Source organism: Schistocerca cancellata, chromosome 8 (genome assembly GCF_023864275.1).
Source record: "Schistocerca cancellata isolate TAMUIC-IGC-003103 chromosome 8, iqSchCanc2.1, whole genome shotgun sequence".
NCBI lineage: Eukaryota > Metazoa > Arthropoda > Insecta > Orthoptera > Acrididae > Schistocerca > Schistocerca cancellata.
In genome coordinates this window covers 508,197,054-508,269,142 of record NC_064633.1, presented here as the reverse complement: position 1 = coordinate 508,269,142, position 72,089 = coordinate 508,197,054, and the positions used below count along the sequence as shown (strand labels likewise).

General features: G+C 43.5%; 1 protein-coding gene across 1 annotated transcript; it reads right to left on the bottom strand.

The window, feature by feature from the left end:
• Nucleotides 1-29,268: 29,268 nt before the first annotated feature.
• LOC126094994 (uncharacterized) lies at nt 29,269-49,856 on the bottom strand. Its single transcript, XM_049909648.1, has 6 exons — nt 49,788-49,856; nt 45,654-45,764; nt 44,824-44,960; nt 37,598-37,662; nt 35,074-35,157; nt 29,269-29,454 (listed from the first exon to the last, which is right to left on the bottom strand). The coding sequence occupies exons 2-6, from the start codon at nt 45,762-45,764 to the stop codon at nt 29,333-29,335; spliced, it is 519 nt and encodes a 172-aa protein (XP_049765605.1). The 5' UTR covers nt 49,788-49,856; the 3' UTR covers nt 29,269-29,332.
• Between the last annotated feature and the right edge of the window lie 22,233 nt (nt 49,857-72,089).

The window sequence follows — 72,089 nt, the reverse complement described above, 5'->3', positions numbered from 1 at the left end:
TCTCTGATCACATGAACCGCTGGCTACGGAGACAACATTTCGACACAGACAACGACCAGTAGACGAGCCTACAGAATTGGCGGAAAGCACAGGCGGCTGCCTTCTATCTACATCTACATCTACATTTGTACTCCGCAAGCCACCCAACGGTGTGTGGCGGAGGGCACTTTATGTGCCTCTGTCATTACCTCCCTTTCCTGTTCCAGTCGCATATGGTTCGCGGGAAGAACAACTACCGGAAAGCCTCCGTGCGCGCTCGAATCTCTCTAATTTTACATTCGTGATCTCCTCGGGAGGTATACGTAGGGGAAGCAATATATTCGATGCCTCATCCAGAAACGCACCCTCTCGAAACTTGGCGAGCAAGCTACACCGCGATGCAGAGCGCCTCTCTTACAGAGTCTGCCACTTGAGTCTGCTAAACATCTCCGTAACGCTATCACGCTTACCAAATAACCCTGTGACGAAACGCGCCGCCCTTCTTTGGATCTTCTCTATCTCCTCTGTCAACCAGACCTGGTAAGGATCCCACACCGATGAGCAATACTCAAGTATAGGTCGAACGAGTGTTTTGTAAGCCATCTCATTTGTTGATGGACTACATTTTCTAAGGACTCTCCCAATGAATCTCAACCTGGCACCCGCCCTACCAACAATTAATTTTATATGATCATTCCACATCAAATCGTTCCGTATGCATACTACCAGATATTTTACAGAAGTAACTGCTACCGGTGTTTGTTCCGCTATCATATAATCATACAATAAAGGATCATTCTTTCTATGTATTCGCAATACATTACATTTGTCTATGTTAAGGGTCAGTTGCCACTCCCTGCACCAAGTGCCTATCCGCTACAGATCTTCCTGCATTTCGCTGCAATTTTCTAATGCTGCAACTTCTCTGTATACTACAGCATCATCCGCAAAAAGCCGCATGGAACTTCCGACACTATCTACTAGGTCATTTATATATATTGTGAAAAGCAATGGTCCCATAACACTCCCCTGTGGCACGCCAGAGGTTACTTTAACGTCTGTAGTCTGTCCATTGAGAACAACATGCTGTGTTCTGTTTGCTAAAAACTCTTCAATCCAGCCACACAGCTGGTCTGATATTCCCTAGGCTCTTACTTTGTTTATCAGGCGACAGTGCGGAACTATATCGAACGCCTTCCGGAAGTCAAGGAAAATAGCATCTACCTGGGAGCCTGTATCTAACATTTTCAGGGTCTCATGAACAAATAAAGCGAGTTGGGTCTCACACGATCGCTGTTTCCGGAATCCATGTTGATTCCTACAGAGTAGATTCTGGGTTTCCAGAAACGACATGATACGCGAGCAAAAAAGATGTTTTAAAATTCTACAACAGATCGATGTCAGTGATATAGACTTATAGTTTTGCGCATCTGCTCGACGACCCTTCTTGAAAACTGGGACCACCTGTGCTCTTATCCAATCATTTGGAACCTTCCGTTCCTCTAGAGACTTGCGGTACACGGCTGTTAGAAGGGGGCAAGTTCTTTCGTGTACTCTGTGTAGAATCGAATTGGTATCCCGCCAGGTCCAGTGGACTTTCCTCTGTTGAGTGATTTCAGTTGCTTTTCTATTCCTTGGACACTTATTTTGATGTCAGCCATTTTTTTTCGTTCGTGCGAGGATTTAGAGAAGGAACTGCAGTGCGGTCGTCCTCTGTGAATCAGCTTTGGAAAAAAGGTGTTTAGTATTTCAGCTTTACGCGTGTCATCCTCTGTTTCAATGCCATCATCATCCCAGAGTCTCTGGATATGCTGCTCGATCCACTTACTGATTTAACGTAAGACCAGAACTTCCTAGGATTTTCTGTCGAGTCGGTACATAGAATTTTACTATGTCGAGGGTATTGGAAAGTTGGTGCAACGCTATGACAGATGTCTACGTCGGAGCGGCGACTATGTAGAGAAGTAGCTATAAAGTGTAGCTAACTGTTGAATACAATTTTTTTAAAAATTGTCTCAGTGGTTAGAGAGAGAATAAGAGCAATCATATCATACTTCCCTGGGACATTACTGATTATACGCTTATGCTCTTGTATCTGGTGAATGCTCACCTACCAGGAAAACATACTGGGAATCAACTACTCGGCTAAGAACCCAAAAGTACACCATTAATCAGTCACACAGTAAAACTTAAGAGGGCACGTTAGTATTGTGTGTGTCTAGTTCAGATATATAAACTGGAAAAATCCTAGTGTCATCAGCTTAGTTGCTTTCGCAAGTTTATCACCACCGAAAATTCACCCAAAACTCATGAAGGTTTATCGAAATTGAGCTTCTACGTTTCCAGCAGTTAAGAAAATGGTGACTGCACCAGCCTTGAAATCGATCCACAATAATGACATCTCAAAATTGCAACTTTAAGTGAAAGAATCTAGAAAGAGCCCACTTTATAAATTCACTATCAGCTGTAATATGATAGTGTATTCTTATCAGAAGGAAGGGTGCGGTGAATTTCACGCTACGAATTAGGAATGAGGAAGCTTCATGCGGGGTCAGTGACGCGTTTGATGTAGGCCGAGAAAAGTAAATTCGACGTATGTTCCGCAGCAATGAATGGACCATGTTAAGAAAAAAATCAACTTATTCTGTTCGCAGTAGACCATGGACCTACAAAGTAGGTGGATGTGGGAAATCTTCCAAAAAAGAGAAGAACTTAATTTCGTATGAAAGTTAGTCAATGATCAGTTTTGCCTTGGTAACAAATATGATTATTTTATTGATAACAATGTGAAGGATAAGGGACCTCTACAGTAAGTTATCAGTGAGAGTTTCAGGTGAGATAACGATCTTATCTCAAGGTCAGAGATAAGGCTTCCGGTATCAGGTTACACACTTGGGTGACTTATACTCAAGGTCATCCTCTCCCCTCCCACTGTGGAATCACCTGCAACTGATAAAGATCAACCAGTGGAAATCCACCCCCGTCCTCTCCCCGCCCCTTTCCCACCCCCATGGACCACGAGGAAGGCTGCACCAATAGGTAACGACATCTCCCCAATCCTACCCCGTAATAAAGTCCGAGAAGTAAAATGTCCTCTGGATCTTAAGTGAACTGTATTGTTAATTTATAGCAACATGTGGTTTGGTATCTGGGTATTTTGCATCGACTGCTAATAATATTAAAAAGTTTTGGTGGAGAAGGGTTAGTGTGTCTTCCTTTGCTTTATATTGCGGGTATGGTTAAGTGGCATAAATATAAGGTCATGAAATTTAATACGTTGTGATTAACGTAATGAGATCTCTCAACTATGGAGCGAGGGGAATAACAGCTAACTCTATAAAGAAGCATGTTATGACAGTTGATCCAAAATAAGTTGAGACGAGGAGGAGGCTTTGTGAATTACACAGTGTTTGTGATACGTCACGGCATGTGAATCACTTAACACTAGAACGGCGGAGTTCCTGACATTCCCAAAACGGCGCGGAGGGGTCATTTTGACCCCACATAAAATATTTTCATATTTGACTTGAACAAGTACTTTTTTAGTGTTTGTTAATCCATACTTTATTTCTAGTAATCAGCACGATTATTTACAAGTATAAATAATAGTTACTAATATATCTGAACAACAATGTACTCGTATCATACAACTTTAATGTTGCTACTACTAACGAGTATCTTAACTATAGATTTTAATTTATTTAACTATTCATACAAACTTCTAGGCAAATTAGTATATTTGGTCCATTTGACTGTCACGTGTGTTTTACAAACAGCTCTTTATTACCTTTCACTCAAGTCATTTGAAGCTACTAGACGCACTTAGCACAGGTGATTTCTGTTTTACGCGCACATTTTTCGCACACAGCTTTATGGCACTTTACATAGTTTTCGCTGGTCTCGTTGCCTTTCCAGAGGCTGACTTGGCACTTCCTCCTCTTTCTGGGAGATTTCAGTCCCGTATTCTCTTGCTTTGCCTGATATTCGTGCTCTTTCGCTCCCTTGAGCTCGTTTGCCAGTTGAAGTATGAACTTCTTCCTTTTCATTCTCTTGTTCGTTACTGTGTTATAGATGAGCAACGCATTTAATGCCGCCAAGTCTAGTATATTGTAGAAGACATGCATTGGCAATCTCCTATATGCAACCTTCATAGTATATTTACGGTTTAATTGATCAACCACGTCCACCCCGTACTTCGTTGAAATGTAGAACGTTACGGTTTCAGGTTTTATCTTTCGTTCCTTGCTTATTGTTACTTCAGCAAGCAGCGTGCTCAGAAGAATGACATTTTTACTCTTCTTTCCTTGGTATACAGTCAAGGTGCAGTCTGTGTTGACACTACTGTGCGATATTGTGGTGGAGTGTATTTCAGCATACGGCTTCCTTACATCATCGGGGATTTCACGGTGGATCTTGCTCATTGTACCAACTAATGAAGTTTTCTTTTCTTTGAGTTTTTTAGCAAGTTGAAGAGACATAAAGAAGTTCTTCCTTGATTTGCAAATGGCTCCATGAGATGCAGAACGACGTACTCTCCAAGTGGTTGTTTCTCTCTACACGGGTCCTCTTTGCCGAGATATGGTAAAGCATTACATATGTACCTTGTCGTTACATCAACAGCCAACCAGAATTTGAGACCATATTTATCTGGTTTGTTGGACATGAACTGAGTAAACCAGAATCTTGCTTTGCTTGGTACCAATTGCTCATCAGTGGTTATATGTTCTCCAGGGCGGTAAGCGCGATTACGGTTTTCAATGAACTTTCCCAAAATTTCAGATACAAGAGCGAATTTGTTGGCTGCCAGGCGTTGAGTCCGAGCTAATTTTTCATCAAAACGGAGAAATATGAGAAGCTCCTCAAAGCTGTCCGTTGGCATAATGTCCTTAATAAAAGCAGGCCCACAAGAGTGGGATCAGAGATCAATCACACCTTTTGTGCACAATACACCTCAACATACCTGATGATTATCAGTTTCTCCAATTTCTAAAGTGACACAGTCCAGTCATTCAGAATGAGATTTTCACTCTGCAGCGGAGTGTGCGCTGATATGAAACTTCCTGGCAGATTAAAACTGTGTGCAGGACCGCGACTCGAAGTCGGGACCTAAGCCTTTCGCGGGCAAGTGCTCTACCATCTGAGCCACCGAAGCACGACTCACACCCCCTCTTCATAGCTTTACTTCTGCCAGTACCTCGTCTCTTACCTTCCAAACTTTACAGAAGCTCTACTGCGAACCTTGCAGAACTAGCACTCCTGAAAGAAAGGATATTGCGGAGACATAGCTTAGCCACAGCCTGGGGATGTTTCCAGAATGAGATTTTCACTCTGCAGCGTAGTGTGCGCTGATATGAAACTTCCTGGCAGATTAAAACTGTGTGCAGGACCGCGACTCGAAGTCGGGACCTAAGCCTTTCGCGGGCAAGTGCTCTACCATCTGAGCCACCGAAGCTCGACTCACGCCCCGTCCTCACAACTTTACTTCTGCTCTCCTGCGAACCTTGCAGAACTGGCACTCTGGAGAGCTTCTGTAAAGTTTGGAAGGTAGGAGACGAGGTACTGGCATAAGTAAAGCTGTGAAGACGGGGCGTGAGTCGTGCTTGGGTAGCTGAGATGGTAGAGCACTTGCCCGCGAAAGCAAAGGTCCCGAGTTCGAGCCTAGGTCCGGCACACAGTTTTAATCTGCCAGGAAGTTTCCGTGTTGTTTTTTAGTACTTTTCGAGCATTTGATTCTGTGTATTTCTTCATGAGACGTAGCATTGCTTCATCAAAAACAAGACGGAAGGCACTGATGACAGAGCTGTCTACTCGTTGGCAAGCATAGGCAGTGGGACCTCCCGTCTCCTTCACAATATTCTGTGGGCTTTCAAATAAAAAATGAGGTGTGTGGTGGCCCTCAACTACGTACCCTCAGAATGAGAGTTGAGATATTGAAAGTTTTGACTGGTTTCGTTGTCTAGGGGCTGTGATACGTAGTTGCCACATTACAAACCAAATACTGCTCAGTCTACAGTATACAATATGAATATACCGGTACACATGAATCGAATGGTCGAAGGTTCCTATCAATCGGCAGTTGCGAATTTTGAATGTGACATAGTAATTTATAAATGGAACGTTGAAATTAAATAAAACCTGCAGGTACTATTTTAACGACTTTAAATGACGAGTACGATAGCAGAAGTACCTTTAAAAATGCCGTTTACTACTGCAAAACACTTACTGGTGCCGATGGTCCAGCAGTTAAATAAAATATAAATTGAATTACAGGGAAATAGTAGATTCCTACTTTACATAATTAGTTATGAACAACAACATAGCTCGCGAGATATTCACTTCTAAATGCATACTACGTCTTCACTGCAGAAGCCACAGAAATCTCACAAGTGCACAAGTCGGTACTACGAAATGCTTGTATCTCCCGTGACCATGCACAAACTCCCCCACTCTCCAGCGTAGGTCCTGCGACCGAATGTCGCGCCTTCTCGTCCAGCACTCCCTGTCCTGTCCAGCACTCCTCTCCCACTTCCATCCAGTCTCCCCGTCAACCAGTGCTGTGACTGGCTAGAGTGCTCCCGCCGTTTCTCCAAGCCAACACACACCTGTAAACATGTTGAAACATTTTCGAAATACTAGATTTACATTTAAATAACTTGAAATTAAATAAATATTCCAATGGCTCTGACACATATTATTAAATACATTAAAAAAATCAAATAAACATACATCAAATGAACAGAAACAAAAGGTAGGCCAGTAGCCTGAGGCCTCTGTGCTTTCTCAGACACAGTAAATATTTAACAAATTCCTTCATGAATAGTATATATTGGATATAAACAAAGACATAGAAGAATAGATATATTTATAAGCATGCTGCTACCATTTTTTCATGTAACTGTGGAGTACTTATGTCCTGACGCGATCGATAGTAATTGGCCACTTTTACCTCCAATAACTCGTGTACTATTCAAATTCCATGCCTGTAATTCATACCAATTTAGGTTTACATTAATAGGCTTTCCATAGACACCTCAATCGACAAAATCGGATGAACCGTTTAGATTTTGGAAATTCGTTACTGGGTGTTACTTGTATAATTTACAGTCAGATACTAGACCTTAAACTAATAAAGATATTGAAAATCTGACTACACCATCAAAATCATCGTGCAAATAATGGTAATGTACGTGTTTCTTTTTAGGATATCATGATTCCTCTGGCTAATATTAATTTCTACATGAACTGTGAAACATCTGCCATCATGGTTTCACATAGTCTGCCATCTTTGGCACTCCCTGAATGTCTCCTTCATCGACACAGCGTCACCATGGAATTCCCAGCCAGGCGGTCGGCCTGGACCACATGGAGGCGCTACCCCTCCTGCACCGGCTAATGTTCGGCACGACGCGGCCACCGACGAGCCGCAGCCGCCGAGAGGCCCCTGTGTGGCCACGCCATCTCTGAACTCAAAATGTTTTCAGCGCCCCACAACTCGCCCGTTACCTCGCAATTCACAGCTGACCGCCTTCCAGAAGACAGATAATTTCCAATCTCCCACACAGTTCCATCCCTTGCAATCATCTTTGTAGACGCTTCCAACTGTATCTGCTGTGGTGAAAGAGGTGATGATTGACGTACATCACCATTTGAATCCCCTTCCACTAATCGCTCCTTGTTCACAATGTCTTCATCTTCACTTGTGTCAGGTACATAATCGTCATCTTCATCAGTGAAGTCAATTTTGGATTCGACTTCTGAACTCTCTAAGAGAGGGCTTCCCAACCTTTTCAGCTGGCTGACCCCTTCTTCAGTCGAAAATCCGTGGCGGACTCCTAGTCAGTCAAGAGCACAGTAACTTTAAATTTCAGATCGAAACGCATGGGAAATAAAAGCTTCTTAATGCAAGTGCCATGTTCCCAATGATAATAACAACACGGCTTGATGAGATTTTCTGCAATGGTATGAGCTTTGCCTGTTTTTGCCACTCGATAACTAACCAAGAAACAAGCTTTTAATCAATTTTCATTAATTGTTTTTGCATGAGTTTTCATGCAGTGCTGAGAAGCAGCTATTCAGCATTCTTCCTTTTGAAAAGAATCGTGTCTTTAGCCTGGAAATCCGGGGGAGTACCTTCAAAATGACGGTGCAGTTTAACTGGAACCATTGAACTGTTCGGAAGGACTCGCGCAGAAATTACACACTGAGCTTTACCCTCTTTTGTCTCCATAAAGCCCATTTCTATATAGCTTTCGTTATACTTCCTCCACTTTCACAGGATATTGCAACCAACGGAGTAGTTGCAGCGTTTTCACATAATAAATCCGGCTGTGGAGCTTCTTGTGATTCTTCTTCCTTTCGTCGTCCTCCCTCCTCATTCATTTCAACTGGAAACTTCCATTGTTGTGAAGGCGATGGAGAAACTGTACCCTTCTTCAATGATCCTGACTTCAGCCACCGATCCATGTTAGAAGTAATAAACTGGTCAAAAAACGACTTATGAAATTGGTAGTGCATTGACAAAGCAACTTTAACATTTAATGATGCCTGGGGCCGCATACGTGCAAGCGAGCGCGGTGATTGGTCGACGAAGCTCGCTCGGCGCATGCGTAAAAGGTTTCAGCGCATCTAGCGCCTTGAACCGGCGCACAAACGACCCCCGTATTGTTGCGAAACAGTCGATCAGAGAAGCCGCATTCTCCGGCACTAAACTGTGTTTGGGTTCTCACTTAGGAACCGCAAAGGCTGCTTGGGAGTACGACCCGAAGTAAAAGTACACATGTTTTTCACACGAAAAAAAAAAATAGTGATGAATTTGATTTTCACATTTTTATTCAATAATTTTACTCATTATTTTACACGATTTGGTGAAAGGTGGCCGCGGACCCCCTAGAAAGAGCCGGCGGACGCCTAAGGGGACCGCGGACCACACGTTGGGAAGCCCTGCTATAAGACATGTAACACTTCTTCATCAGAAAGTCGACGCCGATGATACATGTTCGGAAACGTGTTTCACGGCCAAAGACTGCCTGAGTGACACAACATAAGCTGTGTCAGACTGGAATGTACATGTGTCAAGTTGCAACAGTGACGAGCAATTGCTCTGCGTTACTGCTCATTGTTGCCACTGTATTGTTGGGTAATTTACTTATATTCAGAAGCGAAATTACGGTGGGGGCAAATTGACTCCTTCCGCCTTTCTAGATATACTGAATGAAATGGCAAAGAAAATTTAAATATTTTGTAAGTACTAAAACATCTTCTGAAAGAGGAGAAAAAGTTGGAAAAAGTCATATAACAAAGTAAATAAATTGGATATGACAACGAACGAAAAACGTACTACAGGAGTCATTTTGACCCCTTCCACCGTTTCGAGTGTTAAGTGATTACGTATTACCTGTTAGATAGATAATTGCGTGAATTTGTTATTATTAACGTTTTGTTGATTTTGCGTGTGAAAAATATTGATGTAGAAAGCTAATATACGAAGGGATCGCCGTTTGGTGTTGGATCCGTGTTTTCCAGCCAAGTAGAGAATAAAGAACCAGAGTGAGCTGGCCATGAGAAACATCAACTCCACCGCAGACAAATAATTAACGATGCATGTTCGAAAACTTGTTTCACGGACAAAGTAATGATGCTGTTCGGTTGTTCCTTTTAATGGTTCAGGATGTTATTACCATGGTCTTAATGGACAGTACCAGTCTGATTGAATAGTGGGCCAAATGTACAAGTCTGGATAACTGATGGAAGGAGCTGTTTGCTCCGTGGGTAGTAGGGTGTAAGATTACGACGTGGTACGTCAACCGTCAGGTTTGACTTTGCGATAATTTCGTGCTGAAGTACTAGTTGGGTCACGATTCTTTTTTGGAAAGAGTTAGCCGAGCCCATAACGAATTGTTTCACTATATCGGAATTCTGTGACGGATGGTGTATCGTGAAAGACATTCTGTGGTTTTGCTGAGAATTATGTGTTGAAGCATAAAAAGGTGGTTTGTGGACCGGTGGAATTCATCTATGGTTTCTGATGTCATCGTTTGATTGAAGTTCTGTTCAAAACATACCATGGTAGTTGAGTGGTTTTTGGTGGTTTTAAAGGAGGATAAAATGGGCCGTGAGTACGTTATGTCTACTAGGAAGCAAGCTTAATGATCCACAGTATCCATCCAGTTGCGGTTACAACATACAGTAATAGAAAGACAGTTGTCATTTGCTATAATAGAGAACGAGATGAAGACTGACTGACCTCAGACAACGCTAGGTGCTGCCCCAGAAAATTCCTCGCAGGGCGCTGAAGCATTACCTCTGCCCTGCACCTCCATGCAGTGAGGACTCAGCACGGCCGCTGTTGGCTGCACTGGGAAGTAGACAGTGTGGTTGTGAAGCTCGCGAAAATACTCATATGTGACAGTTAATCGAATGCTGTATTAGTAGCACCTTGGCGAACCACACAACCACACTTCCTCATGTCCTACTCTACTATTTTACGCCAACGTAAGAGGTCGCATCTGGCAGGGTCCTGCAGTAGAGCCGACGGTGTATGCAACTGATGACCTAAGATCATTTTGATTGAAATGTTAGTGTTTGAATGTGTTAGTTAGTTGATTTGGGGGAAGGGTCCAAACAGCGAGGTCATCGGTCCCATTGGAATAGGGAAGGATGGATAAGAAAGTCGCCCGCGTCCTGTCAAAGGAACCATCCCGGCATTTGTCTGAAGCGATTCAAGGAAATCATGGAGAACCTAAATCAGGATGGCTGGACTCGTATTTGAACCGTCGTCTTCCCAAATGCGAGTCCAAAGTGCAAACCACTGCGTCACGTCGGTCATTTTAAATGTGTTAGTGAAAACTTATGTAATCCCAAATGTAACGTAAGAAAAAAATTATAATTTATGTTCAGGTGATATACTTGTCCAATATTCTTGCTCATACAGACGAAACATTTAGTCACACACGAAAACGTAGAAGCAGAACACTGTGAAATTATTATTTAGTGGCGCTAAATTTAGTTGCCCACAGATGTTCAGTACAATTAATGATCTACAGTAAAATTTCGCTGAACACACAAGTGGATTAGTTTACGACAAATTAAAGAAAAGAAGACATAAATAACCGTTTAAAATGTAAACAAAAATAGAAGAACGCGTACACCAACTGTTAGGTTTGAGTACTGCAGTTGTAGCAACTCACAGCCACTGGTATCCAGAGACACACTGTTACAAGACCAGCACTCACTCCGTATAAGGGCGAGATAGGAAATTTACTAGTTCAAGAATTTTGAAATTAATTAAAAATATTAAATATTTAACGATTTGTTAAACACAATCGCTAGATGAACAATGATGAATTCCAAATTACGAAAAAAGAAAAAAAATGCAAATTTTAAGGACGAATGGTAAGATAAACTATGACCCTGTATGATTCAGTGCTGTTGGATCTATAACGACCATACCAGATGTGCTGTTCGTTTGAACACTTCGTCTGGAATTGAGAAGCGAAACGCCCAGAAAACATGGTGAGATGCCATTCTAACTTCGCACAGGTACGCAACTTTGGCAGGTAGATCAATGAGTCGAGCTGAAAGTCTCTGTGACAGGTACAACTGTAACCAGTGTGCTTTAGTGTTGTTCGAGTTTAGTATTGTCAACAGGACTGACAGGGAATATAAGGGGCATGAACAGTGTCAGATAATACTTGATCAGTATGAAGAACACAGAGATGTCACGTAGTCTTCGGAGACAGCGTCATCGCCACCTGCTAGAGTTTGAAAGGCGCAAATCGTGGTTCTCCATTTGGCCGGCTGGTCTAATCGTGGAATATCCGGATTTATGGGGCATTTGGATGCGACAGTGGCCCAGATGCTGGACTGCTTGGAAACGTGAGAGTAGGGTAGGGTATCCATTGTTCCACGTCTTACAACGATAAAGGAGGATCGCTTTATCGTGCACCAAGCACGTCCTAACGTCTTCACACGGGCACCGGCCATCCGAGAACACGTGACTGACTGCCTGCAACAGTCCGTGTCGTCCTGAGACCAGCAGCAGCCGGATGAGAGAATTACCGTCCCATGCAGCGAATGCCGTTAACACCACAGCGCAGGCGGTTGCCTTTAAAATGGTATCGTGAGCTGGGAGCTTGGAGTGTTGATGAAAGGCGTCGCGTTGTGTTCAGCGCTGAATCACCTTTCTGCACTACTTTGGTTGACCATCGTCAGCGAGTATGGCAGCAAACTGGCATGAAATCCCATTCTTACAGTGTTTTTATAATTTTACAACCTAATAACATTCTTGTTTGGTTTTGATTATCTTTGTTGTTATACTCAACCAGAGGTAATTTATTTCAGAATAGTCCACTAAAAGCAAAGTCGATGGCTGGTAAATGATTGTGGCATGTGCAACAAGCGCTAATTGGTCAGTTTATGATCGGCGTAGTTTGTCGAAACTAATAGCTAGTACTCGTCACCGAAGTCAGCTTGTGTGTCTTCACATAAACTACTGATAGGCCATAACAAGACTGGATAACAACAGTGGAAATCCAGGCTATTCTCAGCTGTTAACGAGAATACCTCAAGTCAGTTTTACACTTCACAGACTGTGTATAGCAGAAACCAGCAAACATTATATCTACATATTATTCATTTTGTAAAACAAAAGTAAGCAAGCCTAGTCTTCCTCTTCTGGTGTTCTCTGCTTCTTGTCCTTCCTCAGAGAGCAGAGGTATGTGTATTTGCTCCTTGTTATTTGTAATTATTGCTAAATAATAAGTGTATGAACATTTGTAGTGTGTCGGCTAGAGTGGCCGAGCGGTTCTAGGCGCTACAGTCTGGAACCGCGCGACCGCTACGGTCGCAGGTTCGAATCCTGCCTCGGGCATGGATGTGTGTGATGTCCTTAGGTTAGTTAGGTTTCAGTAGTTCTAAGTTCTAGGGAACTGATGACCTCAGAAATAGATAGTGCTCAGAGCCATTTGAACCATTTGTAGTGTCCTTTGGAAACATATATTATCTACATCTGCCTGTTTACTCTGCTATTCACAATAAAGTGTCTGACAGAGGGTTCAGTGAACCACATTCAAGCTGTCTCTCTACCGTTACACTCTCGAATGGCGCGCGGGAAAAACGAGCGCTTAAAATGTTCTGTGCGAACCTTGATTTCTCTTATTTTATCGTAATGATCATTTCTCCCTATGTAGGTGGGAGCCTACAGAATGTTTTCGCAATCGGAGGAGAAAACTGGTGGCTGAAATTTCATGAGAAGATCCCGTCGCAACGAGAAACGCCTTTGTTTTAATAATTTCCACTTCAATTCACGTATCATGTATGTGGCACTATCTCCCCTATTTCGCGATAATACAAAACAGGCTGCCCTTCTTTGAACTTTTTCGATGTCATCCGTTAGTCCCACCTGACGCGGATTCCACACCGCACAGCAATACTCCAGAATAGGGCGGACAAGCGTCGTGTAAGCAGTCTCTTTAGTAGACCTGTTGCACCTTCTAAGTGTTCTGCCAATGAATCGCAGTCTTTGGTTTGTCCTATCCATAACATTATCTATATGATCGTTTCAATTTAGGTTATTTGTAATTGTAATCTCTAACTATTTAGTCGAATTTAGAGCCTTCAGATTCTTGTGCCTTATCGCGTAATCGAAATTTAGCGGATTTCTTTCAGTACTCTTATCAATAACTTTAAATTTTCTTTACTTATGGTCGGTTGCCGCCTCTCGCACCATACAGATATCTTATCTAAATCATTTTCAATTCGTTTTAGTCAAATGATGGCTTTACAAGATGGTAAATCTACATCATCTACAAAAAATCTAAGAGGGCTACTCAGATTGCCTTTTATGTCGTTAATATAGATCAGTAACAATAGAGGGCCTGCAACACATCTTTGGGGAACGCCAGATATTACTTCTGTTTTACTCGATGACCTTCCGTCTATTACTACGAACTGTGACTTTTCTGACAAGAAATCACGAATCTAGTCGCACAACTGAGGCGATATTCCATAGGCACGCAGTTTGGTTAGAAGACGCTTGTGAGTAACGGTGCCGAAAGCCTTCTGGAAATCTAAAAATTCGGAATCAATTTGACATCCCCTGTCGATAGCACTCATTACTGCGTGAGTATAAAGAGCTAGTTGTGTCTCACAATAACGATATTTTTTGAATGCGTGCTGACTATGAGTCAATAAATCGTTTTCTTCGAGGTATTTCATAATGTTCGAAAACCCTACTGAAAATCGACGTTAGCGATATGGGCCTAGAATTCAGCGGTTTACTCCTATTTCCCTTTCTGGGTATTGGTGTGACATGAAAAATTTTCCAGTCTTTAGGTACGGATTCTTCTATGAGAGAGCGGTTGTATGTAATTGCTAAATATGGAGCTATTGTATCGACATACTCTGAAAGGAACCTAATTGGTATACAATCCCGACCGGAGGCCTTGCCTTTATTAAGTGATTTAATCTGCTTTGCTACACTGAGGATACCTACTTCTATGTGTCTCATCTTGGTAGCTGTTCTTGACTGGAATTCAGGAATATTTATTTCATCTTCTTTGGTGGCACTGTCATCAGTGACTTCACCGTTTTTATCGTGCAGTGAAGGTCTTGATTGCGTCTTGCCACTGGTGTGCTTTATGTATGACCTGAATCTCTTTGGGTTTTCTGCCAGATTCCGAGACATAGTTTCGTTATGGAAATTATTAAAAGCATCTCTCATGGAGGCACGCGCTGTATTTCGAACTTCTGCCAAACTTTGACAATCTTGGGGGTTTTGCGTTCTTTTAAATTTGGCGTGCTTTTCTTGTTTCTTCTTCAACAACGATCTGACACAGTTTTGTGTACCATGGGGGATCAGTACCATCACTTATTAACTTACGTGATATGTATCTCTCAATTTCTGTCTTTGAAATCGTTCCACATCTTTTCTACGCTTACATGATCAGATCCGAAGGAGTGTAGACTGTCTCTTAAAAAGGCGTTAAGAGCATTTTTATCAGCTTTTTTATATAGATGTGTTTTGCGTATCTTTTTGATGGTTGTGTGTGTTACAGTATTCATCTTAGTAGCAACTGCCTTGTGGTCGCTAATCCCTCTATCCGACATGATAGTCCCTATCTGTCCAGGATTATTTGTCGTAAGAGGTCAAGTATGCTTTCGCAACCATTTACGCTTCGAGTGGCTCATGAACTAATTGTTCAAAATAATTTTCTGAGAAAGCATTCAGTACAATTTTGGATGACGTTTTATGCCTGCTTCCGGATTTAAATATATAATTTTTCCAGCATATCGAGGGTAGATTAAAGTCATCAACGACTGTAATTGTATGAGTGGGGTACCTATTTGAAGTGAGACTCAAGTTGTCTTTGAACTGTTCAGCAACTATATCTTCTGAGTCGAGGGATCGGTAAAACGATCCAATTAATAGTTTAGTCAGATTGTCAAGTATAACCTCTACCTATACTATTTCGCAGAACCACATACTTCAGTTTCACTACAAGGTAACCTACTTCTGACAGCAATAAATACTCCACCACAACTGTATTTAATCTATCCTTTCTGAACACTGTTAGATCATTTGAAAAAATTTCGGCTGAACTTTATTTCCGGTTTTAGCCAGCTTTCCGTGCGTGTAACTATTTGAGCTTCAGTGCTTTCTATTTGGGCTTGGAGCTCTGGTTCTTTCCCAACACAGCTACAATTTACAACTACGATACTGATTGTTGCTACAACTACCCTAGTGTGTTTTACCTGCTCCCTTATAGACGGACGCCCTTTCTGTAGTTTCCTGAGACCCTTTAACCTAAAAAACCGCCCTGTACCTTCCACAAAGCCCCCGCTGTGCGTGTAGACGCTTCCTGTGTGTAGAAGACTCCTGTCCGTTTAAGCGGAACCTGGAAACCCACCATCCGATGGCGCAAGTCAAGAAATTGTTGTGACTTGGCAAGACAGCCAAGCCACTATGATTGGTAGCCGAAAGGCACGCGTCTAAGCTCACGCATGTTGGCGTGAGGTCTGGAACAGTTATAGGAGTTTATAGTAGGAAGAAAAGTACGTAGCTTCTGGAATACTTAACTTTAATCCATAATTGGTGAACATCGGTCTGACGTTACATACATCACAAGATAAATAGCAAATGATAATGGCGCCTTGCTAGGTCGTAGCAAATGACGTAGCTGAAGGCTATGCTAACTATCGCCTCGGCAAATGAGAGCGTAATTTGTCAGTGAACCATCTCTAGCAACGTCGGCTGTACAACTGGGACGAGTGCTAGAAAGTCTCTCTAGACCTGCCGTGTGGCGGCGCTCGGTCTGCAATCACTGATAGTGGCGACACGTGGGTCCGACGTATACTAACGGACCGCGGCCGATTTAAAGGCTACCATCTAGCAAGTGTGGTGTCTGGCGGTGACACCACAGAAATCTGCAGCCTACACGGTCACAGAATCGTCTGAGCCTCTGATTCAGACCCTCCACTCGGCTCTGCACCAAAGGACCACAGTCGGTTCTATCGAAGATGCTGCAGATGGTGAGCAAGCAAGACTGGCAGTCTTTACCATTGCCGCTAGCCGTCCGAAACCAGAGACAATCTCCTCCGACACAAAGCGACACACGTCGCTGGTACCCACACGAGTCACCACCTGTAGTTGGCTGCACCCTGTACTCTTCATGGCATCCGTAAACACCCTTTCCACATCAGGAATGACTCCTTCCGGTATACACACGGAGTGCAAACTGGCTTCCTTCCCCTCCTTGGCAGCCATGTTTCTAAGAGGCCTCATTACGCGCATAACATTGGAGCTGCCAAATACCAGCAAACCCACAGTCTGTGAATGCCTAGACCCTGCGCCCAGAGAAGCTTCCTCTGGAACAGGGTGGACGACTGCATCCGGCTTAGAGACTTCGTCAGCTACAGATAACGCCAGAAACCTCTTCATCAAACGAACCGGGGAGGCCCTATGATCGGCCCCTCGGAAAGTCTTTCACTGCCTGCCAGACTTTGGAATAATCTCCCACTCGACCACGGGTGAGGGGTCAATCTCAATGCAGGCAGTACCCGGGGCGGCCACAGATGCCGACCGATCGGGGGGGGGGGGGGGGGTTCAGTCTGGTTTATGGGTTTTAAAATTTCAGATCTTTGTATCAGGATTCTGCACACGTTGTTTGGAAGCAAAATGGTCGGTAACTTCGTTCTCGACTAATATACAAGCTCTCATGACAAATATTACCTACGAGTGCATCGAAAATTTGTGAACTACACATTTGTGATTGACAGGATCAATGATACTAACGATAAATCATTCTGAAACTAAAAACAAAAATATGATAAGGCGTGTACATAGGTTCTGCATAGCTGTATCGTTACGGTACATGGCTGGGAAATCTCTGTTTGGTCCAATCACTGAAGATGGCAGTGAGCGTAGATATTTTGAAATTAAGTGTAAAATTCTATTGTAATGTTAATTCGCCATGATATGAATGAGTGGAAATGTACAGTTGAAACTTTCTTTCTGATAGTTTCATCGTGGAAACCAGTAATGACACATAGAGGAAAAAATGTCATGTTTTATTGTTTAAGATGATGTATAATGCATCGTTGCCTGTTCCAGCTCTAATGGACAACCAAGCCCCAAAACTATTCAACGTTGAGGTCTACTGTTCACACAGTCCAAGCCGACATCGGCAGCGAGGCTAAATGGGTGCGACTGTAAAAGGGACTGCGTGAATAGTACTTGCTGTGTTTGTCTCAGCCTTCGGTCTTACTAACAAATTCAGACGATGGTTATGTGGATAGTTTTGTTTGGTATATTAATAGCGCGTGCTGAAAAGTAAAGACTTCAATAATTATATGTGAAAACTCTGAAAGGTTTTACATAAAACGAACGCTATTAACAGTCTACAGTTTTGTTCTTCACGTCCACATATTTATTTCTCAACGTAGTAACTGTGCCGACGAAGAATTTTTTTCAAACGAGAGATATGTTTGTTGATACCGTCACTGTAGAATGCTTCACTTCGTTGACGGAGCCAGAACCTCACCTCTGCAGGCACCTCTTCGTCACTATCAAAGTGAAGTCCTCGAAGGAGGGATGTAAATCAGATGGGGCCGAGTCTGGACTGCGTGGCAGGTGATCGATGACAGTGAACCGAAGGTGTTGGACAGAAGCAGAAGTCGCAGCGGTCATTTGTGGTGTGGCGTTCTGATGCTAAAGGAAGAAGTGCGCCGTGGGTGGACGAACTGTACAAATTCCAAACTCGATTACAGCACGCTGTTTCTCCTGCACAGACGTAGTTACGTTGCTCACCCCTATGTTACACCCTGCAATTCGGAGCCCTGTAGCGACAGAAGACTGCAGATATGTAGGCGTGAGGACTAAAGATGACAATTGTTAATAATCATTGAGTTTGGTAATCACAAATGTATACGTCACAAATTTTCTTGTAAAAATAGCTTTCGTCGCTTTAATATAAAAATGCGAAGGAATTACTTGTCAGCATGCCCTCGTATTTACTAAGTTACACTATAATCCAGCTGCAATTTACCAGTCAGTAATGCCGTTCAAAATTTCACTCATCATTTTGATATGTCTCTTACGGAATTTGCGTTGATGTTTCATAATTAGTAGACAGTACTACTCCTTCTTTTTCATTGTAAGGTAGGAGAGAACTGGAAAATGCTCAATAGCGCGCTGTGTGGTAAAATAATTGTACATCAATAAATACGTGAGTCTTTAAAGAGACTGACTCCCATGCATAAAACAACTTCAGAAGTCTGAATACTTTACAAAAGAGTATTCTTTACCAGACAAAGTTTAGAAAAGGTTTGAAATTATATTTAAACTTTGCTGGAAGTCAGTAAGTGCTCTCGTTATGAAACACTGGACGAAAGTAATTTGGTTAATTTGCACTCCATTTAAGCAAAAGCAAGTCTTTCACGCAACTAAATGTCTATGTCGTTACATCTCCTACACTATGTGTCGTAAAATGATATAATTTTATTGTTACATTCAATGGTATATGCGGATACTATCTGAAAAAACAATGTAGTAATTCTGAGGAAGTAATGAATTAAAACGCTATTTCTGATACTACAGTTTACTGCATGAACAGCGAAAATTTATTAAGAGATAAACGTTTTTCCTTTCATCATTTTGTGGGACATGTCAGGAAGAAAAATTTCGTAAAGGTTTGAAATTATGAGCGCAGTTCCTTGGAAGTCGCCAAGCGCTCTGGTTCCCAAATACTGGATGGGTACAGTCTGGAAATTTTGCGCGGCATCAGTTACTCTGCCACGAGACAAACACATAGTTTCTAACTGTAGCATTTGACTATCGTGTTAAACTTCTACCATAATATTAAACCTCTCAGTGAGCAGATGATGGCAGCATTTTCAATTTTTTAATTCAGTCGATTACTCTAAATACAGAAAATTAAATTTTTGTTGCTCCTGGAAGACGTCAAATAAGTAAACTGCAGTTGGTATCGGGTTCCGGATTCCGCTTCAGATTTAGTGGTAAGCTCGCCCCGTCTAAAACTGAACACAGATCAAGCATGAGGAAATTAGGGGTACTGAACAGTGAAGAAGAGAATACAATCAGTGAACGGTCCAAGCGCAAGATGTATGACATCGAGTGTAACCTATTTGAATAGCCAAGGCGTCGCCGTTGTGTGGTCATGGTGTTCACCTGCGAGGGAGCAGATTAATATTAAAATCTCACTTTTGCACCACTATATTTTTTTGCTAAATTATGAACTGTGCGGCCGGACATTGACGTGTCTGTTCGTTGTATTCCAACTTGTGTGTGTGTCGTGGCTGTATTGTCCATTGTCGTGGCTATTGTATGCTGAAGAGCCAAAGAAACTGGTACACCTGCCTAATATCGTGTAGAGCCCCAGGAAGCACTCAGAAGTACCGCAGCTCGACGTGGCATGGACTCGAATAATGTCTCAAGCAGTGCTGGAGAGAATTTGCGCCATGAATTCTGCAGGGCTGTCCATAAATCCGTAAGAGTATGAGGGGGTGAAGGTCTCTTCTGAACAGCACGTCATCCCAGATGTTTGTTGTTGTGGTCTTCAGTCCTGAGACTGGTACGATGCAGCTCTCCATGCTACTCCATCCTGTGCAAGCTTCTTCATCTCCCAGTACGTACTGCAGCCTACATCCTTCTGAATCTGCTTAGTGTATTCATCTCTTGGTCTCCCTCTACGATTTTTACCCTCCACGCTGCCCTCCAATACTAAATTGGTGATTCCTTGATGCCTCAGAACATGTCCAACCAATCGATCCCTTCTTCTAGTCAAGTTGTGCCACAAACTCCTCTTCTCCCCAATCCTATTCAGTACCTCCTCATTAGTTATGTGATCTACCCATCTAATCTTCAGCATTCTTCTGTAGCACCACATTTCGAAAGCTTCTATTCTCTTCTTGTCCAAACTATTTATCGTCCATGTTTCACTTCCATACATGGCCACACTCCATACAAATACTTTCAGAAACGACTTCCTGACACTTAAATCTGTACTCGATGTTAACAAATTTCTCTTCTCCAGAAACGCTTTCCTTGCCATTGCCAGTCTACATTTTATATCCTCTCTACTTCGACCATCATCAGTTATTTTGCTCCCCAAATATCAAAACCTCTTTACTACTTTAAGTGTTTCATTTCCTAATCTAATTCCCTCAGCATCACCCGACTTAATTCGACTACGTCCCATTATCCTCGTTTTGCTTTTGTTGATGTTCATCTTATATCCTCCTTTCAAGACACTGTCCATTCCGTTCAACTGCTCTTCCAAGTCCTTTGCTGTCTCTGATAGAATTACAATGTCATCGGCGAACCTAAATGTTTTTAATTCTTCTCCATGGATTTGAATACCTATTCCGAATTTTTCTTTTGTTTCCTTTACTGCTTGCTCAATATACAAATTGAATAACATCGGGGAGAGGCTACAACCCTGTCTCACTCCCTTCCCAACCACTGCTTCCCTTTCATGCCCCTCGACTCTTGTAACTGCCATCTGGTTTTTGTACAAATTGTAAATGGCCTTTCGCTCCCTGTATTTTACCCCTGCCACCTTTAGAATTTGAAAGAGAGTATTCCAGTCAACATTGTCAAAACTTTCTCTAAGTGTACAAATGCTAGAATCGTAGGTTTGTCTTTTCTTAATCTAGCTTCTAAAATAAGTCGAACGGTCAGTATTGCCTCACGTGTACACATATTTCTACGGAATCCAAACTGATCTTCCCCGAGGTCAGCTTCTACCAGTTTTTCCCTTCGTCTGTAAGAAATGAGTGTTAGTATTTTGCAGCCGTGACTTAGTAAACTGATATTTCGTTAATTTTCACATCTGTCAACACCTGATTTCTTAGGGATTGGAACTATTATTTTCTTCTTGAAGTCTGAGGGTATTTCGCCTGTCTCATACGTTTTGCTTACCAGATGGTAGAGTTTTGTCAGGACTGGCTCTCCCAAGGCTGTCAGTAGTTCTAATGGAATGTTCTCTACTCCTGGAGCTTTGTTTCGACTCAGGTCTTTCAGTGCTCTGTCAAACTCTTCACGCAGTATGATATCTCCCATTTCATCTTCATCTACATCCTCTTCCATTTCCATAATGTTGTCCTCAAGTACATCGCCCTTGTATAGACCCTCCATATACTCCTTCCACCTTTCTGCTTTCCCTTCTTTGCTTAGAACTGGGTTTCCATCTGAGCTCTTGATATTCATGCAAGTGGTTCTCATTTCTCCAAAGGTCTCTTTAATTTTCCTCTAGGCAGTATCTGTCTTACCCCTAGTGACATAAGCCTCTACATCCTTACATTTGTCTTGTAGCCATCCCTGCTTAGCCATTTTGCACTTCCTGTCAATCTCATTTTTGAGACGTTTGTATTCCTTTTTGCCTGCTTCATTTACTGCATTTTTATGTTTTCTCCTTTCGTCAATCAAATTCAATATTTCTTCTGTCACTCAAGGATTTCTACTAGCCCTCGTCTTTTCAGCTACTCGATCCTCTGCTGCCTTCACTACTTCATCCCTCAAAGCTACCCATTCTTCTTCTACTGTATTTCTTTCCCTCATTCTTGTCACTTGTTCCTTTATGCTCTCCCTGAAACTCTCTACAACCTCTGGTATAGTCAGTTTATCCAGGTCCCATCTCCTTAAATTCCCACCTGTTTGAAATTTCTTCAGTTTTAATCTACAGTTCATAACCAATAGATTGTGGTCAGAGTCCACATCTGCCCCTGGAAATGTTTTACAATTTAAAACCTGGTTCCTAAATCTCTGTCTTACCATTATATAATCTATCTGAAACCTGTCAGTATCTCCAGGCTTCTTCCATGTATACAACCTTCTTTTATGATTCTTGAACCAAGTGTTAGCTATGATTACGTTGTGGTCTGTGCAAAATTCCACCAGGCGGCTTCCTCTTTCATTTCTTACCCCCAATCCATATTCACCTACTACGTTTCCTTCTCTTCCTTTTCCTACTATCGAATTCCAGTCACCCATGACTATTAAATTTTCGTCTCCTTTCACAATCTGAATAATTTCTTTTATCTCATCATACATTTCTTCATTTCCTTCGTCATCTGCAGAGCTAGTTGGCATATAGACTTGTACTACTGTCTTAGGCGTGGGCTTCGTGTCTATCTTGGCCACAACAATGCGTTCGCTGTGCTGTCTGTAGTAGCTTACCCGCATTCCTATTGTTTTATTCATTATTAAACCTATTCCTGTATTACCTCTATTTGATTTTGTATTTAAAACCCTGTATTCATCTGACCAAAAGTCTTGTTCCTCGTGCCACCGAACTTCACTAAGTCCCACCATATCTATCTTTAACCTATCCATTTCCATTTTTAAATTTTCTAACCTACCTGCCCGATTAAGGGATCTGACATTCCACGCTCCGATCCGTAGAACGCCAGTTTTCTTTCTGTTGATAACGACGTCCTCCTGAGTAGTCCCCGCCCGGAGATCCGAATGGGATACTATTTTACCTCCGGAATATTTTACCCAAGAGGACGCCATCATCATTTGTCCATACAGTAAAGCTGCATGAAAGGTGTAAGGAAGTGAAATTTATTCTTCACAAGTACCACATGTTAAGACTCTTGCATTCCGTTTTGCAAATTTTTGACTCTTGAATTCCTTTTTAGGTGACACCCGTTTATTTGTTATTTTGATTTCTGTGACAGTTGTATGTGGCTTCTCGCCTGCTCTCACTATTTATCACGTTCTTACCACATGACTCGTCTTCTATAACCAATGTAGAGTATGACAGTTACCAAGCCCGCCCGGTTAGCCGTGCCGTCTATCGCACTGCTTTCCGAGCGGGAAGGAGTGCCGGCCAGTCTGTGGATGGTTTTTAAGGCTGTTTTCCATCTGCCTCGGCCTGAGTGACACTATGTCGGCGATTGCTGCGCAAACACTGTCTCCACGTACGTGTACAGCATAATTACTCCACCACGCAAACAATTGGGGCTACACTCCTCTAGTGTGAGACGTTCCCGTGGGGAGGGGGCGGGGTACACTGGGGGCCTAACCGCACAGGTTCGGTGTGGGCGGTGGGGCGGCGGTGGGGTGAGTGGACTGCTGGAGCCTGTTGTGGTGTTGTGAACCACTTAGGGATAGGTCGTTGTCGAAGCTTCTCCGTCGTTTCTAGGTCCCCAGTTCAATAAAATACAATACAGTGAAAGTTACCAAGACTACAGAAGCAGAACAGACACGTCAATGACAGGACACATAATTCATAATTTTGTGAAAAAAATATGGGGCGCAAGGAATTTTTGAACACGGATCTCACGCTTCTCAGTCGAACATCATAACCACACCACAATGACTCCGACGTTCTCGCAATTTGCTCGATGTTGCCACCTTGATCTTGGGCCGTTCACTATTTTGCTTCTTTTTTCCACAGTTCGGTACACCCTCTTCCTGTTTTCGGTCTTGATCTGTATTCGGTTTCTGACGGGCTACACACTGGGCCATCTTACCACTAAATCCGTGAGGGAGTGATGGGGAGTCTCCCTTGTTGGTAATATAGATCGTACTAGCTTGTAGTATAATTCCTTAATGAATGTGATGAACTCCTCACCCTCTCCGTTTTAGTTAAATGCACGGAAACCGGAATGAACTTTACTCTCTGCTGAAACTTCCCGACACGTCATTAAGTTTACAGTGTTAGAAGACAGCTAAAGCGATATTCTAACTTTGCGGAAGGTCGTTAGGAGTATTTAAATTCCAGGATCGGTAAGAGTATTTGCCACAGAAGTCGAAGGTGCCATTTCTGTTCTCGGTCCTACAGACTGATTTAATCTTTCAGAAAGTTCATTAACTGCTCCTTTCAAGGCACAAAATTTCAGGGCTCTGAAAATGCGGTCTGTAGAATTAAATGCTTTCCGTCGCATAAAATGTATGATGGTTAAGTTTTATTGCGCGCATTCAGCGAAACCTTCCGGCACCCAAATTTCAATCGAATTTTGAAAAAAATTCGTTGGGCTTCCGTGTTTTTATTCTTTATTTACGAAGAGATCACAAACTAATAACTGAAATTAAATGTCCTGGGCCGTTAAAGGAGCTGGGACAGCAAGAAAGTTTAATCGAATTCCGAATTTGAGTGGCTTGATGAGATAATTCTCCTATTTACAGTGTGCAATCAGTTATTTGATGGACATCAGACTTTCTAAATATCCGTACGTTTTTGAAATTATTGAGTAATGAAAATATGAAAATTTAACGGAGATGCTCGGTGAGATAGAAGTCACCGGAAGAAGGTCTTTTTCTTCTGAGGTGCTATTGGACACAGAAAATTACTATTGTATGCTGAAGAGCCAAAGAAACTGGTACACCTGCCTAATATCGTGTAGAGCCCCAGGGAGCACTCAGAAGTACCGCAGCTCGACGTGGCATGGACTCGAATAATGACTCAAGCAGTGCTGGAGGAAATTTGCGCCATGAATTCTGCAGGGCTGTCCATAAATCCGTAAGAGTATGAGGGGGTGAAGGTCTCTTCTGAACAGCACGTCATCCCAGATATGCTCAATAATGTTTATGTCTGGGGAGTTTGGTATCCAGCGGAATTGTTTACACTCAGAAGAGTGTACCTGGAGCCACTCTGTAGCAACTGTGGATCTGTGGAGTATCGTATTGTCCTGCTGGAATTGCCCAAGTCAGTCGGAATGCACAATGGACATGAATGGATGATCAGATATGATGCTTACGTATGTGTCACCTGTCAGAGTCGTATCTAGACGTATCACGGGTCCCATATCACTCCAACTGCACACGACCCACACTATTACAGAGCCTCCACCAACTTGAACAGTCCCCTGCTGACATGTAAAGTCCATGGATTCTTGAGGTTGTCTCCATACCCGTACACGTCAATCCGCTCAATTCAATTTGAAACAAGACTCGTCCGACCAGGCAACATGTTTCCAGTCATCAACAATCCAATGATGGTGTTGACGGGCCTAGGAGAGGCCTAAAGTTTAGTGTCGTGCAGTCATCAAGGGTACACAAGCGGGCTTTGAGCTCCGAAAGCCCATATCGATGGTGTTTCGTTGAATGGTTCACACCCTGACATTTGTTGATGGCCCAGCATTGAAATCTGCAGCAATTTGCGGGAGGGTTGCACTTTTGTCACTTTGAACGATTCTCTTCAGTCGTCGTTGATCCCGTTCTTGGAGGCTCTTTTTCCGGCTGCAGCGATGTTGGAAATTTGGTGTTTTAGCGGATCCCTGATATTCACGGTACACTCGTGAAATGGTCTGTAACGCCGGAAACGCATATCCTCCCATTTCCATCTATTGTACTATAAATTTGTTTTCCTTATTTTTGTTACCTGAATATATAACATTTCTGTGTCTTCGTATATTGTAATTGCTTTACTATTTGTATATACAGGGCTATTACAAATGATTGAAGCGATTTCATAAGTTCACTGTAGCTCCATTCATTGACATATGGTCACGACACACTACAGATACGTAGAAAAACTCATAAAGTTTTGTTCGGCTGAAGCCGCACTTCAGGTTTCTGCCGCCAGAGCGCTCGAGAGCGCAGTGAGACAAAATGGCGACAGGAGCCGAGAAAGCGTATGTCGTGCTTGAAATGCACTCACATCAGTCAGTCATAACAGTGCAAGCTTCTGGATGCCTCTGTAAGGGGAAATCAACGGGTCGGCCTGCAGTGAGCGAAGAAACGGTTGAACGCGTGCGGGCAAGTTTCACGCGTAGCCCGCGGAAGTCGACGAATAAAGCAAGCAGGGAGCTAAACGTACCACAGCCGACGGTTTGAAAAATCTTACGGAAAAGGCTAAAGAAGAAGCCTTACCGTTTACAATTGCTACAAGCCCTGACACCCGATGACAAAGTCAAACGCTTTGAATTTTCGGCGCGGTTGCAACAGCTCATGGAAGATGATGCGTTCAGTGCGAAACTTGTTTTCAGTGATGTTATGTGAAAGATTCAGTGTTTAAACCTCCTCTACCAAGAAACGTGCCAGAACTGTGAGCTCACATCAACGATGCTTTCGAACTCATTGATGGGGACATGCTGCGCCGAGTGTGGGAGGAACTTGATTATCGGCTTGATGTCTGCCGAATCACTAAAGGGGCACATATCGAACATTTGTGAATGCCTAAAAAACTTTTTGAGTTTTTGTATGTGTGTGCAAAGCATTGTGAAAATATCTCAAATAATAAAGTTATTGTAGAGCTGTGAAATCGCTTCAGTCATTTGTAATAACCCTGTATATACACTCCTGGAAACTGAAATAAGAACACCATGAATTCATTGTCCCAGGAAGGGGAAACTTTATTGACACATTCCTGGGGTCAGATACATCACATGATCACACTGACAGAACCACAGGCACATAGACACAGGCAACAGAGCATGCACAATGTCGGCACTAGTACAGTGTATATCCACCTTTCGCAGCAATGCAGGCTGCTATTCTCCCATGGAGACGATCGTAGAGATCCTACGGTCTGCGTAGGATCCTACGGTCTTGGCGTGCATCCGTGCGTCGCTGCGGTCCAGTCCCAGGTCGACGGGCACGTGCACCTTCCGCCGACCACTTGCGACAACATCGATGTACTGTGGAGACCTCACGCCCCACGTGTTGAGCAATTCGGCGGTACGTCCACCCGGCCTCCCGCATGCCCACTATACGCCCTCGCTCAAAGTCCGTCAACTGCACATACGGTTCACGTCCACGCTGTCGCGGCATACTACCAGTGTTAAAGACTGCGATGGAGCTCCGTATGCCACGGCAAACTGGCTGACACTGACGGCGGCGGTGCACAAATGCTGCGCAGCTAGCTCCATTCGACGGCCAACACCGCGGTTCCTGGTGTGTCCGCTGTGCCGTGCGTGTGATCATTGCTTGTACAGCCCTCTCGCAGTGTCCGGAGCAAGTATGGTGGGTCTGACGCACCGGTGTCAATGTGTTCTTTTTTCCATTTCCAGGAGTGTATTTATGCATTTATGTCGATGTATAATTGGTTTGTTTCGTAAATATTATTTGTATTTTTACGCTGGGTCTTGCCTAGGGAAAACTGCTGTCGAACGATTACATCGATAGGTCGTGTGAAGAATCAAAGTGTGTAGGATCTTTGGTAGTGTTAACTCTGCTGCGTGGAGCGCGGGCAGAGAGAGTCTGGCTGGAGTAGCGAGTGGAGCAGGTGTGTTGTGTGAAGCTCCCTCGAGTTGCCGCGCTTTCGGGGTTTGGCAGCATGTAATTGCGCTCGGACGGGAAGCATTAGCTGGCGCACATCAAGAGCCCGTTTCGTCTGGCGACCGTGTCGAGAAGAAGGCGCGCCAACATCCAGCTTCTGCAACAGCGACGGCCGACAATGAGTGACTGTCGCCACCTCCTCGATCGACGGCTTCAAACCTTCAGTCAACCAACAAGGAAGACTAGAAACACGTAAAGTTTTAGAACTGTATGGCAGACCTCAGCTTTTCAAACTTTTGAAATTGTTGCATCACAAAATTACAGCAATGTAGCATGAACCTTTGTTGCTCACTGTCCCAATTGCATTACCAAGCAGGGTCCCTACCTTTTCCGGAATGAACCCGAGTGTCGTTGAAATTCAAACGCCAGCATTAAAGTAATATTCTATTTCGCTGCTTTAATTTCAAAGTTCAGTTAAAGTATTTATAGCTTGCTACAATATTTAGATTACACAAGGACAAATTATGAGTGCGAGTTTTGTTACCATATTTTAGCTTACCTGTGACTGCAGCTCAGCTTGGTACGTACTAAATTTTACTATTGTTAATTGTTCAGAATCATTTAATTCAAGTTCAAAGTTAAATCTCTTATTTCTAAATTGCGTAGATTCAAGTAGCTTTTGAAATGATTGTTGAGGTAGTCCAAGACTAACCGTATTTTACTGAATTTCGATGTGCTTCAGAAAGAAAGCTCACTATTAACTTCAATCACTAAATTAACTTTCGATTTTTCGGTTTTATTAATTCTTTTGCTAAATTAAGTCAGAGTGTAGCGAAATTTATTACTTATGACAAACTTTCAGTTTTCACACTACACGTGTCAACCTTCAGTTGCCACACTTCTAGTGCTAATTATATGTGTAATAACCTTTCTTTTTCAGTTACTATAGTAATTGTCCTTAGGACTGGCGACCGTAATTTCCCCCAAATCTCAAATATCTAATTACCGCTAGTTGATTGTTAACGTAACGGCCGCACATTTACTTTCTTTATTAACTTTACCCCTATTTCAAAATTAATTTCAGCCAGTTTCATTAGCATTTTTCCTTTCATTTAGATGTAACCCTTTCCTCCCTCTTTACCGACAAATTAACCTCGGTGACGATTGCTTTTCCCAAATTTCCATTAGGTACATGCGGTTTGATTTTTCACTGTCATTAAGGTCGATAAGTGAGGGGGAGGTTACAGGTCGTACTCGAAAATCCCCACTTCATCGCTACTCGGAGATGCTGTTCCCCCTCGCTTGTGCGCCGACTATGACACCACGTTCAAACTCACTTAAATCTTGATAACCTGCCCTTGTAGCAGCAGTAACCGATTCAATAACTACGCCAGGCACTCGTTGTCTTATATAGGCGTTACCGACCGCAGCGCCGTATTCTGCCTGTTTACAAATCTCTGTATTTGAATACGCATGCCTATACCAGTTTCTTTGGCGCTTCATTGTAGATAGACCAATATACGGTGCCAGTGTCTCAGTCGTACATTTTACGTAGTGACAATGAGGAAGGTAAAGGAGGCTAAGGTATGTGAATATGAAAGACAAGCTTATGTCGAAATCAGTATTTATTTGCCACAAATAGTATATTCGTAGGTTTCACTCGTAGGGACATCAGCAGACGGTCTTCACGTACTTCGACTTGCTGACCTCGGGATGCTTCTCGACGATTTCCCAGATCCTAGCCTCCAGTTCCTCGCTGAGAGTCTCTTCGGTCGTCAGAATAAAGGAATTCTCTGTAAGAAAGATTTGGTTTTAGCAGAACATTTCTTTACATCTATAGGCTCCGAAAGTCATAGGTAGATATTAATACTCTTTCTAGACAATTTCAAACACTACAAGAATTATAAACTCTTCATTGAGAAAACCACACTTCACAACAGCAGTGGTATTGTGCTCTTTGTCCACAGATTGGTTGAACTTTTAGCTCGACGCGGCATTATTTTCGATATGTTAACCAAAATATTACACACTATCGTGCTTGTTGTACGCAGATGCGAATGCTGAGGCGTGTTACCAGTGTTACATTGTTGCATTATGTAGATGTTACCACACACCATTTTGTGCGAGATATGACGTCCCTCTTTCGGTACAACGAGCTGTTTTAATAGAAATTTGTACTTGTCCCCGAGCCTAACGAAGAGTGCACACTGTATAGTTCGCCTCCTTTGTACTTTGGCACGATGCATAGTTCTTACACAGGTTAAAAATAATTTTACGGTGGGAAAAAGGTTATGACTGCATTTATCAAGTACGCAACAGGGTTACCTATTTTACAAATTATTCTGAAGAGCGGAATAGAATTTCTGCTCCGCCGGAACAGTGGAGTGGACTGCAAAAAGAAAGGAGCTGGAAATTTCATTCTAAGAAAATTAAACTGTAGAAGGTAAAAAGTGCGGTGAAGTAATGAAGTTGATGGACATTGGATCAATGATTTTGTATATCACCATTACAGTGCAGGAATTCGGAAATTTGCCAGAACTGCTGATAAGGATATTTTAGTGATTTAACCCCGACATTAAGTACTAGAAACATCAAAGTTGTAAAGATGAAATACAAAGCCAAAGCCACAGTTTTAGCTGCTGTAAGCACTGGTGTAGCAAAATTACTTTTGTCAGCAGAAAGAAGGACCTATGTCCAGTAGCGATTGTTATTTCTATCATCGCTATCTACTGCCGAGGATTAGCAAAAAGAATGAGAGTGGCCATAGGACTCTATAGCACTGGAAAAAAATTATTGAGAAAGATTGTAGAAGAAGGGAACACACGTAGGTGAACGGCAGAGACAGAGAAGTTAACAGCAAAAACTCAGATATGTAGTAAATTGAAAATTGTTAGACGTAATTAATACTGATTTACTCGAAACATAGCGACCAAGAAGATGCAGAGCAGATTCAGTTCGCCTTGGAATTCGATGGTGCACGCCAATTAATCCCTTAAATTACCGCAGTGCTGACATGGTTTACCTCTTGTCTGAAGTTTCTACTTCATACCAACATCCCACTTCTGAAAAATCTCCGTGACAGAATTCCTGAATCTTCGGGCTGCTTCTATCAAATCATGCTGGGAATCAGTTGCCTTCAGTCTTTCTGACATTAAAAATTTGTCTTTTTCCGTCACAAGTCTCCTGATTTGTTTGCTGTTGCCCGTCAATTACATTCAACGACCTCAAATTTTTTTTATTTTGTTACAATAAATGTCTTATCTTACAATTTTTTCTATCTTTCTGGTACCATAATCGTAATTCACTGATCTACTTAACACATATCCTTCATCTAGTTGGTGTTCTGCAACTTCTCTTGACTCGCCAGCTCATTCCACGTCTCTGTTTTTAGTTTCAGTGCCGCCCTGTAAATCATTAATTAAATGATTCAATTCTCTTCTTGTCTGGTTTTCCAAAAGCATGTAGAAGACTTCCGTACTATGCTGTGCTCCAGACGTACGTTCTCAGAAATTTCCTTAAATTGAAACCTGTGATATTAGCAGCCTTAGTTTAGAAAGGAATGCTTTCTCTAAGTAATGCGGTGCTCAGCAGACTGTTGATAGAACTCAAAAGGTCCTGTGATTTTTCGCCTCTTTTGAAAAGGATAGGAATGTCAGCAGAGAATCTCATCATTGACTTAGGTTAACCCAGAATTTGAGTCCCGCTTCTCCATCTGTCTTTTCTTCCTCCGTTTGCATGTTTGATACAGAGGTTGAATAGTGGCTCAGAAAAACTGCATCTTGTGTTACGGCCAATTAATTTGCGAAGTTTCTGAGCCTTAAGGAATTATTGTTGGCACTTCAGTTTATATGTTAACCATATAGTTTCTTCGAGGGTGTCAAAAGGAACTACTGAAAGAGTTGAAAACAAATAAATCGCCAGGTCCGGATGGTATCTCATTTGGGTTTTACAAAGAGTATTACATGGCACTGGTCCCTTCGCAGCTTGTATTTATCGCGAATCTCTCCACCAGCGTGAAGTCCCAAACGACTAGAAAAAAGCGCTGGTCACTACTGTTTATGAGAAGGGTGAAAGAACGGACCCACAAAGTTACAGACTAATATCCTTAACATCGGTTCTGCAGAATTCTTTAACATATTCTCAGTTCGAATATAATAAATTTCCTAGAGACGATTTTAGAAGGCATCGCTAGTGTGAAACCCAGCTGGCTCTTTCCTCACGTCATATACTTCGAACTCCGGATGAAGGGGAACGGGAAGATTCCATATTTCTAGATTTCTGAAAAGCATTTGGCGCTGTGCCGCACTGAGGACTGTTAACGAAGATACAACATTATGGAATAGGTTCCCAGGTATGTGAGTCGCTCGAAGATTTGTTAAATTACGGAACCCACTGTGATGTCCGTGAACGCGAGTGTTCATCAGAGGCGAGGGTATCGTCAGACGTGCGCCAGGGAAGCGCGATAGGACCGCTGTTATTTTCTGTATACATAAATGACCTGGCGAACAGGGTGGGCAGCAATCTACGGTTGTTTGCTGCTGATGCTGTGGTGTGCGTGAAGGTGTCGAAGTTTAAATAAGTGGGACTAAGGTTGTAAGGCGATATGAAATGGAACGAGCACGTGGGGATTTTCGTAGTGAAAGCGAATGATCAACTTCGGTTTATTGGGAGAATTTTAGGGATGTGAGGTTCATCTTTAAAGAAGCCCGCATATATGACTCTGATGCGACCTGTTCTTGAGTAGTGATCGAGTGTTTGGCATCGGAAACAGGTCGGGTGAAACAAAGACATCATCTCAGTTCGGAGGAAGGCTGCTAGATCTGTTATCGGTAGGTTCGAACAACAAGCAAGTATTACGGAGATCCTTCGTGAGCTCAAATGGGAATCCGTAGAGGGTATGCGACGTTCTTTTCGAGGAACACTTTTGCAGAAATTTAGCGAACCGCCATCTGAAGCTGACTGCAGAATGGTTCTACTGTTTCCAACATGCCTTTTGCGTAAGAATCACGAAGGCAAAAGTTCGAGATATTAAGCCTCTTACGGAGTCATATGGAGAGTCGGTTTTCCCTCGGTCTTCTTGCGAATGGCATAGGAAATAGTATGGCTAGTAGTGTTACAGGGTACCCTACGCCACGCAGTTGTGGAGTATGTGATATTGCAGCAATAAACATTATCGAAAGGTATTCTAGATGCTATGAAAGTAGTTCCATGAAAATAGTTGCTAACAGGTGTGAATATTACCAGATTATCAATTTAATAAGTCATGGTTGTAAAATGTTGACACGAATTATGTACATAAGAGTAGAAAAATTGGTGCTCTTCCAAGATGGAAGAGTGTTTTAGCGGCACCACCAACATTAAATTTGTTGCAGTCGCATACAGTGAAATGTGCATGCATGTAAGTTTATGTTAGTGTTAGATGTTCTGTCATTCTAAATGCAAAGTGATTAGTGTACAGAATTTGAAAAAAATCCTGTATTTTATTATGAGTAGCCTAGGATCCAATACCCACACGGAAATTGTGGTTTCAGTTCTGAAATAAATGGACTGATCTGAGAAGCAGAAATTCTGTTGATCTCATTAAAGCTGAACTTCAAATTGTAATAAATTTCAATTAAACCTGTAAGAAATTTTTCAAATATGTGAAAACGATGCTACGTTTCTTTCCGAAAGCAAATCAGGTTGCAAATATATGCAATTATGTTTGTGCATTCAAGTGTTTTATATATTTTAAGTGTGGACTCATCAAAGCTAAAAATTGAAATATTACAGAAAACATCGATAGTGTAGTGTTAACGTCCTATGTCGTATAACATGTCAGCAAATTTTTGGATTTTCCTTATTTTCGATTAGAGAACCTGCTAATCCTATGTCCAATATCTATTTGGGTTCTGGTGAAATGAAGGAAAATTCGGACCGATACTGACACTGAATTCTGAAGGTAGCAGGAGTGAAATACTTGTGGCGAAAGGTTCTTTTCAACTTCTACAGTAACCTGACTGGAGTGATAAGAGTCAAAAATTTTGGAAGGTAAGGCATAATTGAGAAAGGAATGAGTCACGGTTGTAGCATGAGCCCGATCTTACTCAGTCTGTGCATTGTACAAGCAGTAAAGTTAACTAAAGAATAAAAATGGAGGGGAAAGTAGAGTTCAGAGAGAAGAAATGAGAAGTTAAGGTTTCCTGATGACATTGTAATTCTGTCAGACACGGCAAAGGACTTGCAAAAGAAGTTTAACGGAATGAAAAGTGTCTTGGAAAGAGGCTATAAGTAAAGTAAGAGTAATGAAATATAGACGGATTAAATCAGGCGATGCCGGGAAAATTAGTAGTAGATGAGGTTTGTCATTAAGACAGCATAATAATTGACGATTGCCAAAGTAGAGAGGACCTAATATGCATACTGGCTACAGCCAGGAGATCTTTTCCGAAAAAATGTATTTGTTAACATGTAATATAAATTTAACTGTTAGAAAATCTTTTCTGAAGGTATTTGTGTAGAGTATAGCCCTGTACAGAAGCGGAACGTTGACGCCAATCAGTTCGGAAAGCTGTATGAAACCAGTCTTAGGACTCAAACAACTAGAGCAATAACATGAAACTGTCCTGTTTACATTACGATTGGTAACGGAAGAAGTATCCCTAGGATGTTAACACAAGTATTAGCCTGCATAGATTACACTGAACCTAGCGTCCCTTTTATCGTCTCGTTTTGCACCTTGTGACCAATGAAATGTAACAATATTGTACCACTACCTGTTATTTTGATATTGTTTCGACTTTCCCATCACGTCATCTTCAGGCTGTCGCATTTATGTCGCCAAATTCCACTCATGCATATACAGGCCAAGGCACCAATATTCGTATCTGACTCCGTAGATATCCGAACTTCATGAGCAGTTGTAAGCTTCTCACATGTGGAGACGACATGACTAGAAAGTCGAAACTGGTTGCCTAACAAAACAATATCATAATAACGGTTGTTGGTATAGTATTATTAGATTCCATCTACCAGCCTCTGTCCCACGCCCCTGAGCGCAAGATGGAGCTACATTTATTTTCACTAGTGATTCATTTAAGGGCTGTGGACTCTGTTCAGTGTCCATGTTGTGAAATCGGTAGCGCTTGTCGGAGATGAAACGACTGTAGCTGGCACGTTTGCAGAGCGCTACGGTATCAGGTGCCCGTGTTCGCTAAGGAGTCGAGGTCAGAAGCCGCGGTGGTCACGTGGCAGTTAATCCGTCATTATTGAAGGAACTCATCACCCATTCTGCACCTCGCGGAAGGCACTTGTGAGTCAGGGAGCGGTACAGAGCCAGAGAGCACTAACATCCACCGACCTTCCCCCATCTCTCCTCCCTCACCATCATCATGCTGCTGCGTGTGAGACTTCAGCCGGCAACTCAAACTTACCGATTCCCGAAACGCAGAGATGCTCAATGAAGATCTCGTCGTCGGTGTAGACGACGTTATGCGGGCCGCTCAATGGGAGGTCCCCTGCAACATAAAACAATCATAGAGTACGGGCTGACTGGAATTACCTCTCATTAGGAGACATCACCAACATGGCCTCATAGTTGGAGGAGAAGACAACACACTTACTAGGTATCAATCGCAGAAATCGATCCCGTGCGAAAATTGGGCCGTTACTACCTTCTGAAAATACAGCTGTTGAACTTTAGCACGCACTGGTTGTTTGTCACTCGCTCCTCCCCAATTTAGCCGCCAAATGCGCTAGCACAAGAACTACACAGTGAATTGAGTAAGAGGTTTGTGAATTACAGTTTTGATATTGGTAATCCGCTCTGCTGATGGTGTCAAAGTGCGCGGTTTCTAACCTGTAACTTGTGTAGGAAATGCTTTGCTCTGAACATTCCTATGTTGCGATTTACAAATACAGAGTAAATGAGAGAAACGAATTAGCCATTAAAGGATCAGCGTCGCGCTATTTAAATATCAGCATGGATGTAGTGCTTGTGCATCATTTGTTTTCAAAGCTGGCGCTGTTAAAAGCGAATTTCTCATATATATTCAAAGGAGATGCGCTGCTCTCCAACATGGTTGGCATGATTGAATTGCAAATCGGAGGTCATTAACTTCATTACATAATAATTTTTTAGTTGCTTAGGGGTTTTGGTTCCGATTCTGAGGCGTAGCTACAGCATATCAATAGACAAATATGCGTGAGACTGACGTATTAAGTTCTCATATTGATCACTGTTCTTTTCTTAGAATAGCGTGTTCTCGAACAAGATTTGAAAATAAGTTGGGCAGGTGTGTCTACCTTCGAACTCCAGTTTCCTTTCCTTCAACATTCCACGAATAAGAAGGCTTTGGTTCTCCCTCCATTGCATGTATGGTGTTTCGTGTTCAGGCGTAAGGCGGCTGCAGCGGGGTGGAGCGAGTAACAAAAAACTGGTGCGCGCCAAAGTTAAAACAACAGTACTTTCAAAATGTCGCAACTGCGCACTACATCTGGCCCAAATTTTCACGCAGGATCGGCTGCTGAGGCTGATATGTTACGAGTATGCTTTTTGCTCCGTAAAATATGAGGTCAAGTTGGTGGTGTTTCCTTGTTAGTACACGAAGAAAACACCTTGTTTTAATTTTTAAACGGCAAGGAAATTTCATCTACACCGTGTTTGATAAATGGAAGACTGAACAAGCGAACATGTTGAAACTGCATGCCAAATATTCGTTCCTCGATCAGTGCTTGATTGCTAACCCATCATCAGAAAACTTATAATGGTGTTAATCACATCCATGTATGCAATGTGTACTCTGCTCATTACTTTCAACACTACTTTGATAATAAAGCAGTCCGTCTTCCATCTTGAGGCCACGAGTGGCCTACCAGGACCATCCGACCGCCAGGTCATCCTCGGTGGAGGATGCAGGTAGGAGGGGCGTGGGGTCAGCACACCGCTCTCCCGGTCGTTATGATGGTATTCTTGACCGAAGCCGCTACTCTTTCGGTCGAGTAGCTCCTCAACTGGCATCACGAGGCTGAGTGCACCCCGGAAAATGGCAACAGCGCATGGCGGTCTGGATGGTCACCCATCCAAGTGCCGACCCCGCCCGACAGCACTTAACTTCGATGATCTCACGGGAACCGGTGTAGCCACTGCGGCAAGGCCGTTGCCCACTTTGATAACAATCAATGTATTTAGTTACCACGTAAATACATAGTAATTAGTTGCCAATACGAGGTGGAACCGAAATCTCTTGCCACTTTCCCGTAGTAGATCAGTTATGTAGAATCAAACGCACCAATGCTACGCCGTTTGCGATTGCACAGTGCAAGCGATCAGCTAGTAAACACGAGCGTCTGTGTTCCTTATGACGGAAGTCATGTTAACCACTACTAAGCAATATAGGTATATATTTAAGTCTGCATGATTTCGCCGGTGTTGTCATTGATGACAAAACCTTTACTATCTTTAGATCCCCTTACGTTCTTCTTCCACATTTACTCAGTGCTCGAAGTTTTGATCCTTATATTAGAGTCTTCTTCGGGTTACAGTTACTGCCGGATGGCTGGACACTACCGAAAGACTTACTTATAAATGAGTATTATTCCTGTACTTTTACAGAGAAGTATAGGTACTGGGCAAAATCTTCACGTTGTCAATAGGCTGACGTCATTGGGGAAATGCTGAAAGCAGACTTTGAAAGAGGGGGGGAATACAAAATATTTTTGTTACGTTGCAGCATTGAAGGAGTTCGAAGAAGCAAATGACGCTGCCTGGAACTTAGACGACTTCACGATCAGTGTATGCATTGCTTTTGTGGGTTTTATTACTTCCTTAACCCCGGTTGAGGATTAAGAGTACACAGATGAAGAATGTTTGCTTGTCAGAAACGGTATTTGTGACGTGTATGAAATTTGTAGAGTGCCATAGATCCGATATATTCACATAAATTAATTCCCACTTACAAATGCCGTCCACTTCGGTATCCATGCGGTTGCCGGTGAATTTGCCGACAGCATTCACAGGAAGACTGGAAAATAAAATTTTGTACCGTTAATTGCAAATAAAACTGAGATTTCGAACTTCATGGTTCAATGTACAAAAATTAATGCACGTGGTCATTTTAATTTCATATTATACAGGTCTCGATATTCCACTATAATAGATCTTTAAAAAGTTTTTCTCGGCGTTACTGCTTCATGATGGACTTTCTAGTATTTAACAGAGATGCATGCATTTTATGCACAATATTTCAACAGCCAATCCAGTCATTTTCCTCAAGTGCTACGAGCTGATCTCTCATGCGCACTAGTTACCTGGGTCGGTCGTGGAATATTGTGCAGGAAATAGAATCAACGCCCGAAAGTACACTATGATAGATCCTTCAAAGTATGTTATATTCGACAGGTGACATACAAGTAAACCAGAGAGAATCAGTTAACAGTGCGAATGTCTCTCAATTTTTGAGAGAAGGAAAGGCTACTCGGATAGGCGTTTCGATGACCGGATTCTAGTGCCAATCCGCTACTCTGCTTTATGCGGTCCAACCACATTACCGAGACCACCAATTAACTTGAATATCAATGTGCAATATATACTCACAGACAGTAGTTGGTAGCACTAGCTGTGGAGAGTATACTGCGTGTATCATAATTAATAGCGTAAACGCATACAGTTGAAAGTACACGATACTAAAAGCAAAATAGTCTCTGTAAACATAAGGTGGAAAATACATTCCTTAAGAGCTACGAGCAATACTATGGACCAAAACAAGAAAAAAGTCCAGTAAACATTTGCTCTGTGATGCATAAGATAAAATTTATGAGCAATTGTTCTTTAGAAGAGTTGTGTTTCCAAGTAGCGAAGATGAGCACGTGCTCATAGCTCTTAAGGTATGAATTTTAGAGCAGATGTTTACTGAACATTTTTTTCTTGTTTTGATCCACATTACCGTTTCCCAAAATATGGAAAGCAAAGAGCTTGCAGTAGAAGAGATTCGTTTCACAGTATCGAAGATGAAAAATTACTCGTAGCTCTTAAGGAATGCATTTTCGACCCTATGTTTACTAAGGCTTTTTGCTTCTAGTATCGTGTACTTTCAACTGCATGCGTTGACGCCATTAATTACAATACACTCTGTATAAAGCGTGTCGGATGGACATGAAAAACAGTGCAATTGTTGTCGTAATGCGGAAACGCAAGCATTTATCTGACTTCCAAAAGGAGACGATCATTGGCAAGGGCGGAAGCATTTTCCATACGGTTAGATTTGTAAACAGTTTGCTTGCACCGTGGACAAAGTATACGGTACATGGCAAAATGGCGCTACCAAAAACAAGCGGCGAGGTGACTGTGGTGCAGCACAGGCCATAGATGGCAGCCATGAAACGTATTCGCAGTTCCGAATATGGAGAACCATCAGCTGTATAATGGAATGAGTACAATGAAAATTTGCGGCGGATCGGGACTTGAGACGGAATTACCCACTTATCGCGAGCGGCGGCCTTAACATTATGCTATCTGAGCGTGCTACACGGCAAGGCACAAAGCTTCATATGTCTCAGACCATGAGACTACAACCTGTGCTCGTACATTCATTATGTGTATTACTGTACAGGAGAGACGATTAAACTGAAAGTCGCTTGCCTGACGTCGGCGAATAAATACGATGCTGCAGTGCCTATGTTGTTCAGAATTACGATGCGATATTGTTTCGGGCATAAACGCATGCCAGAAGGAACACTGCACCGTAATTATGGAAAACACGGGCACTGCAATATCGTATTGATGATAGGCATTAGCGACAGCTGCAGAGATGCGTACGGCGAGTAGATGCGACCGCCCAGCTGAACCGAGGGGCTACCAGCAGTGTCTCCGTAACGACCGATCAGTGAACGTTGCTGCGTACGGTTCATTCGCCCACGCTGACTGCTGTTCATCTGCCACGAAGGCCGGAATCCGCACTCCAGTACTGCAACTCGACGTCCGCTGTGTGGCGACAGCTGGCCTTTTCAGATGAATCACGTTTTATGCTCCATCGGGCAGATGGCCGTTGGCGTTTATCTACATCTACATCCATAATCCGCAAGCCACCTGACGGTGTGTGGAGGAGCGTACTTTGAGTACCTCTATCGGTTCTCTCCTCTATTCCAGTCTCGTATTGTTCGTGGAAAGAAAGAATGTCGGTATGTGTCGGTATGCCTCTGTGTGGGCTCTAATCTCTCTGATTTTATCCTCTTGGTCTCTTCGAGAGATATACGTAGGAGGGAGCAATATACTGCTTGACTCCTCGGTGAAGGTATGTTCTCGAAACTTCAACAAAAGCCCGTACCGAGCTACTGAGCGTCTCTCCTCCAGAGTCTTCCACTGAAGTTTATCTGTCATCTCCGTAACGCTTTCGCGATTACTAAATGATCAATGATCCTGTAACGAAGCGCGCTGCTCTCCGTTGGATCTTCTCTATCTCTTCTATCAACCCTATCTGGTACGCATCCCACATTGGTGAGCAATATTCAAGCAGTGGGCGAACAAGTGTACTGTAACCAACCTCCTTTGTTTTCGGATTGCATTTCCTTAGGATTCTTCCAATGAATCTGAGTCTGGCATCTCCTCTACCGACGATCATTCCATTTTAAATCACTCCTAATGCCTACTCCCAGATAATTTATGGAATTAACTGCTTCCAGTTGCTGACCTGCTATATTGTAGCTAAATGATACGGGATTTTTCTTTCTATGTATTCGCAGCACATTACACTTATTTACATTGAGATTCAATTGCCATTCCCTACACCATGCGTCAATTCGTTGCAGATCCTCCTGCATTTCAGTACAATTTTCCATTGTTACAACCTCTCGATGTACCACAGAATCATCCGCAAAAAGCCTCAGTGAACTTCCGATGTTATCCACAAGGTCATTTATGTATATTGTGAATAGCAACGGTCCTACGACACTCCCCTGCGGCACACCTGAAATCACCCTTACTTCGGAAGACTTCTCTCCATTGAGAATGACATTCTGCGTTCTGTTATCTAGGAACTCTTCAATCCAATCAAACAATTTGTCTGATAGTCCACATGCTCTTACTTTGTTCATTAAACGACTGTGAGGGACTGTATCGAACGCCTTGCGGAAGTCAAGAAACACGGCATCTACCTGGGAACCCGTGTCTAGGGCCCTCTGACTCTCGTGGGCGAATAGCGCGAGCTGGGTTTCACACGATCGTCTTTTTCGAAACCCATGCTGATTCCTACAGAGTAGATTTCTAGTCTCCAGAAAAGTCATTACTCTCGAACATAATACGTGTTCCAAAATTCGGCAACTGATCGACGTTAGATATATAGGTCTATAGTTCTGCACATCTGTTCGACGTCCCTTTTTGAAGAAGGGGATGACCTGTGCCATTTTTCCAATCCTTTGGAACGCTACGCCCTTCTAGAGTCTTACGGTACACTGCTGCAAGAAGTGGGTCAAGTGTAAAATCGAACTGGTATCCCATCAGGTCCAGCGGCCTTCCTCTTTTGAGGGATTGTAATTGTTTTTCTATCCCTCTGTCGTCTATTTCGATATCTACCATTTTGTCATCTGTGCGACAATCTAGAGAGGGAAGTACAGTGCAGTCTTCCTCTGTGAAACAGCTTTGGAAAAAGACATTTAGTATTTGGCGTTTAGTCTGTCATCCTCAGTACCATTTTGGTCACAGAGTGTCTGGACATTTTATTTTGATCCACCTACCGCTTTGACATAAGACCATAATTTCTTAAGATTTTCTGCCAAGTCAGTACATAGAACTTTACTTTCGAATTCATTGAACTCGCATAGCCCTCCTCACACTACATTTCGCTTCGCGTAATTTTTGTTTGTCTGCAAGGATTTGGCTATGTTTATGTTTGCTGTGAAGTTCCCTTTGCTTCCGCAGCAGTTTTCTAACTCGGTTGTTGTACCTTTCCATCTCTTACGATCTTGTTTGGCACATACTGATCCAGTGCCTATTGTACGATGGTTTTGAACTTTGTCCACTGATCCTCAACACTATCTGTACATGTTTATGACGTGAAACCTCTGACAGCAAATGCTCTGCATCCAGGAGGAAGCTTTATGGTATGGGGAACGTTTTCGCGGCATTCCCTGGGCGACCTCGTTACTCTGGAAGACACAGTGGATCAACGCAAATATGTGCATCTGTCCCTGGGGACGACGTCCACCTCTGCATGCAGTTTGTTTTCCTCGGCACGACGGCACCTACCAGCAGGGTAATGCAACGTATCACACAGCTCGCAGTGTACCTGCGTGGTTCCAGGAGTACGAGAATGAGGTTACCGCACTACCTTGGCCACCGAACACCCAGTATTTACACCCAATCGAGAATCGGTGGGACCACCTCGATCCAGCTGTTAGCACCATGGGGCCTAAACCGAGAAACATAGCGCAGCTGGCCATCGCACTGGAGTCGGTATGGCTCCAGATCCCTGTCGGCACCTTCCAGAACCTCATCGACTCTCTTCCTCCACCTCTCGCGCTGCAAAAGGAGGTTATTCAGGCTTTTGACAGGTGGGCACATTGATGTAACTGTACAGTGTGTTATTTCAAATGGAATACCATGTTATTGTTCATGATGGATTCTCCTGTTGATCTGTAAATCAAGGAAATTGCAGCCAGCTACTGAAAATGAAGAAATTTTGGCAGTGTAGAGCAAATTAAATTCTTGGGACTCGAGAAGAGAATAGCATCCCCGTCAGAAGGCGTTCATTGTACTCATGGCAGGAGATTTGAAAGTCCTTCGCCACTGGTTCTCAGAGAGAGACTCTACATGGTTCAACCGCTATCTTGTTCACTGTTTGGCAGGACTTGCTACGTACCCCGTATATTTACATAAAATTAAAAGTGCAGAGCAACCGATCTGCGATTGTGAAACGATAGGTACAGCTTACCGAACGCTACTGGAATGTATAATTAGCGAATTCTTCACGGGAGGAGGGAGACAGCAGCAATGGAGCAAAACAGTCTGTAACGCAATAGCTGCAACTATGCCGGAGGCAGGCAAAATAGAGGCTGCCGATCAGCTAGGGCGTGCCTAGGACAGAGTGGTGCTGCGCACAATAGAGAAACGTAACTAAACGGCTCGCTACCAGGATAAGAATGAATAAAGAGAATGCAAGGGATTTAGTCAAGGAAACCGGTAGTTTGTATTAAAATACAATGCCGAGTTAGAAAGGAAGGCTGCATTTCGAGTACCTAACCTACTGCACAGACGGCAGAGTATCCATTTGATTTCGGATCCACAGAGTTGCTGTCACTAGTGTGAAACAGAATATGGAAGGACAGCACCCTGATCACTAATATTAGATTACTTATAAATTGTCACTAATTATGTTTTCCTTCACATAAATCAGTTCAAAATGGTTCAAATGGTTCTGAGCACTATGGGACTTAACATCTAAGGTCATCAGTCCCCTAGAACTTAGAACTACTTAAACCTAACTAACCTAAGGACATCACACATCCATGCCCGAGGCAGGATTCGAACCTGCGACCGTAGCGGTCTCGCGGTTCCAGACTGAAGCGCCTAGAACCGCTCGGCTACACCGGCCGGCTCATAAATCAGTAATAGAAAAACATCATTTATGTAAATGTTATTTCTTTTGTAATGCTTATCTCCATTTCCTCACAGTGTTTAAATTTTTATGATTTGTAGATTTTTACTACTATTCGGGGTTTTTAGTTTTCTGTAATACTACGCGATGGGAATTCTCAGCCTAAAATTTTAACAAGAAACATCGCGTTTTGCTACATACACCCCAGGGTCCTCTGCTTTCTACGATTTTCATAAACGATCTGGTTGATGGTATTGACAGCGGCCTTAGACTGTTTGCCGATGATGCTGTAGTCTACAGGAAAGTAGTATCACAAGAAAGTTGTGAACAAATCAATGAGGATTTGCAGAAAATAAATCAGTGGTGTAATGACTGGCAGTTATCTCTCAATATTAGTAAGTGTAACCTACTGCGTATAACAAGACAAAAATCCCCATTAATGTATGAGTACAAAATAAATGATCAGTCTTTGGAAGCGGTAACATCAATCAAATATCTGGGTATGACTATTCGAAATGATCTCAAATGGAATGATCAGATTACACAAGTAACGGGTAAGGCGAACTCTAGATTACAGTGTATTGGTAGAATCCTGAAGCGATGCAGTCCTTCAGCAAAGGCAATAGCTTACAATATGTTAGTTCGTCCAGTCTTGGAGTAATGTTCGCCTGTATGGGACCTTTACAGTTAGGTCTGATTCAAGAGATTGAGAAGATCCAAAGAAGAACGGCAAGATTCGTGATTGGTACATTTACACATCGCGAGAGTGTTACAAATCTCATAGAAAGTTTGAAGTGGAACACACTTGCAGATAGGCGACGCGCTAAACAGAAGGGGCTGCTCACTAAATTCCGTAGTCCGATCTTCACCGAGGATGTAGAGCATATATTATTACCACCAATTTTCAAATTGCGTAATGATCATCATTCAAATATAAGGGAAATAAGAGCTCGTACTGAGGCGTTCACACAGTCGTTTTTCCCTCGCGCGATCCGCGAGTGGAACAGAGGGGGGGAAATATGACTTTGGTGCGAATTGTGCAACCCTGCCACACACCGCTTGGTGGCTAGAGATGTAGATATAGATGTAGAAGGTATTCACTTGGTGCTTTTCGAATCGCAGAAACGAGGGGGATGCAAGAGTAACGAGCAATACAGAAGATAGAGACACAGAAGCAGAACGAAGAGAGTGATGTGCAGGAAGTGATTAATAAGAATATTTGTCGGTAGTAGAACTGTCTGCATAAGTACGTGAAGTTAAATGGTAACTACATTGAACAGAACAGTGGCACCAACTTAATGAAATCTTTCAGTTAGATATAGAAAATTCTGCCGTTAGCTGCGTGAGGTGACTCGTGAGAAATACCAGAAGCCGCGCGGGATTAGCTGAGCGGTCTGAGGCGCTGCAGTCATGGACTGTGCGGCTGGTCTCGGCGGAGGTTCGAGTCCTCCATCGGGCATGGTTGTGTGTGTTTGTCCTTAGAATAATTTACGTTAAGTAGTGTGTAAGCTTAGGGACTGATGACCTTGGCAGTTAAGTCCCATAAGATTTCACACACATTTGAACATTTTTGAATACCAGAAAGGCAAGACTCACAGTGGCACCCTGCTGAAGGTCCCATTGATGTTCATTTCGTTGCTGTTCTCACGCGGCGACTGCGTCACAACAAGACAGCCGAGCATCGATGCACCGGGGATGTTGTACTGGTACTGAGTGTACCACTTCTTCTCTGCCTGTCACGGAAAGGAAAAGACAACTGCTTAGTCTTCGCAAGAAAGCGAATATGATTTAAAGAGTATTGCGACATCAGTAACACAGTAACGTGAATCGGTGTGAGACGATTAACGCGTTAAAAATAGTCTTCAACTTGTAATTGCCGTATGATCTGTGTTTTACAGTAGATGACAATTACATAAACAATATACGTTATGCTTCCCCCTGTCTACAAATGCCAGTTACAGCGCAACAAATTAACTATTTCCGAACGTCATAACCTGTATCGCATAACAGTACCACAGTACCACCACGAATGACAAGGTTCCATCTCAGTTTTTTTTTATTTTTTTATTTTTTTTATGTGAGCCCTCAGGGCTGAGTTGCATTTTTATATTCCACAGACTATGGCGCTTAGATCAGTCTTAACGGATTACGTGGCCGATAGCAAAATCCCACAAACTTTCTCCAGGAGGCAGTTTTGCACAATGTATGCGTTCAGCTTGTAATTTCTTAGGCTTCTAGAATTTCAAGCAGTAGCCATTAGCTCTAGTTCCGTCTCAGACTGAGGCGGAAGCTGGTGTTTTGCTTTAATAGTCTGTTTCTTTTGTTTTTGACGTCAGGCACTTTTTATAGAATACAAGACATGATAAAAACAGTAGATGACAACGACAGTATCCATCTTCCTCCGTTACAACTTCTGCACAACTTACCGTGGTGATGTTGAGGCTCTCAGTCGAGGCATCAGGCAGCTTGCAGAAGAGGTTGTTGAAGAACAACCCTTCGGCCAGCAGAGGCAGCAGCAGCAGCACACCCAGGAACATCTGTCGGCCAAATTAGAGCTTTTGGTTACACAAATGTATTACAAGTGCAGTCGTCCGACAAGTGCGAAACGACTTTAACAGCACACCTTCATTTGCTCGCAAGATCATTAAAACTATTAGTTTTAAGCGCGTCTTTAAACTCCATAGGAAGCTCCATACCATTTATATTTTCGGGCTTTTATCTGGACATCTGTAAGAAATGTCCCGCCAAAGCTGTTCGGCTGCTTTGCGTTCACCAGTATCTACTGACACGACTCTCGCATTTATTTAGATTTCAAGTTCTCTTGCTGAGACTTTTTCTGTGATATCGAGTTGCTGTGGTTTCCTTCGACATATACGTGTTGCGTTTCTACTCAAAGGGAAATCAGAAACTGAATCCTTCTGAGAGATTAAAATTCGATATCGGTCTGGAGCTTAAACCCTGGACGTTGCTTTCCACAGGCAGTGGTCTTACTGACTGGGCTATTTAGTCACAAGTCACGAACCCCCTCACAGTTTTAGTTCTACCCGTACCTTCCTTTATAAGCGAGATGCGGCTAAGATATTCATCTGCGACATTCTTCCGTCCCGGAATAGTAGGGCAGGGGGTATGCAGGAATGATTTCAGAAACGTCTGATTTAAACAATGCCTGGAAAAGAGCGGGTTGATTTGTAGCTGTGGGGGTGTTCCGTGAGACGTACCTGGATAATTCAGTAAGAGCATCACGAGCGGCAGGTAAGGTTTCGATTCATTGACCGGCAGACAGCTTTAATCTGCCGGCAGATATCACCTTAACTGGAGTACGAAAAATTCCATCTGGAAGTTACACGTTTCAAAGAATACGTTGTGATTGACTGTACCAGTGTAGTTCAAAGCTGCGCCTAATTTTCGGAATGTTATCGGGCAACACGAACAAGTTCGAAGTTACGTAGAGGCAGACCAATAAAGGTACAAATAAAGCCTCAAGACTGCAATCAGTATGGAATGTCCACTAAAATTGCCAGTGATGGTATTATCCGATGCGTTATAGGGGAACTCTGTGGTCGATGTAGAAGGAAACGGCACAGATGTTATGACGTTGGGACGAGAAGGGTTCAAATAGTGATTTTACCATCGTGCTTTTGATTCATCACGTCATCCTGAATACCTTCATCAGAATCCAAGGATGTTTCCATGAAAGGGCGTAGCTCCATGTCATGCCACGACCTAGCCAAAAACGAGGTACGCTCCGTTTCGGCTTCCAGTACTTCAAACTTGCTAGCAGATTAAAACTGTGTGCCGGACCGGGACTCGGATTCGGGACCTTTGCCTTTCGCTGGCAAGTGCTCTACCGACTGAGCTACCGAAGCATGACTAACGCTCCGTCCTCAGAGTTTTAATTCTGACAGAACTTAGTCTCCTACCGTCCAAACGTCACAGGTCTCCTGCGAAACTTGCAGAACTTGCACTCCGGGAAGCAAGGATTTCACGCGGGGTAGCCATGCGGCCTGTGGCGTCTTGACACGGTCCGCGCGGCTCCCCCCATCGGAGGTTCGAGTCCTCCCTCGGGCATGGGAGTGTGTGTGTCGCCCTTAGCGTAAGTTAGTGTAAGTTAGATTAAGTAGTGTGCAAGCTTATGGACCGATGACCTGAGGAATTTGGTCCCGTAAGACCTTACCACAAATTTCCAATTTCCGAAGCAGGGATATTGGGGAGACACGGCTTTGCCACAGCCTGAGGGATGTTTCCAGAATGAAATTTTCAGTCTGCAAGTTTCGCAGGAGAGCTTCTGTGACGTTGGGAAGGTAGGAGGGGAGGTACTGGTGGAAGTAAAACTGTGAGGACGGGGCGTGAGTCGTGATTGGGTAGCTCAGTCGGATCTGCTGGCACAGTAGCTCAGCGTGTTCGGTCAGAGGTTTACCTGCCCTCTGCACTAAAAAAAACTGAGTGGATGGATCAACGATGAACTTGAGCGGGTGTCATGGGAGGTCTGCCCTGCACAAATGCAATGATCAATAACGAACGAAACGAGATTAAAAAAATAAAAAAAAAGTCGGGAGAGCACTTGCCTGCGAAAGGCAAAGGTCCCGAATTCGAGTCTCGGTCCGGCATACAGTTTTAATCTGCGAAGAAGTTTCATATCCGCGCACAGTCCGCTGCACAGTGAAAATTTCATTCTTCCAGTGATTTCTTTGTACGTGGGACCTTAAATCTCAGCTTTTCTTTTGCTTCATTAGCAAGCGACAGTGAATTCAGTATCCAAGAACACTCACAGTTTTGTTCCTAACTTACAATTGCTTAAGTATAAAGAGAGAGAGAGAGAGAGATAGATAAACGATATTCTGACGAAGGGGGGGGGGGGGGGGGCGAGACATGCAGGAGATTATTGTGAACATCAGAATCAAATAAACCGAAGGGCTTTTAAGCTCATCTGCCCGTTACAAGTTTGGACGACGACCAGATACCGACTGGGTTCATGCTCGGATGTTTTCGTAGTAGTGGAAGCTGAAGCTATATCTCCCTGTTAATGTCGTATAAAAGCAATGTGCCAACAATTTAATGAGAATAAGCACAGGTCATGCAATACACATGAACGACAGTAAAACAGATAAGAAACAATTTTTAATAGGTTATGCAACTGTAATTGAAGCGCAATAGCAACTTACTGACCGAAATAAAAAATTTTCTCCCTGTAGCATGATAGAGTAAATTTCCTGTCAAAAATTCGTAAGTGGGTAACAAAGATTATAGGCAGCCTATCACAAAGAAAGTATATCTCATTGCTGACCCGGAGGCCTCGTAAGTATAGGTTCGGCCTTCTAACCGGACAGTTTTTTTTTTTTTTTTTGTTCTTAAAGGCGCCACTGCTCCTCTCCTGAAGTGTGTGAAAGCTATGTTGTTAGTGTAGCTATTGGGAGTAGGTGACTGTAATTAATGTGTGTAGAGCGTCGTTTCAAGTTTGCTTCAAATGATAGCGAGAGGAGGGAGAGGGTGCACTCAAGTGCCACACCACACCCTCCTCCGCTCGAATAGCAGCAAAGGGGACACCGGGGTTGACGTCTTCATCGCTACGTATATCTGCAGCCTCCAGAGGACGAAAACGGAAAGCGATATTCTCTGATGAGTTTCTATATTAAACCCTCAATAGCTTTTGCCAGCCAAGTCAGATACAACTTTTCTCACGACCGGCCTCTGGAAACTGGTTGTTCCGGTTTCCAAATAACGTAGTGACAATGTTGCCTATATATATTCAGTGAAATGTAAAATGTGAATAGTTTCCTGCTCAGAGCAATGTTTCATATTGGCCTTCGATGGAGAAAAAGTTACTGTGTTTAGATCAGCGGACATTGTTAAAAGCAACGAGGGACTTGAACACCCAAGCACATATCAAAAATTTGTAAGCGTTCACGTGGGAAGAAATATTGATTTTGAGAGGAAATACTGAACCAAGAAACGCATATCTGTAATCTATATTGGAGTTCAAAAAATGGCTCTAAGCACTATGGGACTTAACATCTGAGGTCATCAGTCCTCTAGACTTACAATTACTTAAACCCAACTAACCTAAGGACATCACACACATCCATGGCCGAGGCAGGATTCGAACCTGCGACCTTAGCTGCAGCGCGACTCCGCACTGAAGCGCCTAGAACAGCTCGGCAACAGCGGCTGGCTGTATTGGAGTGTTTACAGTGGCTACCAGAAGCAATACTAGGAAACTGATGTATGAAAACAGCGTTGGGAAACACCATCTGAAAGTGTACATCAACAGCGCCATAAGTCCTGAAGCAGTGGTTCGCTGCGGAGATATTTGGAAGTTTATTCAGAACACTGGCGCTAAGACTGGTGATCAGGAGCTTTACGTCATCACCTCTGCTCCCCTTGCTGACCGAATGATGGTGGGAAATTTTCTTACAGAACTAGAATTTAGAACACGAACCTCCCACATGCATTAATGACCTCTGCTATTAGGTGGGTAATCTACGAATATCATAAATTACCTATGCCCTCTTCCGAGAAGTAGGCTACATATTAGAGGCAGACAGCGGCAGAATGTTACTTACTTTTAGAGATTCGGTGTTGGTCTGTGCTCGACAGGGAGCGAGGGGTCTCTTTTATACAAAATTATTCAAGGCCGGAGTGGTGCCCGACATATGTGGCGCACGTGGACAAACTGTGGGAACAAGGTGTTTTGCAGACGCCGTTGCACGTTGCACAGACGCTTCCATTGTTTGCTTGGGGCACAGCCACACGTCTGTACACACTTAGTGTATGTCTGGCAACTATTCGAAAGAGCACTGCCTTCTGGAAAAGTTCTGCACCTAAGAGAACATTAATCCACCCAAGGTTTTTCAACGATATTGGCACAGTCAGTAGCGTCGTCCAGATGTTTTTTATCCGAGTATTTTGGATTTTTACGCAGGTCTTTCTGATTTTTTTGTATGAATTAAAGACGATGAAATTATAGATCACGAAGCAAGAACATGGGTGCGGATAGCTATGACAATAATCGATAGACATATCTAGAGGAAGCATTTATACAGTAAAACGTAAACATATACGAAAACACCCCCCATGAACCATGGACCTTGCCGTTGGTGGGGAGGCTTGCGTGCCTCAGCGATACAGATGGCCGTACCGTAGGTGCAACCACAACGGAGGGGTATCTGTTGAGAGGCCAGACAAACATGTGGTTCCTGAAGAGGGGCAGCAGCCTTTTCAGTAGTTGCAGGGGCAACAGTCTGGATGATTGACTGATCTGGCCTTGTAACATTAACCAAAACGGCCTTGTTGTGCTGGTACTGCGAACGGCTGAAAGCAAGGGGAAACTACAGCCGTAATTTTTCCCGAGGACATGCAGCTCTACTGTATGATTAAATCATGATGGCGTCCTCTTGGGTAAAATATTCCGGAGGTAAAATAGTCCCCCATTCGGATCTCCGGGCGGGGACTACTCAAGAGGACGTCGTTATCAGGAGAAAGAAAACTGGCGTTCTACGGATCGGAGCGTGGAATGTCAGATCACTTAATCGGGCAGGTAGGTTAGAAAATTTAAAAAGGGAAATGGATAGGTTAAAGTTAGATATAGTGGGAATTAGTGAAGTTCGGTGGCAGGAGGAACAAGACTTTTGGTCAGGTGATTACAGGGTTATAAATACAAAATCAAATAGGGGTAATGCAGGAGTAGGTTTAATAATGAATAAAAAAATAGGAGTGCGGGTTAGCTACTACAAACAGCATAGTGAACGCATTATTGTGGCCAAGATAGACACAAAGCCCATGCCTACTACAGTAGTACAAGTTTATATGCCAACTAGCTCTGCAGATGATGAAGAAATAGATGAAATGTATGACGAGATAAAAGAAATTATTCAGGTAGTGAAGGGAGACGAAAATTTAATAGTCATGGGTGACTGGAATTCGTCAGTAGGAAAAGGGAGAGAAGGAAACATAGTAGGTGAATATGGATTGGGGGGAAGGAATGAAAGAGGAAGCCGCCTTGTAGAATTTTGCACAGAGCATAACTTAATCATAGCTAACACTTGGTTCAAGAATCATGAAAGGAGGCTGTATACATGGAAGAAGCCTGGAGATACTGACAGGTTTCAGATAGATTATATAATGGTAAGACAGAGATTTAGGAACCAGGTTTTAAATTGTAAGACATTTCCTGGGGCAGATGTAGATTCTGACCACAATCTATTGGTTATGAACTGCAGATTGAAACTGAAGAAACTGCAAAAAGGTGGGAATTTAAGGAGATGGGACCTGGATAAACTGAAAGAACCAGAGGTTGTAGAGAGTTTCAGGGAGAGCATTAGGGAACAATTGACAGGAATGGGGGAAAGAAATACAGTAGAAGAAGAATGGGTAGCTCTGAGGGATGAAGTGGTGAAGGCAGCAGACGATCAAGTAGGTAAAAAGACGCGGGCTAATAGAAATCCTTGGGTAACAGAAGAAATATTGAATTTAATTGATGAAAGGAGAAAATATAAAAATGCAGTAAATGAAGCAGGCAAAAAGGAATACAAACGTCTCAAAAATGAAATCGACAGGAAGTGCAAAATGGCTAAGCAGGGATGGCTAGAGGACAAATGTAAGGGTGTAGAGGCTTGTCTCACTAGGGGTAAGATAGATACTGCCTACAGGAAAATTAAAGAGACCTTTGGAGAGAAGAGAACCACTTGTATGAACATCAAGAGCTCAGATGGCAACCCAGTTCTAAGCAAAGAAGGGAAAGCAGAAAGGTGGAAGGAGTATATAGAGGGTTTATACAAGGGCGATGTACTTGAGGACAATATTATGGAAATGGAAGAGGATGTAGATGAAGATGAAATGGGAGATAAGATACTGCGTGAAGAGTTTGACAGAGCACTGAAAGACCTGAGTCAAAACAAGGCCCCGGGAGTAGACAACATTCCATTAGAACTACTGATGGCCTCAGGAGAGCCATTCATGACAAAACTCTACCATCTGGCGAGCACGATGTATGAGACAGGCGAAATACCCTCAGACTTTAAGAAGAATATAATAATTCCAATCCCAAAGAAAGCAGGTGTTGACAGATGTGAAAGTTACCGAACTATCAGTTTAATAAGTCACAGCTGCAAAATACTCACGCGAATTCTTTACAGACGAATGGAAAAACTGGTAGAAGCCGACCTCGGGGAAGATCAGTTTGGATTCCGTAGAAATGTTGGAACACGTGAGGCAATACTGACCTTACGACTTATCTTGGAAGGAAGATTAAGAAAAGGCAAACCTACGTTTCTAGCATTTGTAGACTTAGAGAAAGCTTTTGACAATGTTGACTGGAATACTCTCTTTCAAATTCTGAAGGTGGCAGGGGTAAAATACAGGGAGCGAAAGGCTATTTACAATTTGTACAGAAACCAGATGGCAGTTATAAGAGTCGAGGGGCATGAAAGGGAAGCAGTGATTGGGAAAGGAGTGAGACAGGGTTGTAGCCTCTCCCCGATGTTATTCAATCTGTATATTGAGCAAGCAGTAAAGGAAACAAAAGAAAAATTCGGAGTAGGTATTAAAATTCATGGAGAAGAAGTAAAAACTTTGAGGTTCGCCGATGACATTGTAATTCTGTCAGAGACAGCAAAGGACTTGGAAGAGCAGTTGAACGGAATGCACAGTGTCTTGAAAGGAGGATATAAGATGAACATCAACAAAAGCAAAACGAGGATAATGGAATGTAGTCAAATTAAGTCGGGTGATGCTGAGGGAATTAGATTAGGAAATGAGACACTTAAAGTAGTAAAGGAGTTTTGCTATTTAGGGAGTAAAATAACCGATGATGGTCGAAGTAGAGAGGATATAAAATGTAGACTGGCAATGGCAAGGAAAGCTTTTCTCAAGAAGAGAAATTTGTTAACATCGAATATAGATTTAGGTGTCAGGAAGTCGTTTCTGAAAGTATTTGTATGGAGTGTAGCCATGTATGGAAGTGAGACATGGACGATAACTAGTTTGGACAAGAAGAGAATAGAAGCTTTCGAAATGTGGTGCTACAGAAGAATGCTGAAGATAAGGTGGGTGGATCGCGTAACTAATGAGGAGGTATTGAATAGGATTGGGGAGAAGAGAAGTTTGTGGCACAACTTGACTAGAAGAAGGGATCGGTTGGTAGGACATGTTCTGAGGCATCGAGGGATCACAAATTTAGCATTGGAGGGCAGCGTGGAGGGTAAAAATCGTAGAGGGAGACCAAGAGATCAATACACTAAGCAGATCCAGAAGGATGTAGGTTGCAGTAGGTACTGGGAGATGAAGAAGCTTGCACAGGATAGAGTAGCATGGAGAGCTGCATCAAACCAGTCTCAGGACTGAAGACCACAACAACAACACATACGAAAACACCGCTCAAGGTTTGCCCTTGGACCTGTACCGTCTGACAGACCACTGGCTACAAGGCAGTACGAGGAACGATCTATGATCATGGGACATGTGACCAGCATGTTGCCGATTCTGCCAGCCATTATTGCCAGTATATGAATCCTTTGAAAAAGTTCCTAATTTTGGCTCACGAGGCTGAGTAGACTTTATTCCAGACCTCCCCTGTTCAGAAAAAAATCGGAGGAGCTACCAGGAATCGAATCCGTGCCCTTCGACACCGGAGACACCGTCACTAACCATTTCTCAATTTTTTTTCTAAATTTTTCTTCTGAACGTTAACTAAATACTTCTCTCGCATATAATCAAAATTTCTTCCTCTTAAGAGCGTGTTAGTATTTCATTTCTAAGCCACTTTCTTTTATATTCTGCCATTCCCAAACTTTGTGTAATGCTTGGTCGATTGTCCTGTAGCATTCTAGCTGTGCTGTTAATGAAGACTGGTGTGCATTTTGACGGATATCTATGATCCTCAGTCGCCTGTGAGTCACCCTAAGGTTGATGCCTTATAGGTGAATTTGAAAAATGTGTGTGAGTTCCTAAGGGACCAAACTGCTGAGGTCATCAATCCCTAGACTTACGCACTTATTAAATTAATTTAAACTAACTTATGCTTAACACACACACCCATGCCAGAGGGAGGACTCGAACCTCCGGCGGGAGAGTCCGCGCAATCCGTGACATGACGCCTCAAACTGCACAGCCACTCCGCGCGGCGGCTAAACTTGAAAAATATTCCCTTTCCAGATGTACCAACAGCGAGGGCTATATTCGTTTAGCGGGAAGCATCGTATCGATATGGTATATTCTGCTAAGTACGTACGTATGGAGTAAGGTGACTCTTTGTATCTGTAGAAAGTCCTTATTTTTCGATAAATTTCAGTGTTCGATCCTACCCATTAGGTTTGACCATTGACGTCATGCCTAGGCCAAAGTGATATTTCAAGGCAACGAGGCTTATTACATAGGAAACGAATGTCTGTCAGTAAAATAAAATATCACAGTTACAAAAGATAACTTACAATCACCTTGTACGCGATTAATTGCGTAGTACCGAATTATATTGCAAAAAATCGAGATAACAAAACAGAATAAAAGAAAATATACATAGGTGAAATAAATTATTACCATAGTTTACGCGAGTAAGTGAAAGAAAAATAGACTACTTGTAAAGTCCACTACAATATCACACATCGCAAACTCGTAATATTATGGAACAGCAATAATTCTTAATAATAACTGTCGAAGCTAAGGAGACTGCCGCGGGATAGTGGAGGTTTTGGGTGAGGACAAACTAAAATATCACCCAACAACCTCAAAATGAAATAAATAGTAACATATAGGAAACGTAACAGGACATTAACAGAAAATAAGGAGAGAGCAACACATAAATCCTAAAACAAAAATCACTACACAAGTAACGAAAATTCAAGGAAGAATAACAGCTCTTGGAAAGAGTAATTGGAACTGACCTATATTCCAGTTTTCGATTCCAAGTTTCGTTATTCATCGCGTTTTCGCAATAGTACAGGAAGCGATGCCGTACAGTTAAATCCTCAACGAATTACCAGTCTACGCGCAACAAAGATTAAAAGATAAAGGAACGTAGAATCGACAGTTGGAGCGATACCACATATGAAGATTCTAAAAGAATGCACAGTTCGCAGAAGGTACCTACACAGGTGAAATCTAGTTGCTGAATGCAGGGTTCACTGTTTTTAGCGTTTGTTGCAGTACTTCGTTTCAAGTTACCGATTCACGTTTTCGCAATAGGTATGTGTTTGTTAGAAGTTTTCTGTTTTTGGTATTACTTCCTGTATCACTGTTGTTGCAGTAGGTGTCTACTGCGCAATCTTCAAGAATTTTCGTATATGGTATCGCTGTAATTGTCGATTATACGTTCCGTTATTATTTGTCATTTTCATTAAGTGTGGACTCCAAATCCGTTAAAGTTTTAACTGTATGGTATGGTTGTCTGTGCTATTGCATAAACGCAATAAATAACAAACTCAACTAGACTTGATCCGCGTAGCTCAAATACAGAGCCCGAGAAGAAAGAAAATAAATCATAAAAGGTGTAACAATACTCATTTAATGAAAAATCACGCAGCGCGGGATTAGCCGATCTCGCCGGCCGTTGTGGCCGAGCGGTTCTAGGCGCTTCAGTCTGGCACCGCGCGACCGCTACGGTCGCAGGTTCGAATCCTGCCTCGGGCATGGATGTGTGTGATGTCTTTAGGTTAGTTAGGTTTAAGTAGTTCTAAGTTCTAGGGAACTGATGACCTCAGCTGTTAAGTCCCATAGTGCTCAGAGCCATTTGAACCATTCGATTAGCCGAGCTGTCTATGGCGCTGCAGTCATGGACTGTGCGGCGGGTCCCGGCGGAGGTTAGAGTCCTCCCTCGGGCATGGGTGTGTGTGTTTGTCTTTAGGATAATTTAGGTTAAGTAGCGTGTAAGCTTAGGGACTGAGGACCTTAGCAGTTAAGTCCCATCAGATTTCACATACTTTGAACTTTTTTTTTGAAAAATCACGGAAAAATCGGACGAGAATGGAGAACTAGAATCGACTTATATAGCTGTCCTCTTAGGTCCCTGCCTAACCTCATGTTTCGAAGAAAAAAAAACCAAATACTTGTGAGAAATTGTAATACAAATATGATTGCAGATCGTTTCACCCGCAGCAGTGTAAGCTGTGCTCTCGGATTCCTGCCTAACCTAACACACGGAAATAGTACTACATAAAAAACAGCCAACTATTCGTGAGAACCTAGATTGTAAATTTGATGCTAATCGATTCATTCGAAGCAATCTACGTTGTCTTCTTAGGTTCTTGAGTAATTTCACCCTCAGAAATCGTGCCACATTCGAAAAAAACAGTGAAATTCTTATGAGAATCAAGATTATATATGTGGCTGCTACTTGATTAACTCGCAGCAGCTTAATCAGTGCGCCAAGGTTCCTGCCGAAGCACACCATCCGAAATCGCACATACATTACAGGACAAATAAACGACACACCACGAAGGAATTATCCGAATAGGACGAAACCCGGTAGATGTTATGCACATGTTCAGATGGACAAATTATGATAGTTTCAGATAAACTGGATGATTTATTCGATAGAAAGAGCTTCACAAATTCAGCAAGTCACTAAAGCGTTGGTCTCCCTCTGGCTCTTATGCAGGCAGTTATTCGGCTTGGCATTGATTGATAGACTTATTGGATGTCCTCCTGCACTCGTGCTAAATTCTGTCCAATTGGAACGTTAGATCGTCAAAATCCCGAGATGGTTGGAGAGCCCTGCTCATAATGCTCCAAACGCTCGCAATTGGAGACGGATCCGGCGATCTTGCTGGCCGAATTACGGTTTCGCAAGCACCAAGACAAGTAGTAGAAACTCTTTCCGGGTCGAGGCGGGCATTATCTTGCTGAAACGTAAGTCCTGGACGGCTTGAAACGAAGGGCAACAGAACGGAACGTAGGATACCGTCGATGGGCCGCTGTGCTGTACGAGTGCCGCGGGTGGCAACCGAAGGGGTCCTGCTGTGGAAATAAGTGTCGCCCCAGGTCGTCGTTTCTGGTTGTCGGGCCATACGGCGAGCGACACTCAGGTTGATATCACATCGCTGTCCGGGGCATCTCCTGGTACGTCTTCGGTGGTTAGCGGGGATCAGTTTGGAGCGTCGCTCATCGCTGAAGACAATTCTAGTCCACCCAATGTGATTCCAGGCCGAAGGTGACCGACACCACTACGAACTCTCAAGTTGGTGTACAGAGATACACTATTGGCCATTAAAATTGCTACACCACGAAGATGACGTGCTACAGACGCGAAATTTAACCGACAGGAACAAGATGCTGTGATATACAAATGATTAGCTTTTCAGAGCATTCACACAAGGTTGGCGCCGGTGGCGACACGTACAACGTGCTGCCATGAGGAAAGTTTCCAACCGATTTCTCATACACAAACAGCAGTTGACCGGCGTTGCCTGGTGAAACGTGTATGTGATACCTCCTGTAAAGAGGAGAAATGCGTACCATCACGTTTCCGACTTTGATAAAGGTCGGATTATAGCCTATCGCGATTGCGGTTTATCGTATCGCGAATTGGCTGCTCGCGTTGGTCGAGATCCAATGTCTGTTAGCAGAATATGGAATCGGTGGGTTCAGGAGGGTAATACAGAACGCCGTGCTGGATCCCAACGGCCTCGTATCACTAGCAGTCGAGATGAGAGGCATCTTATCCGCATGGCTGTAAGGCATCGTGCAGCAACGTCTCGATCTCTGAGTCAACAGATGGGGACGTTTGCAAGGCAACAACCATCTGCACGAACAGTTCGACGACGTTTGCAGCAGCATGGACTATCAACTTGGAGACCGTGGCTGCGGTTACCCTTGACGCTGCATCACAGACAGGAACGCCTGCGATGGTGTACTCAACGACGAACTTCTGTGCACGAATGGCAAAACGTCATTTTTTCGGATGAATCCAGGTTCTGTTTACAGCAACATGGTGGTCGCATCCATGTTTGGCGTCATCGCGGTGAACGCACAATGGAAGCGTGTATTCGTCATCGCCATACTGGCGTATCACTCGGCGTGATGGTATGGGGTGCCATTGGTTACACGTCTCGGTCACCTCTTGTTCACATTGACGGCACTTTGAACAGTGGACGTTACATTTCAGATGTGTTACGACCCGTGGCTCTACCCTTCATTCGATCCCTACGAAACCCTACATTTCAGCAGGATAATGCACGACCGCATGTTGGAGGTCCTGTACGGGCCTTTCTGGATACAGAAAATGTTCGACTGCTGCCCTGGCCAGCACATTTTCCAGATCTCTCACCAATTGAAAACGTCTGGTCAATGGTGGCCGAGCAACTGGCTCGTCACAATACGCCAGTCACTACTCTTGATGAACTGTGGTATCGTGTTGAAGCTGCATGGGCAGCTGTACCTGTACACGCCATCCGAGCTCTGTTTGACTCAATGCCCAGGCGTATCAAGGCCGTTATTACAGCCAGAGGTGGTTGTTCTGGGTACTATTTGCGATACTCAGCACCTATGCACCCAAATTGCGTGAAAATGTAATCACATGTTAGTTCTAGTATAACATATTTGCTCAATGAATACCAGTTAATCATCTGAATTTCGTCTTGGTGTAGCAATTTCAATGGCCAGTAGTGTAAATGATATTCAGTGCAAGGGGCGCCACCTATTACTCGTCCCTGCTGTCACTGAAGCACCAGTTGCGCATCGGATCGATGATAACGATGAATCCGGGGCCGTGAGTGCCTGTCTGACGAATGATCGGTCCCCACATTTTGCCGTCTCTCTAGGTCGCCCGCTTCCTTCTTGACGCTGTGTTTGGCCACGGGTCAACCATTCGTGCCAGCATCATCGAACAGTTGCATTCCTCCTATTCAAATGTCGAGCGATTTACCGTCTACTCCAATCGGCTTCTTTGAACCCAACTACACGTCCTCTCTCTCAAATGATGACATCTGCGTATATTGTTCACACACCTGCCTGTGAGGCATAACCTTCTCTCCAGCTGGGATACATGGAACGACATTCGCGAAGTAATTATGTCCTGGTACCGACATGTCCTGCGTTTTCTACCCTTCCCATCTGCGTGGTGAAATTGTTGTGCTGCGTCACACATTCATCCATCGACCGCCAAAGTTTACAATTTCCATTTTCCATCGATGAAAATTTGAAATGAAAAGCATAGTTTACGCCAGTTACTAAGGCAACCACAAATAACATTCAATAACGCGCTACTTAATCCTTCTATCCATCCTTCGTAGCATAAACTCATGAAGTCTCACAGGAAGTGACCGGTAAAAGCTGACGCTTGGAATCGGGCGCTAGAATTAACCCACAGGTTCAGAATGTATCTGGTTGATGGAATTGACTTTTAAATGGTTTTATACTCCGTATCTATTCAGAATTGCGTCGGCAGTTGCACGGACCGCGTATGAAATGGCTGTTGTTTTGGAAACACTAGAGTTTGTTGTCGTAGAAATGCCTACGACCTGAGACAACAGAGGGTTACGTCCTTTTGTTGCCTAACGTCATAAGCGTTTCTACACTCCTGGAAATGGAAAAAAGAACACATTGACACCGGTGTGTCAGACCCACCATACTTGCTCCGGACACTGCGAGAGGGCTGTACAAGCAATGATCACACGCACGGCACAGCGGACACACCAGGAACCGCGGTGTTGGCCGTCGAATGGCGCTAGCTGGGCAGCATTTGTGCACCGCCGCCGTCAGTGTCAGCCAGTTCGCCCTGGCATACGGAGCTCCATCGCAGTCTTTAACACTGGTAGCATGCCGCGACAACGTGGACGTGAGCCGTATTTGCAGTTGACGGACTTTGAGCGAGGGCGTATAGTGGGCATGCGGGAGGCCGGGTGGACGTACCGCCGAATTGCTCAACACGTGGGGCGTGAGGTCTCCACAGTACATCGATGTTGTCGCCAGTGGTCGGCGGAAGGTGCACGTGCCCGTCGACCTGGGACCGGACCGCAGCGACGCACGGATGCACGCCAAGACCGTAGGATCCTACGCAGTGCCGTAGGGGACCGCACCGCCACTTCCCAGCAAATTAGGGACACTGTTGCTCCTGGGGTATCGGCGAGGACCATTCGCAACCGTCTCCATGAAGCAGGGCTACGGTCCCGCACACCGTTAGGCCGTCTTCCGCTCACGCCCCAACATCGTGCAGCCCGCTTCCAGTGGTGTCGCGACAGGCGTGAATGGAGGGACGAATGGAGACGTGTCGTCTTCAGCGATGAGAGTCGCTTCTGCCTTGGTGCCAATGATGGTCGTATGCGTGTTTGGCGCCTTGCAGGTGAGCGCCAAATCAGGACTGCATACGACCGAGGCACACAGGGCCAACACCCGGCATCATGGTGTGGGGAGCGATCTCCTACACTGGCCGTACACCACTGGTGATTGTCGAGGGGACACTGAATAGTGCACGGTACATCGAAACCCATCGTTCTACCATTCCTAGACCGGCAAGGGAACTTGCTGTTCCAACAGGACAATGCACGTCCGCATGTATCCCGTGCCACCCAACGTGCTCTAGAAGGTGTAAGTCAACTACCCTGGCCAGCAAGATCTCCGGATCTGTCCCCCATTGAGCATGTTTGGGACTGGATGAAGCGTCGTCTCACGCGGTCTGCACGTCTAGCACGAACGCTGGTCCAACTGAGGCGCCAGGTGGAAATGGCATGGCAAGCCGTTCCACAGGACTACATCCAGCATCTCTACGATCGTCTCCATGGGAGAATAGCAGCCTGCATTGCTGCGAAAGGTGGATATACACTGTACTAGTGCCGACATTGTGCATGCTCTGTTGCCTGTGTCTATGTGCCTGTGGTTCTGTCAGTGTGATCATGTGATGTATCTGACCCCAGGAATGTGTCAATAAAGTTTCCCCTTCCTGGGACAATGAATTCACGGTGTTCTTATTTCTATTTCCAGGAGTGTATGACAAGGAAGCGGAAGGGACATTCGTAACAGACGCTCCTGTAGCAGTAGCTTCGAAAGCACGTCTGCTCGAGTCTTCCTGTATAGCAAGTTTAACTCATCTTGTGTGCTTGAAAGTTATGTTTAAATGCCGTTAAACTGCTTACCTATTCAGGATTCTATGGACAGCTACGCAGACCATAGTATGAAATTGCTGTTGTTTTGGAAACAAAAGAGTTTCGCTTCCACGGCATCGATGTGGAAGAGACGATAGTAACAGTAGCTCCTCTAGTGCCAGCACTCGTAAGAGTATTTATTTTGCTGCACAGCGAGTTGAGCTCATGGTAGGTAGTTGCAAGTGGTGGTTAACTGGCGTTATTCTGTTTACCTACTCACAATTCTTTCGAGCATTCTGTCGATAACTGTAAGAAATTGTTGTTGTTGTGGAAAGAAGAGGAGTTTGAAGTAAACTCATTCTTGTTTGATGTTGTAGGCGTTTTTCCGGCTACAAATCGGAAGACACGAACGTCGCGGAAGCACCTGGAATATCAGCTTCGCCAGTACATCTGTTCGAGTGCATGGTGAGCTTAGCTCATCTTGGGCAGATGAGAATGACGTTTGAATGGTGTTATACAGTTTGTGTAATCAGAATTTTTTCCACGGCTGTTTCGACCACGGTGTGGAATTGCTGTTGATTTGGAAATATGAGGAGTCTGAGACGAAATCTTTACTGTCTGAGTCACTTCGTTGTCGTTTCGTGGCAAAAGAAGTGAAGGGACTATGGTAGGGGAAACTAATGGAGTACCAGCTCTGGCATTACATCTCCGTGGCTTTTCTGCGCGGTGAGTTTAGACCGTCATGTATCAAAATTCTTGAAGTATGCGATGCTTAAAGAATGCCCCTACTGTACGCACACACCTCCACAACCACTGCAGCAACGATAGTACAGAAAGTAACACCAAAAACGGAAATCCTGTAACGAACCGCTATGTAGTCTAGTTGTCGATTTCAAGGTTTGATATTTATCGCGTTTCTGCAGTAGTACAAGAGCTATACCATATAGTTACATATTTAATGAATTAGGATTTCACACCCAATGAAAATGATGTATAGTAACAGAACGCATAATTGACAGAGCGATACTGTGTATGAAAATTCTTAAAGAATGAAGTGCTTTGTTAGGGGATTTCTGTTCTTTGTAGCACCGGTGTATTCTCTGGTCGTCGGAATGTTCTCCGGAAAACTATGCTCCGATAATTCACTGACTCTGACGTCTTGCCGCGCCCTCGTCCTCCCGACGTCGGTTTTCCTGCTACTCCGGGTGGAATTATTTTAGAAAAATATCAGAAAAATAAATAAATGAGTCATTGATGCTCACTACACCTCTGTTCCACCTTCCCTAAGTTTTCCTCAGTTCTTTGGGTGTGGGAACGGAACATAGTGGGCAGGCCTCAGGTTGCGACCAGTGCCTACTTTGCCCTCAACCCTCCCTTTGGGCGCCAGGAGGGTTCCTTTTTTTTTTTTTTTTTTTTTTTTTTTTTTTTTTTTAAGGAGGTGGCGTAGATGGTTAACGCATCTGCCTATTAAGCAGGAGCCCCGGGTTCGACTGCAGGCTTCGTACAAATTATCATATGCCGCTAATGAATTCTTTCATTGCCCAAATATGGCAAAGACCAGAAAAATTGTACATTTGTCGTAAGATCTTATGGGACCAAACTGCCGAGGTCATCGCTTCCTATACTGACACACTACATAATCTAACTTACGCTAAGGACAACACACAGCCATGCCCGAGGGAGGACTCGGACCTCCGATGGAGGGAGCCGCGCGGACCGTGACAAGGCGCCTCAGATCGCGCGGCTATCCCGAGCGGCCAGAGATCGGAATTTCTCCTTTCTGAACATGTCCTCATTTGTCACCCTAGTGCTTAGTTCTTCATTTCAACGTGTTTCACTAATCACGTGACAGACTGTCGACCTCCCGAATGCGAGACTGTGTGCTAACCACTGCGTCACCTCGCTCGGTCAGTGAAGTTCAGGGACCCATATCTCAGTCTTGTAGGTTACTTAACATGTCGCCAGAGATACAGACTCTGTCGAGTTTGCTGGCGCACTGGCTACTGACGTACTTGTAACGAATAACATTAGGATAGAGGTGGACCCAGGTGTCATCGAGGTCTAAGCCATCTGTTAAAGCTTTCAACTCTAGGTAGATATTGCAGTTCGTATTTTTGTCTTCTTTCTTTACTAAGCAACTGAAGTCTCCTTCTAGTACACATTAATTTTCGACTTGCATCAGTGAGAAGGACTGTGATTCCGTTCGAAATAACTCACTTCTCGTTCTTCCACCATTTGTACCCATTAGGGTGTATACGATGATGAGCTACACACCCTCAGTCAGGGCAGCAATGCTTCTTCTTGACTCCAGCCGCGACTGAACTGTACATCGTATACTCTTTCAGCATAGTCGTAGTAGCGCCATTGCAGTTTCTTCGCCGGCCGCGGTGGTCTAGCGGTTCTGGCGCTGCAGTCCGGAACCGCGGGACTGCTACGGTCGCAGGTTCGAATCCTGCCTCGGGCATGGCTGTGTGTGATGTCCTTAGGTTAGTTAGGTTTAAGTAGTTCTAAGTTCTAGGGGACTTATGACCTAAGATGTTGAGTCCCATAGTGCTCAGAGCCATTTTGCAGTTTCTTCGCCGGCATTGAGTTTCTCATCAAATCCATCACCGGAATATAAGTAATAGGTTAAGCATTTGCAATTTACGTCTGACTAAATTCAGTTGATGTCGGCTGTCGCCGTTCTTATACGACCGCATGTTCACGCCCGATATCCATACTCCTCGGACCAGACTAGGTTGTTTTCTAGATTTTACGTGAGTGTCGCAGCCATTGGTTGTTCATGTCGTTTATCAGCGTTCTTTAGAACATCCTAACGAGGGGAGAGTCAGCACTATCCCACTGTCCATTGCAAGATATTTTTCAGTTTTTATTTACCTTCTTATTCTCCATTCTAGTTTTCTTGATCTGAGTCGTTTCCAGGAGGGTTCACTTTTCGTATCCTCCATATCGTCATCTTTGCATTCCCTATCCACGTCTTTTTTATTTTGTTACGTACCGTATTTTGATTGGGTCTGACTTCCTCTCTTGGTGCCTTCGCAACCCTTTGAGGTTTCGCAGCCTTCTGGGTGTTGTTACATCCCTCTTCTGTCATCACTGAGTATTTCGCTGTTTCTGTGGTGATAGTGAAAGTTGTTTCCTCGCGATATTTCACTTTACAACCATCTTGACATTTTTGAGTAACAGCTGTTTTGGTTTCACTCAAATGTTCCTAACCCGTTGCTTGGAGTGTTGCTTCGTGCATCGGCTGATGTGTCGACAGCCGTGGAAAGTTTTCTCGATGTGTTGGCTGACTGCCCACGTGACCTTTGGGAGTTTTCTCAACATATATTACTTGTGCCAAGCAACTGCCTAGATGAATGTGGGGCGGGATATCGGACGTAACAAACACTAGTACATATCTAATCCCGTTGTAGCCCTGAATCCCTTATCTAATGGACCACTTTTCGAGTCAGATACTTTTTACCTGCCCGTATTTCGAAAGTACCTGTATCAAGTCCTTGTTGTCTAGCTCTAGGGAAGACAGAGCACCCTGACAGTTTCAACTTTGCTATTAGCGTTACTTATGCCGACGGTACGGACATAGTCATCGCGATGATGGAATTCAAATTTGCCCCGGACTTCCAGTAATATTCTCTCTGACAAACGAGAACTATGCAGTTTAGGAAAAACACAGTAGTTCTCATTACCCGTTTGAATAAACTCAGCGTAATCACCATTACTACCGAAATTATCATGCAGCCACTCATGAATTTCTAAGGCTGTAGGTTGCATATTTTTTGTATTTTTGTCGAAGGTGAATTTCGAAGTATTTATCCTAATTGAATCCAGGGACAGGACTTTTGGGTGCGAAACGGATACTCCGCCTCGCTAATGATACTCATAATGGAATGAACAAGAAGGATTAACTACTTACAAGTTTGGCAGCCTCGCAAGGAACGCAATATAACCTGAAGGAACACTTGTTGACGCAACCAGGCAGTTACATCATGGAGTGCCTCACAAACTGAGCACTAGACCGCGACTGACCATTGGGATTGTCCAGCAGTAGATCCGAAATGGTTGATGGGGATGAAGATGAGGCTGATGATATGGCTTTCTAAACTATTAGTGTTGGGTGTGTGATTCAAATAATGAACTGAACTACTTATTCGTTTCTGAAGGTTTCTCGCCACCAAAACTTCATCCAAAGCTGATGAAGGTGTAACTGCTATGCTTTAACTGTTATACCTGTGTGATTATTTACGTAGTATAACTGTATGCTCAATAATGCCTATGTGTAACCTTTATATGAAATTGATATGACGCTTCTGGATTTAAAGTCCCTAACAGTGTAATCCATGGAGAAGAAATAAAAACTTTGAGGTTCGCCGATGACATTGTAATTCTATCAGAGACAGCAAAGCACTTGGAAGAGCAGTTGAACGGAATGGACAGTGTCTTGAAAGGAGGATAGAAGATGAACATCAACAAAAGCAAAACGAGGATAATGGAATGTAGTCAAATTAAGTCGGGCGATGCTGAGGGAATTAGATTAGGAAGTTTCAGTATTACCTTAGTGCTGTGATTGAAATAAACTGAGCAATACGTGACATGTGACCAGTATTGAGAACAAAAGCAAACATTGCAGCTCATGAAGATATTATGTTTACGTGGAGTATGTAGATGTTCATACCTGAATAACAATTTACTATGTGTTTCCGGGTCGAGAGAGAAGAACAGGCTGTAGATAATGTTATTCATTGTAAACTCTCCACAGAAAAATTAATGAATAATTAATGTGATTCTTATTTAGTGTAACCTTTCTACAGAAATTCTTTTTCATTTATAACCTCCCTACAGAAATTCATTCACATTTATCCTCCACACAAAACTTGTTTCCCATTTAATGTAAGCTCGAAACAGAAAAATTCCTAAACCTCGTAATAAAAAAAAATAAATTCAGTAACCTGGTAAAATTTGGACGACAGCAGTGCTGCGTCATGGCCCTGTAAGATCATTCTGAATAAAAAAGCAAAAATTCTCACCTCGATAAAGTCGGCAACTATCTGCTCTTACAATAGCTTTTTCCGGCACATCTCTGTGAAATGCTGGCCTATACATTTGTTATTTATGAAAGGAAGTAAATGATTTTTCTTTTCCAACAATCGGAATGATCTTATATTTATAAAAAAACATTAAATTCTTTAAATTGAAATGAATGCATGTTAGAAATTAGACAAAGATTATTATTAGGACATTTTTAAAAGATTTACATGTGAGTTTACATAATATTACTAGATATGCGCGAGGCTGCTTTTTTACCTTATACAATAATACTCAGGCTCCGGCATCGCTGCACCGCGACCGGCCCAGCCAACATGATACACCAGACTCGACTGACAAGCGCAGACACGCGACTGCTCGCTAGCAACAACTTACTGCTACTGCTACACAGTTCGTACTGCAGTCAACACTGCTCTTTGGTCTCAGATTCTCTTATAGCTTACATATCGCAGGCAGCACATATCTCTTAAATCGTTAGCTCCGGAAGTAGTTTTTGACGTTTTACACTGATATGGCATCTCTGAAGTTGTAGTAGGTAATTTCGGCTGTGACCGTTTGAAAGGCACTTTTGTACGAAGGAGCACGCCGTGTGTGGATGGACACATTTGCTAGAAGGTAATAGGTCGAAGTAGGAAATAGCACGCTGCTTCTTTGGTGGTACTCACTCAGTAAACAGGGCCTGAAAGGGTCACTCAGGTTAATTTTTGTCGATATTATGAAGCAGCCAACACGTAACGTCCTAGTCGGGTGGTCTGTGTCCATCACAATAGACCTCGTACACAGCATCTTGTGGACGAGAGTCGTGTTTTGAGAGCTAACACACTCAGAGAGTATCGAGGACTTCTAATGCAGATCGTGATGTTTGCTGTTCACTACGCATAAATAATCATCGTGGCTCACACGGTTGGAAGGTGACCCGCAGACCTAAAGCATGCTGCCGTCTACAAAAAAGATAACACGACTGCATGTCGCACTCTCACTACTCATTGTTCTCTCTCCCGTTCGTGTTAACTGCGAAGCAGCGTTCTAAATATCAGAAGATATTGAAATGTATCGCTTGTTTCGCATAAGGGCTCAGAATCTGTTATTTGGTGCAACTGACGCGCCTAGCTATTCGTTTAAAACGTTGGAACCTAAGGAGAGCAAGCAAATTCTACACACATAAAAAAAAAGTTTTCTATCACCCCGTTTCCCAGAACTCCTGAAGATAGACTTTGACTGTGAATATTGTATCACAGACACAGTCGCTTTGACTGTTCAGATAGACGGCTCGTGTTGTCTGTAGTTCAACGTTGCCTAGACTGTGAATAGCGCGGTTGGATCGCGTTACTCTGTGCCAGGAAGGGCTCTCAACAAGGGAAGTGTCCAGGCGTCACAGAGTGAACCAAAGTGATGTTGTTCGGACATGGAGGATATACAGGGAGACAGGAACTGTCGATGACATGCCTCGTTCAGACCACCCAAAGGCTACTACTGCAGTGGATGACCACTAGCTACAGATTATGGCTAGGAGGAACCCTGACAGCAAAGCCACCATGTTGAATAATGCTTTTCGTGCAGCCAGAGGACGTCGTGTTACGACTCAAACTGTGCGCAATAGCCTGCCTGATACGCAACTTCACTCCCGACGTCTACGGCGAGGTCCATCTTTGCAACCATGACACCAACATGCCGAATGGACCGCTTAGCATTGCCATCACGTTCTCTTCACCTATGAGTGTCGCATATGCCTTCAACCAGACAATCATCGGAGACGTATTTGGAGGCAACCCGGTCACGCTTAACGCCTTAGACACAATGTCCAGCGAGTGCAACAAGGCGGAGGTTCCCTGCTGTTTTGGGGTGGCATTATGTGGGATCCACGTACGCCGCTGGTGGTCATGGAAGGCGCCGTAACGGCTGCCGATACGTGAATGCCATCCTCCAACCGATAGTGCAACCGTATCGGCAGCATATTGGCGAGGCATTTGTCTTCATGGAAGACAATCCGCTCCCCCATCGTGCTCATCTTGCGAATGACTTCCTTCAGACTAGAGTGGCCAGCATGTTCTCCAATCATGAACCCTATTGAACATGCCTGGGATAGATTGAAAAGGGCTGTTCATGGTCGACGTGACCCACCAACCACTCTGAGGGATCTACGGCGAATCGCCGTTTGAGGAGTGGGACAATGTGTACAGAAATCTGGACCTCCATCTCTGAAGGCCTCGCGGTATGGTCGTACAACATGCAATGTGTGGTTTTCATGAGCAATAAAAAGTGCGGAAACAATGTTAATGTTGATCTCTATTCCAATTTTCTGTACAGGTTCCGGAACTCTCGGAACCGGGATGATGCAAAACATTTTTTGATGTTTGTATGCAAGCTTCATCGTTCAACGGTCTTGCCGCAGTGGTAACATCGGTTCCCGTCAGATGACCGATGTTCAGCACTGTCGGGCTTGGCTAGCACTTGGACGGGTCACCAACCGGATCTGACGACCGCTGTTGGCAAGCGGGGTGGACTCAGCCCTTGTGAGGCCAGCTGAGGAGCCACGTGACTGAAAAGCAGCGGCACTGGCCACGGAAACTGGCAACGACCGGAGAGTGGTGTGCTGACCACTGGCCCCTCTGCATCACCATTCGGTGACGCCTGTGGGCTGAGTATGACGCAACGACCAGACGGTACCGTTGCTCCTTCAAGGCATATTCGGATGGTGTTTGCTTTGTATATAGGTTTCACCACTCACACAAGAACACAGTAGTTACGTCAAGTGTCATACGCTTTCACATCCAAAATGTCCATTTCAGGAGCGAAAAATATATAAACCATGATTTAGACTAGAAAAATATAATTGACATTATTGATTGGATAATACAGTTTTTTGTACTTCTTTTGTTCTTGGACGACTCGTATACAAAAACAAAGTTACTAGGAAGGCTGCAACATTTACTGGTCAAAACTATGGTGTCAAGACTTTGTAAATAAGTCCATGGACTGTGTCTCCATAGTAAATAAACTCCTATTAATATGAATATCTACAGCATGTTTAACGACTGTCGTTACGTTTTACGGCACTTTAGCTCTACAAAGCATACTATAATGACGTGGTTTCGAGACAGCTTTAGTGTGGTTCATCACATAAACTGCAACACGCAAGTATAACTTCGAAAAGTGTGGTATACAACACAGGGTGGATCATAAAGGATTTTACTACTTTAGAATGATATATAAATTTATTGAGATAACTTACAGAATCTCGGGGGTGTAATTTTACAGCAGAAAACCTAAAATTTGATTCACGTTGTGCGCCACTGCCCTATTCCGCCACCAGGAGCGCCAGCGTAGTGTACACTTAGTATTTTCAGTGGTGCGGAGCATGCTCACTGTGCGTGTTGGTTTCATGAAATGAACTCAGCAACATCTGTCGTAAATTTTGCACAGAATAGGCTAAAGACCCTCAAGGAAGCCTACAATTTACCATCGCTAGAAAAACTTTGTTGAGACGGCTTGTTCACTGCGACATTTTGAATCTTCAGGCCGCCCGCGTATTGGTTATGTGGAACAGCTTAGGGCGAGTTTTGCCCTCAGTCCCGTAAAAATCAATGCAATGTGCGTCTCGCAAGACTGGCATTCCACGAAAGACTGTTTGGCGAGAACTGCGTAGTCATTTACACTTGAACAAACACAGATTCACAATGGAACAGCGCATTATTGATGCGGGTAAGGTTGCTCGTGAGGAATTCTGTTCGTAAGTGTTGCGTCGGATAGAGGACGATGAGACATTCCTGAACACAATAATCTCCAGCGATGAGTCAACATTTCATGTCAGTGGCAGAATATGCGGCTGCAAAAATCCACATGCAACTGTGGAAACTGTTCGTGACAGCCCCAAAGTTAATGTGTTTTGTGCTCGTAGCAAATTGAAAGTTTACGCCCCTTCCTTTTTTCAAGGAGAAAACTGTTACTGTTATTGTGTATCTGGATATGCTTTAAAACTTTTTAATGAAGATGACCGTAATGGGATGGTTTATTACCAGCAAGACCTCATTTCCTCACAGAAGTTAAAGATTTCTTGGATAATCGCTTCCAAGGTCGGTGAATTGGCAGTGAAGGACCAATTGCATGGCCACCTCGCCCCCAAAAACTTGACGTCACTGGAATTTTTTCTTTGCTGTTTCATTAAAGACAGTGTATATGTTCCTCCCCATACCAAACAATATAGCCGACCTCAAATATCGAATATACGATGACGTTGAACAAGTTACCAGCTTTTAAGCGAAACTTGAGGTTGTTTGCTACCAAATGACAAATCTACTGATTCTGTAAGGATCCCAATAAATTTATATATTAGCCGAAGTTGTAAAGTTCTTTTTGTCTCACCCTTTATATTAGCTTCATAAATATTTTGATAATAATGGTAGCTACGAGGTTTGTTAATGCCAGTGACAATGGTGGAGAAGGTGCCACCCAGAGGAAATTCAGTCTGCTTTGCACCAAAATAAAATTGTCTGTACTATCTGTTACATGTAACAGTAGAAAACACATGTGGCACTAATGACCTAACATACATATTACACTACTGGCCTCTAAAATTGCTACACCAAGAAGAAATTCAGATGATAAAGGGGTATTCATTGGACAAATATATTACACTAGAACTGACATGTGATTACATTTTCACGCGATTTGGGTGCATAGATCCCGAGAAATCAGTACCCAGAACAACCACCTCTGGCCGTAATAACGGCCTTCATAGCCTGGGCATTGAGTCAAACAGAGCTTGGATGGAGTGTACAGGTACAGCTGACCAAGCAGCTTCAACACGATACCACAGTTCATCAAGAGTAGTGACTGGCGTATTGTGACGAGCCAGCTGCTCGGCCACCACTGACCAGACGTTTTCAATTGGTGAGAGATCTGGAGAATGTGCTGGCCAGGGCAGCAGTCGAACATTTTCTGTATCCAGAAAGGTCCCTACAGGACCCGCATCATGCGGTCGTGCATTATCCTGCTGAAATGTAGGGTTTCGCAGGGATCGAATGTAGGGTAGAGCCACGGGTCGTAAACATCTGAAATGTAACGTCCACTGTTCAAAGAGGCGTCAGTGCGAACAAGAGGTGACCGAGACATGTAAACAACGGCACCCTATACCATCACGCCTGGTGATACGCCAGTATGGCGATGACGAATACACGCTTCCAATGTGCGTTCACCGCAATGTCGCCAAACACGGATGCGACCATTATGATGCTGTAAACAGAGCCTAGATTCATCCGAAAATATGACGTTTTGCCATTCGTGCACCCAGGTTCGTCGTTTTGTACACCGTCACAGGCGCTCCTGTCTGTGATGCAGCGTCATGGGTAACCGCAGCCATGGTCTCCGATCTGTTAGTCCATGCTGCTGCAAACGTCGTCGAATTGTTCGTGCAGATGGTTGTTGTCTTGCAAACGTCCCCATCTGTTGACTCTGGGATCGAGACGTGGCTGCACGATCCGTTACAGCCATGCGGATAAGATGCCTGTCATCTCGCCCGCTAGTGCTACGAGGCCATTGAGATCCAGCACCGCGTTCCTACCCTCCTGAACCCACCGATTCCATATTCTGCTAACAGACATTGGATCTCCACCAACGCGAGCAGCAATGTCGCGATACGATATACCGCAATCGCGATAGGTTACAATCCGACCTTTGTCAAAGTCGGAAACGTGATGGTACGTATTTCTCCTCCTTACACGAGGTATCACAACAACGTTTCACCAGGCACCGCCGGTCAACTGCTGTTTGTGTATGAGAAATCGGTTGGAAACTTTCCCCATGTCAGCACGT

Excerpts from the sequence above, each read along its gene's own strand:
- LOC126094994 (XM_049909648.1), bottom strand. The coding sequence starts at position 45,764 with ATGTTCCTGGGTGTGCTGCTGCTGCTGCCTCTGCTGGCCGAAGGGTTG. Across the intron at positions 37,663-44,823 it reads ACCTTCAGCAGGGTGCCACT|TCTTCCTGTGAATGCTGTCG; the intron begins GTGAGTCTTGCC and ends TTTATTTTCCAG. Across the intron at positions 29,455-35,073 it reads TCTCTGCGTTTCGGGAATCG|AGAATTCCTTTATTCTGACG; the intron begins GTAAGTTTGAGT and ends TCTTTCTTACAG.